Genomic DNA, 72,089 nt, shown 5'->3' with positions numbered 1-72,089 from the left:
CCTCTTTCATCAGTAGAGTTTAATTTATATGTGTTCCAAGGCATTCACTCTGATTTTAAAGATCTCATCATGACCCTCACCGCTCGTTCGGACCCTGTTTCCTTTTCCGAATTGCATAGTCTTCTCTTAAGTCATGAATTCCTTCACCGTCGGGACACTACGCCTCCGGCCTCTATTACTCTTCCACAGGCCAATTTCACTCAAACTACTTCCCGAGGCCGATTCCGTGGTGGTTCCACCCGTGGTGGCCGTGGCCGTGGTCGTGGACGCACCCGTGATCGTTCTTTTCCTTCTTATGGTTTTGGCTCTTTCGGGGGTGTTCGTCCCCCGTTTCTTGGCTCAGGCTTGTCCCATGATGGTCTTCTTCCTACACCCTCCAATGACACCAAAGTTCGTTGTCAACTTTGCACCCGCATGGGTCACACTGCCGCTCAATGCTATCATCGTTTTGATCGAACTGTGGCTCCAAGTGCACATTTCACTCTTTTCTGCCCGTCTTCTTCCAGCCCTTCTGGTGATCCGAGTTTCTCCTCCTCCTCTCAATATAATTGGTTTCCGGACACCGGGGCCACTCACCATGTCACCCCAGATCTTGCCTCTCTCTCTCACATTGAAGATTATCATGGCCCTTCTCATCTTCGGGTTGGCAACAGTATGGGTATTCCTATCTCTCATATTGGTTCATCCTCTATCACCTCTCCCTCCACCTCTTTTACAGTTTCCCCTGTTCTTCATGTGCCCACATCTTCGAAATCTTTATTATCGGTTCATCAATTTACTAAAGATAATAATGTTTTCTTTGAATTTTACCCCTCCCATTTTTTGGTTAAGGATTAACTCTCCAAGAAAGTTCTACTCCACGGCAAGAATGATGGTGGTCTTTACCGCTTCTCTCCTTCCCTAGTTTCTCCTACTGCACTCTCCTCCGAAGTTGTGTCCTCCACCCATTGGCATGGTTGTCTTGATCATCCACATCACCATGTCCTTCGTCAAATTCTCCGGTCTCATAATCTTCCGGTTTCCAACAAGTCCCCTGCTGCAATGTGTCCTGCTTGTCAACTTGGAAAATCATCAAGGCTCTCCTTACCATCTTCCTCCAGTCGTAGAGCAGCCGAGTATGAGACGGAGAAGCAAGGGACTGCTCAAGAGTGAGCCACAGTGCGTGGGAAGAAGCGCAACCAACAGCGAGAGGAAGAATATCCTCTGAAAGAGAAGCGATAAGAAGACTCAAAATGAGTTGATCTTGTCGTTCCCAAACAGAGTGGGCAGGGTTGGTTGTGGCTGTACCGTCAATGGTAGTGGTGGACGGCGGGCAAGGAAGAGTACCGTCAATGTATTGAAAGAGATGTTGACCACGAAGATAAGGGAGAAGTTGGGCCTTCCAATATAAAAAATTTTTAGAGGTGAGTTTGAGAGAGATAAAATGGTGGCATGGGTAAGGGATGAAGAAGATGAAGGTGGTACAGAATTAGATGAAGTAGCAGTAGTGTTATTAGAGGAAGAAATTTCGGATGCCATGAGAAGATTGGCTTTGATACCAACTTGAGACAGAGTATATGAATTGAACAATTATTTTATTCAATGATTATTCTTTGTTACACACACTTGTGGAGATATATATACACTATGCTAGGATGATAAGTATAAGAAGATGAGAATGATAAGCATGCAACTAAGTGATCAATCTAAGCAGGCAACTACAATTCGGAAGATTCTGGACTCTATAAATCTTATCTTAACATGCAGTAATCATCAAATATGTACCTAATTGCTGGATGATCAGTAATTAACTTAGCATCAGGGACCTTTGCAGTTTCCCTAAGAAAGTGAGCCAAAGGCTGACCATATGTGTGTGGAAAGATTCGGCTAATGGTGTGGGCACCAGCGGGGTCTGCAGCAGTAGTTGCATCACCAAATTCTACCCTGACAGTAGTTCCCTGTGTAAACAATGTTACATCAACATAGGCCCACCAAATAAGCCAACACACGAGTAAACAATCAAAAACCCAATTCAAATATAAATTATGCTGAAAAGTAGTGCAGTGCAACTAGGTCATAGGTTTCAGCCAATACACATCAGAAAACTCCAACAAATAGTAATAAACATAGAAAACTTATTTTCTTTCTGCTAGAGACAATCCTCATTATTCATACGATCAAACCATCTTAGCTAGAACTCAATGGATAAAAGAAATTATATTGTACACAAATAATGATAACTTCTGCAGTAAAACAACGCACTGTAATGTGAAATGAAAGCTCAAAGCATGTGAGAACGATAAATTGAAACAGCAGATGCTGAGAAAATAATGTGTTTGAGCGTGCGTGCAAGCGCAAGCGCGCGCGAGAGAGAGAGAGAGAGCATCAAATATCCAAAAATAAATAAATAAGAGGGGAACAAAACACAAAGAATCACACAGTGCAGCAAGAAATATAGAGAACAAACAGTGTAAATTACAAAAACAAGCTAACAGTGCAGCAAGGATAAAAGGTTCAATACTGTTCAATTCTAGTGGATGCCCTTAGGTACATCTATCTCTAGTTAGAAAAATAACATTTTGCAGGCTACCAAGTGCTAAATGCCAATCATCCTGGCTTTTTTCAAACAATAAGAAAAAAAGGAACTCCCAACTATCAACTCCCTAAAAATTGAAAGCCCAAATAAGCTTTGCCAAGCAAGATTAATTGTATCATGCTACATTACTTTAAAAAATATAAATAAATTATACCGTGATGCCTTTAACGAATGCTGCATGACACAAACACAAATGTGAAACAAATTGCATTAGGCTGAAAAAAATAAAGAAAAAATGAGCTGGGATCCCATCCTGCATTTCAGCCTCTGCATTAGATAAAAGCATGTTACTCTTTTTAAAATTTAATTTCATTAGTACATTATTTATTTATTCTTATTTCTACAGAATCATCAATCATATCATAGATCAACCAGCATAGAAATTACAATGACGATATAGTTTCCTGAGCTCCAAAAATTCAAATCTCCAAATCATCGCACTCTTTAACATCAGAAACTATTATGATAAATAAGAAACAGGTGATCCGTAGAAACCAATGCTTCTTTTGCACGAATTCAACCGCTAACAAAACAGATAACTCAAACAAATACAAAGGAACACATTTTTTACACCGAATTGGGGTAGCAAAAGAAACAGAGTACAACAGAAACAACTAAGAAAAAAGATAAGCAGGGAAAAAACCAGATCTGATTGTTCTGCACGCGCAGATCAACATAGCATAGCATAACAATGAGATCTCGGATCTCTGCAAACCACAAACTCCAAAACCTCAACCGACCTACTGCCGATTCAGAGACAAACATTAATAACAACGATTCAATCACCAACAACTTGCAAACATTCCGTTCGAGTAAAACAACAAAAATGAAAAATAAAAAAGATAAAAAATCATTCGAGCATTGTCACAGAACATATACGAGCATTGTTTACAACAAAGAATCAAAAATCAAAACCAAAACCAAGAGGAGAGAGAGAGAGAGAGAGACCTGAAGGCAAGGAGGAAGCAGCGGTTGGTAGGTAGATCGGAGCTTTTGCAAATCAGAGAGTTCTCTCGGTATTCCGTAATCTGAATCCATTATTGTCTCTTTTTTTTTCTTTCTTACCCACACTACACTTGTTTACCTAGGCTTGGGCACTCTCTCTGGTTGTGTTGTGTGTCGTGATGTGTTGAGCGTTTATATAGTGCGGAGGCGATACAACAAACCAACCAACCAACCAACCCCTCACTGGCTGCTTGCTTCTCACTACCACTACCCTGCCTGCCTGCACCTCCTTTCAAAAATAGCAAATGCCATATAATATTAATTGAAAAAAAAAAAAAAAAAAAATTGATTGAAAACCCTTGTTAATATTAAAATTGATAAATTATAAATATTAAAAATATAAATTTGAGAAATTATATTTCATCATTTGAGGTTTTTAATCACATAATAAATGTTTTTCTCTTTTAATCCGTTGTTAAGTCAAATTAACATAATATATTAGTGCATTTTTATTAAACTAGTTATTTTTATTTTTTAGCTAAAATAATGAATAAATCATTAAATATTACCTCTATCAAACTAGTTATCAAGTTAGTCATTTTAATTTTAATAGTTTTGAATTAACAAATATAATTAATAGTTTACCCTAGCCAAACATTAAAAAGTAATACTTTTTTTAAAATTTGAAATTAATTGTGTTGAGTTCATAAAAAATAATTCTAAATTAAAATGAATAAAATAATAAAGAAAAATAATAAAGAAAAATAATAGAGAGTTTGTTGGAGAATGTATTTTAAAATATGTAAATATCAAAATAAATAAATAAATAAGTTAACTTTTAAGTTAAAATATAACAAAATTTTAATTAGTTTGATGTTGTTGCTAATAAACACTAAATTTTTTTTTCAAAAATACTTATATTATATTTATGAAACTAAACACTATATTTTCTTTCTTTTTTTATCTCATCTTCCTTACTTTTCATTTTTTCTCCATTAGTGACACGACTTTACTCAATCATCACATCTCCTACTCTCGATCAGCACCACTATTATTATTGTCTATAAGTATTTAGTGTGTCGCCGAGTATATTGAAGAATATTGTAGTGATGTAAAGATAAAGATTTGGTGGTGAGTGGATACTTATTTTAGTAACCTCGTTTGAGAATATGCTATTTTAGTAACTTTTTGACTTTTTGGCTAAAATATGAGTTAAAAAAAATTGGTATGTTTGGAGTGACTTTTTGGCTCTTTACGAAAAGATGTGCAAAAAGTAGAGAGAAAATGAAATCTTTGACTTTTTTGTATAAGTTATAGACTTTTTGACTTTTTGACTTTTTTAGTAACTTTTTGACTTTTAGTTAAAATGTTAACTTGCCAAACGAGGCCTTATAGAATGATTAGATAATTTTATTTTTTTATGTCAAGTCACATTCTAGAAAAAAAAAATTAATATTTGTAATTTTCAAAAATATGAGGGAAAAATCTATATTTTTGACGAATCTTAAGAGATATATTTTTACTTTATCTTATTAAAATTGAGACGTTAAAAATAAATTAAAATTGAGATAAAAAAGTGTTTTAAAAATAAAAAGTAAAAATATTAAAAAAAATTTATGAAATTTATAAAATGTGCTTTAAAATGGAAAAAAAGTATTAAGTATTTTGTTTTTTTTCTTTTTTTTGTCTTTTTGGTATGCCGTAAAATACTATTAACAAATCTCTTAAAAAATAAAAATAAAAATTCTGTACGGTCAAAATTTTAAACATGTTCATTATGAGAAATTATATTTTGCTCTTGGACAAATTCATGTCGTGCTTTAATTTGAATTTAATTAGTTAAAATAATAGACTCTACCCTCCACTTTTGTCTCTCTTTTGAAAGATAACAAGACAAGCCTCTTACCATGAATGGTGTAAAACAATATGCTAAAGCAAAATTTTTTACTATGTTATGCACACCTTATACAACCTTATCATAAAATTATGTAACTTTTATAAATTTATATAAGTGATCTCATAAAAATGCGTAAATTGAACACAAAATTGCACATGTCTTATGTTTTTACAAACTTATGTAAATTTGTGTTCAACTTATAGTAAGACATTTGTCTTGTCTTTGTTGTCTTGAGGCCTGGGGTGTGCTCCCTTCACGTCTCAAATTCAACTCTCAATAGATTCTATTAACTCCTTGGGGCTATGCATACGGGCTCTATTGAGATTTGTCTGATCTACATAGAGGGGGGCTTTACGTGGATCTCGAGATTAGTCGAGATACGCATAAACTAACTCAAACACCCAATTATCAACAAAAAAAAAAAAAAAGATTAACGCGAACTCGACCCACAAGACATTGCCCTGTTAATGATTCACGTTTGTATATATGTAGATATATATTTGATCAAAATTAATCTCAGTCATTCATTTAATGTTTAAATTAATATCAACTATTAATTTAGTATTATAGTAGTAACAAAGATGGAACAAAATTTTAGTAAGTTAAATATGTTTTCCTTGTTGGGGGTTGACTTGTGGCATGTCATGCATGTGAAACAGGTACATAAATTAATTATGTTAGTTATGAGTTGACACGATTATTAACAGGTTCAGTTAGTATATGCGTATATGACATATTTATTAAATAAGTCGTGTTGGTGTTTTCAATCTGCCAACTTGAGATGATACAACTTAAATACAACACGATGTCCGTCCCTAATTACAACTTGACTACAAGTGCAAATGGTTGACTATTACAATTAAAAATTAATAAACCAAAGTGAAATTTGATGTAAAATGCAAAAGTGCAAGGTGTATTTTATCTTAATTTTCATTAATGAATTTAAAGCCAAACAAACAGAAACATCGCATTGCAACTTGACTGGAAGTTCCAAAAGTTAATTATTACAATTGAAAAATAAGAGATCAAAATGAGATTTAATATAAAATGTCGGGTTTAAAATGTAATTTACACGAAATCTTAACTAGAAATTAAAATCACATTTCATTATTAAATACACAAAACAATAAAATGAAAGAGATCCTAAGTAATTCTCAGTTCATCTCTTCATTTTTGCTATTAAAAAATAATTAGATCAAAATAATCATATATATCTTCCTTCCAACGAAAATCTAAACATAACTCTTAATTTAAAACAAGCTCAACTACCATTTCTAATATTACAAATTATATATATATATATATATATAAATTTATAATCGGACCCTTCAGTGGTTATTCTGATTTTTAACTGCTTTTACAATGAATTCAAACATATATAGTTTACCTTCTATTAAAACCTTGGTAAATTAGACTTATCTCCTCTAAAAAAAAATTTAAAAAAGAAAATACAATCAATTCTATATTTTTTATATAAATTACACTGACCTCTCTCCCTTTTAGAAAGACTGAAGTGACCAAAATTAAGATAGCTGGTAGGTAGATGTTAAAATAAACAAAGATAAATATATATTTTAATACAATAAAGATGACAATATCATCTTTTTCATACATACGATTAATAAATTATTGATGAAAAAGTGACAAACTGCTATGTGAATTAATAATTCAAGAGAAACTAATATAATTATGTTAAAAATATGAAAGAGAAAAAATTTAACTTCTATGAATTTATTTAGCTTGAAAGTGGTAGAATGTATAAGAAAATTAATTTTCTTGTACAATCCATATTAATATTGTAACTAATTTTTTATTTCTTGCAAAAAACAAAAAAAAATACAAGAAAAATTGAATGTATGAGTTATCTATAACTAAGCTTTTAAATTTTAATATCTTTTTCTTATCAAATTTTTTATCTTAATCAAATGTTAAGAAAAAATATGTTTTTTTTGTATTTCTTTCCTATCACTTCATTTTATTTTACTTTTATTTTTTACTAAATTTTTTTTTCTAATCAAACAGAGTCAAACAGAAATACGTGTAATTTTACCCTTAAAATTTTGATGCCATTTTATGTTGCAAAAATGGTCATGATCATACAACATACGGCTCACTTCACTATTGGGATTGTGCAAAGGAAAAGAAAATGATTTCATCAAAAATCACTTTTCACTTTTTGGAACTCAGCAATGTAGTGGGTCTTGGCCTACTGAATCATCCTTTAGAATATGCTCTGCAGCTGATAAGGCTATTATTATTTTATTTTATTTTTTTTAAGGGAGCCCCACCCACAGTTTTTTTTTTTTGGTTTTTTTGGAAAACTCCCCACCCACAGTTTTACCAAACAATAAAATGTAACTCAAAGACCGGTCGATAACATTGCTCACCTAACCCTCTACTATCGGAGTGTGAAACAAACAAGTTTCTTTTTTCAAATCCGCCTTACAAATATGGGAGAATTTATGGTACGGAGCTGCTGCCGCAGAGGTCTAATTAGAATTGTTGCAGTACAATTCTAATAAGTTGTTCATGAATAAAAAAAAAAAAAGTGAAGTAAAAGACAAAAAAGAAGAAAGAAAAAGACAAATTAGAGCTCTTTTTTTAGAGGTTTAGATCATTTTTCTTTATGGTATGCACCTTTAGGTTGCATATTATAAATTGATATAATTTTATTATAAAAATTTATAATATTAATTATAAAATATTGGGAATCTTTTTTTAAGGTTTCTGGTATTAAGATTTTATAGTATAAAAGACACTCAATATTTTCATAATGTCTAAAGTCTCTCAACATTGATCCAGACAAAATTCGGTGCAGAGGAATTTCAAAATTTTTCTGGACACATCACAGAGAAATTTCAAAATTTCTCTAGACTCTCCAAACCCAGAAAAATTCTGAGACAAACATTTCCAGAGATTCTCTCACACAGAGAATTTCTCCAGACTCCACAACCCAGAGAAAATTCCCAGACAAATATTTTCAGAGAAATTCTCTCAACCCAAAGAGTTTCTCTAGACTCCACAACCCAGAGAAAATTCCAGAAAGTAGGAGCTTGCTTCTCTCTCTAGTATCTAGAGAGAGAAAGCTCCCTCCCGTTGGTTGGCTTGTGATTCATGGTGGGTCTGTGATTTATGGTTGTTCTATTAAACCAGTTTGTATCCATGATCTAGTTATTTAGTCATATGAGAGAAGTTGGTCTAGTGAGAATTGGAATTTTTTTCCCAAACAGTGGGTTCGTCCTAGGCATGTTCGCTGGCGAGATTTCTATTGTGTCACGACCCAAACCCGTCCCTATACGTTTAGCATCGTAACCAGCTAGTAATCCTTGGACTTCCGAAGGCCTCTGAACAGATTAACAAGATTAAGGGGCTAGCGGAAGCAAATACATAAATATAGTTGTCCAATGAGCTGTGCTGACTTATATGAACAGAATATTTAAAACTTTATATAAGTATGCAATAGTCATTCATACATTATACCCACACATATTAATGTATCTTAAGTACAGCCAACAAAACTACCAAGTCTTATATGTACAGAAACAACGGAACTTAAACACAGGACTCTTCGGGAACCTCCACGTGAGGCACAATGGTTAGCTGACAATAGAACACAGATCCGAACAAAAGCCTTTAGGCTCGAACTCCAGAATGCCCACCTATATATATATATATATATATATATACACACACATAGTGAGTTAAAGCCCAGTGAATAACATTAAGGTAAAGGGGTTAGTGAACGAAATCCAAATATATCATAAGCAGAAAAACAGACTAGAGCATAATCATTCTCATATCAGAACATAATAATGGTACATCCCATAGAACACATCACAAAACGTCTTCCGACAAGGGTAATCGGTTCCGGATACTAATTAAACACATATCACCACAATGAAGTGGCTAACGAGATCTCGAAATCACATGCATGTCATGGACCTGCATTTTCATGCCGTCCCCCATGACTTAGGACTATCTATGGATGCCATAATAGATTTCAAACATGGAATATTCATTCACGAAAATAGATATTATTTCAGAAATCAGAACTTATCATATTTCATTTGGAAAGTAATTCATATGAACGTATCTTTACAATAACATTACTCACAATGGTTTCTTGCAATGGTCAATCAACCCTCGAGTCTTAACCTACAACCACAAAATACATAACACAAGCATATCTTATCATTACACATTCAAGTGGCCAACACGGCTAGCTTTCTCACTTTAATTGCCCATTCATTCCATGCTACATAACTTGTTCATATTGCCCATATACTCGGATTTAACACATATTTTCTAATTCACTTACTTATGCTATTTCTTAGCTTATTAATCTTTAACGGCTCATAAATCATACCTAAGAATGCCCATAAAGAGATGGGAGTGAAGATATGTACATAAAACATCTTTTGAAAACATGCTGAAAATAAGTTGGTGGCTAGAGCCAGCTTTTCTTGGCTAGAGCCAGCAGAAGGTAAAAACAGATCTCACTCGAGCCAGGACTTCTTCGCTTGAGCCAGCTTCTGCAGAGTTCAAATTCTGAGAGCTCGAAATGTTGGCTCGAGCCATCACTTCTTCGCTCGAGACAATTGTAGATTTCTGGGTAGTAAACTTAACAAAAATGGCTTCCAAACCACCTTCAAACCTTAGGGTCTTGCATGATTTGATCAAACACACAAAAATAGCTTTAGAAAACTTCAATACAAGACCCTTGAAACATCTTTTATTCAAAAACTCATCAATTCTTGAAAGATTTGAGTCAAAACTTCTTCATGCAACACATTTTCAACTATTTCATGGTTTTTTCGTAACATGCAAATGGTGATCAATAACTTCATGAATTCTGAAAACCATGGACATGATTAAAGCTCACATGCATGCAAGGACTTTAAAACTCAAACTCAACATGATGAAATCAAAGATGGTCTACCATGAATGTATATGTAAGTCATCTATATGTTCTAAGACCCATTTCCTTACAACTATCATGAAATTAGCTCAAAGACATGCTGAAATCATGATGCAGAGAAGGTTAACTACAGAAAATAGGCTCAAGACTCTTACCTAGATTCTTGATTTCAAACAACAAGAGATGGTCTTCCTAGTTCCCTTCTTTTTCTTCTATCTCTCTCTCTCTCTCTCTCTCTCTCTTTCTACACAAGGACCACATGAGTAAAGGAATGGTACAATACTCCCTCAACTCTCATCAGAATATACACAACACACACCTCACATTTGAATACACAACACGTGCACACACATGCATTAATCCGACACACTCACAAGAGTTTTAATCCTCTACATTCAATATCACCAAATGCTTTAGCACATCAACACTTAATCCCATCTTGGATCATTAATAGGATTAGATTAGGTACCAATCATGCATCATTTAAATCAAACACAAGTAACCTTAATTAGTCAAGGTTAGCACAAAATTCAATTATTCAAAAATAGTTCCAATTAAGGCTTAATTTAATCACATGCGATTTTACTAAACTGAATCAGTTTTTACCAAGACTTTTCAGATGGTTCTAAAAATTCTAATTAGTCAACCCATGTGCTCAATTCGGTTTCTAAAAGCATTTAGGCTAATAACTTCAGATTCAAAGTAGGAATCATGACAAATAATTTTCAAATCAGATAGATATGCACAAATTACTACAAAGCACATATCACAATTAACAATAACACATAATTCCATTCTAAACACTTAGTTAGCATTCTTAATAACGAATTAGTAGCTAATTACGGACCGGGGTTGTTACATATTGGCGTCGGAGGTGGTAAGTCACTGGTTCTGGATGTAAGTGTTCCATCTGTAATACTTTTCTGCCCTAGTTTGTTCTCTTCTGGCATTAGTTATGCTAGCGTGATTGTGCGGTGTGTTGCTGCCCTGGTCTACTCCGGTAGCCTCACGCGAGTAGGTGCTCCAGCACTACTCTGCGGGTTCATTCTAGTAAGATTTGTTGCGATTTGGGTGCCTATACCACTCCGGTAAATGCTTTCTTACTCCAGTTTGGTAGCCATGTTTGTTGGCAGTCGTGTTTGAGCCTCCAGGTTGTTCTACCGGGTGGTGTGTTGAGGGAGTCCTTAGTCTGAGAGTTGAGAGTTCTGATCTTGTTCATCAAAGCCTCGGAAGATAGAGAGAGAGAAATGAGATTTGATGTGAGAGAGTCAAATTTCTCTGTGATATATAGATGTGGGGTTGAGGGACCTTAGACATCATAAAATAATATTGTGGATCTCTTCTATTACTAAAAATAGGAGGACCTTAGACTGATTTTCCCTAAAATATATAAATTTGTCACAAATTAAGATAATAAAATGTTTAAATTTTTTTGATTGATATTATAAAAATTTGTGACTTGATTAAGATATCTTTTATTATGTTAATTTGTAGTGAAATTATGTATTTTGTGATTGATATTATAAAATATTTGTAATAAAGTTATGTTAATTTGTGATAAATTGAACGTGTGTATAAATTCATTACCAAATTAAAGTCTTGTTTGAAAGCTTAGTTTTTAGTTAAAAAGTTAAAAATACTCTCTACTAAAAAGTTAAAAAGTTAATTAAAATAGTTAATTCTTAAACCAGTCCAAACAAAACTTTAGGCACAAGCTCCATGTGCCAACAATAAAAAATGGGGGAATTACATTAAAAAAAAAATTAAAAAAAAATACAAAAATATGGGGTTCAATGGTGGGGGTGCAAGTCAAAAGTTGTGAGATTGTATCAAAGTGGCATCCTTCCATGTTTGTAGTATTATTTCCCCATAAAAGATATATATTATTCTCAATACACTTCAACTCTCTGACTAAAGTAGAATGCCAATGGCTAATGCTTGTAAAAGCCAAAGCACTATCCTCTGCCTCTGTGAGAACCCGAATATAAAAATTAAGTAAATAATTAAATAATAATATTACAATCTCAAATATTTTGGTGGTAAATTCTAAGGTGTAAATTAAATATTATTGGAGGATCTTTAATTAATTTTTAAACCTAAAATAAATTTATGGTGAAAGTCATTGATTTAGAAGCAAGATTTATTATTAAAAAAAAAAAAAATAGAGAAGAGGGTGTGACTTGAACTCTAGACCATAAAATTAATAAGTTAGACTCTTACCATTTGAGTTGCATGTAACTTATATATGTATTTTGTATATTTATCTATCTATTTGACCTAAGTGTGCCCACCACTAGTATAAAATAAAATAAACACAAACCCTACTCTATTATTTGTTCACCACATAGGGCAACAACAGCAGCCACGGGAGAGGGTTAGAGAGAAGGGAAAAAAAAAAAAAAGACGAAGATGTTGCAATCAAAGAACTTTTGGGTGTGTTGTGTTGTGTGTGATCATCAAAGGTTAGCCCTCCTTGGTTTTCTTCTCTTCTTTTTGTTCTTCATCCTTATTCTATAATTATTTTGTTCATTGATGGAGAGGTTGTAGGTTTATGTATTGTGTATATAGATATCCTATCAAGAAACTTGAGGAGCTAAATTTATGTGTAAAGATTGGGTGTAATTTTCAGTCCAAAAATTCTGCACAGAATCGCAAAGTTTAAAAATCAAGAAACCATATCAAACGGATGAATTTTAATCTGAAATTTTTAAAGTAGATTAATTACATATTGAATTGCATATCTGAATTTTTTCATAATTTTTGGGAGTCAAAATCCATGTAAATTGAGGTATTCAAATCTGTCCAGGAAACCAGTCCGAAATAGTAAATTCGGGAGTGTTGTTCTCTTTGGGTATAAATCCAAAAATTATCAAATTAGTGTCATTAGAACCGGTTACGAGTCTAGTTTCGTACATTTTTGGCCTTGCATTGATTGCTCGTGTATATTAAGAGAACCGTCAATTTCTTTAAAGTGCTGCAGAAAACAACCTGTTTGGATATAATAAATTGTAGATAATTATTTTGATAAGCAAATCAAGTGAAACCAATTGGGTTTGAAACTTAGGATATAATAGATCATATCTGGAGGTTTTTGGGATTTTTTGAATAGCGTGGAGTGGGTTTTGTAATTTTCAAAGTTAGCGAATAGATTGGGAAAATTTGTTTAAAACACTGTTTTATCTTAAAGTTATTTTTAGTTAAGTTTCGATCGGAACCTATGTCTTGGGTGATTTTAGACCATGAAGAACATGAACTTAGGTAATTTTTAAGAGTAACGGTGAGTTGGGTTGAGCCGTGTTAGTGCGCTTTAGTTTGGGGTTACTTAGTTCGTATTCTTTAGTATTTTTAAATTTGTAGTGACGTGTAGTTTTTATACTTGGTTCAGGGCACTAGTTGGACTTTCATACTCTATTCGAGGATTATATTATTGCGTTTCAGGTGAGTAGTTTCATGCTACATATTTTTATAAATGTTCCCCTACCCTGAACTGTTGGAAAAATTAAATTGTTGTTTCATGATTAAACTGTTTTGATAAATTATTATATTATCAATTGAATCAAATTATTTCTGAAACATGTGTGAACTTGGCATACTGTAAACTATTTGTTTTGGTCTCATGTTTATAATGATGAACTACCATGTTTTGCGAAACTGATGTGTATTGATTATTGGGACCATGTGTGTATTTAGTCCAGGGAAATTATTCCACTGTGTGTGGTGACTCTGGCCACTAGGGAACAGATCCGGGTTGGGCCGTGATGACTCTAGTGCTCAACGATTGTAAGGAACAGACCTTTAAAAACAACTAGGTGACCTTCAATCGGATCGTCTTTGAGAAAAGGCCCAGGTGCCACCCTGAGGATGACTCTTAGTTCGGTATTGGATCCAACGGGGCTTATAGCCTGAGAAATGTGTGGCAGATTATTTGTTTTTATTGGTACCCAGAAAATTATTGGTGTTCATGTTATAATCTGTTTTAAGTGGAAAATGTTGTTTATCATGTTCTTGCGAGACATGAGTATTTTAAGTGTTGAACTGTGGAACCATCTTTTTGAAACAGATTGTATTTACCAAACTGTATGCCAATCTAGTTTCTGTGATATATATCTTATTTTGGAATTGAACCCTGTTTTCAAAACTGTATTTACTATCCATGTTGCTACTCACTGAGCTATCAGCTGACTTAGTTGTTTACCATTTCCAGGTGTTAGAAGGACTTAGAGTGGACTCATGGCGTAGCGGGGACTCAATTGCATGGACCTCTAGGGCATTCATTTAGTTTAGAGTGTTATGTCAAATTTGTGCATATTTATATTTATTCTTATCGAAGTTCATTTAGGATTATTTTTTTTATGTGGGTTGTTATATCCCATAAGTTTGGATGGTTTGTGATTACGGTTGATTTTGCCGTTTATAATTGTGACATGTCTGGATTGAGTTTTGGTTATTTATTATTGGACTATTGTTCAGTTGTTCAATATGATTGGATTCGTGTTTAGGCTTACGTGTGCCTTGGGCTAAGTCCCTGTGGGCCACGGCCGGTCATGCCCGGATTTGGGGTGTGACAGCCTCCGTTTGGGAAGTGGGTTGGCTTTTTAGTTTTTTGGCTTTTTAATTTTTTTGGCTATTTTAGCCTGGGTTAAAAAGTTTGGTTTGGGAAGGGCTTTTTGGTTTTTTGGCTTTTTTTGACTTTTTTTGTGAGAGAAGAGTGTAATGATTATGGGTTTGATGTGATGTTTTGTTTTTTGTGACTAAAATAGCTTATTTTGTCTTTTGTGATTAAAATAGCAAAAAAAGCCCCAAACTCTTCTTGCCAAACGAACCCTCTGTGTCTCTCTCTAATCTCATTCACTAATGCAAGAAAATCTATCAAAAATCTCCATCTAATCAATTTTTTTACAAAATTGAAAGTACAACAACTGTGATATCTGATTACTAACAATTTCAAAGCTTCATAGATACAAACGTGAATACCACAGAGAACAAACAATTTCAGTCTTCTAGACATATTGTTGTGACTCGTAACAAAAAATAATCAGTAAAAAAAGAAAAACAACTTATCTAATAGATTTATTTATAATTCAAGAGAGGATAGTCCCTCCCTCCAATTCTTCTATGGCATGTTTGATTGGAAGGATTAAAGCATAGGATTGGGATTATTAATCCGTGGGCCCAATCATCCTATGTTTGTTTTGACATTTTAGTTTAGGATTATTAATCCAATGGATAATTAATCCAACAAATTTGTAGGATTATTAGTAATGGGGTAGGGGTGGGATAACTAATACCACACTAATTTAATAGGATTATTAATACCTCACTATTAGTGTTGTGAATCAAACATGGCCCTAAAGAACAAAACCACAAACATGATCAACAACAAAGCACAGAAATGCCTCACATCACGAGTCTCACTAGAACTTCTTGTTTAAAGGAACTGGGTCTCATCCTCGACCTTGAAGCTTTGCATCCACGGTTTCTAGTGGAACTTCTTCCAGAGTTGACTGTAGCGGTTTGGGCAGAATGCCTAGGCAACCAAAGCAGGGAACCCAATAGCAGGGATTCTGCAAATTCAAATTCAAATGAAAAAAGAAAATATTATAGACAAATAAAACATAAAAGCAAGAGTCATGAAGTCAATTGAGAACTAAAGCAAAAATGAAAATGACAACCATTAGAAAGTAAATAAGGTGGCAATGAACTGGTAAATCTGGCCTTTTCTTGATGGACATCAAATTTAAGATACAGCATTTGTAAATACCAAAATGTAATGAATATGCACCAATCTTTAATTTGTCAAAATAGAATCAAAACACAGCTTCTACAATCCCTTTCAAATTTTTTTCTTATTATTTTCCAACCCAACCTATCTCAGTTGAAACCACCACATAAGAACTTCAAGTAAACCAGAGCAATTTATCTCAATTGTTATGAGATATAGACACGGACATGGGACGACGATTTCAGAAGTATTCAAGACAGACACAGCAGAGATACGGCAAACAATATATATTGTTATTTGCTATGTAATATTTATGAGCCTCAAGCTAACCGCAGTAGTATATCTAACCAGAGTTGTGTATCTCAATAGTCAAATCCATGTTAAACGAAATCTAGGTCACACCTTGATTTAAAAATCCTCTAGACATTATCTCTCTTAGCTTTCCCAATTTATTATTATTGTTTTTTTACATATTCCAATTGTATCTCATATACACTAATAACACTCGCATCCATACAACACAACAACACACCTCACCATTATAGTCACATACAAATGCACATAAGCATGTGTTTACTTCCAAAATTTAATATGAGTGGCAAAAATGTCATTTCCAATTTTGAATTTAAATCAAGAGTGCTACTATTTACTCCGATCATTTTTATTAGAAACCTCCTCCTTATTTGGCCCCCCACCACCCAAATTGCTCCCCACTCTATTTTTCTTTAGATCTCACCATAATCTACAAAATACCTTTTTCTTTGGATCTTCTAGCAAACCACCTTCCTCGCCAACCCCGCCTTTGGCAGCCCTTTATAACACTCCCTACTACCCTAGCCCCTCTCAAACACCTTTTCACACTTCTACTGTTACCCAACAGCAACGGTCTCCACCCAACCACCTTTTTAGAACTTTATTTTTCTTATGCATTCGAATTTTGTTTAGTTAGGTTCAGCTGAACAAATGGTTATAAATGACCAAACAAATGGCTCTAGCCAACCAAATGAAACAAAATTAGTGAATTAATCTCCCTCGAACAACCTTAAAATGTTTAGTTATGAATTTCTAAAACTCTTAACATATCCAGTGAACCAAAACCAAACAAAGTTTCAACTTCAATTTTTTTTTCTTCTTCAAATTGCATGAAATATATAAAACATTTTTTAAACACCAAAATCTTGTATATAAATGCAGTGAAAAGTTCAACATGCTCGTATCTAGGTCAAGAATGCCTTGCCTCAAATTTATTTACAATTATCATACATATATGTTGGTGCTAAAAGTTGGATTCCTCCGTCGATAGGGTGCAAACAAGACATAAGGGATGACACGGCGAAGGTGACATAGAAAGAACATAGAGTATTGGCCAAGATGGGCCAAACAAATGTTGGGATAAGAAATAAAGAAGTAGCGGATCAAAGAGGAATTGGAAATTCAAATACAACTTCTGGAATGAAGGGATAAGCATGTAAAGAGTCTGAGAATATGGGAAGATCGAGATCAAAAGCCTAATCAAGAAACAAGTATAAAAGAAGGCTGAAGGCGAGACATCAATCATCAAACAATCATCAACAACACTCGCAAAGAGTTTATCTAGGAGTAGGTTAACTTAGCATTTTAGGAATAGGTTAGTAATAGTTTTTTCCAAACCCCCCACTTCTCTTCTTTCCTTCTGTCGATTGGTGTATTTTTCACTTTCTTTGGGCTTGTTCTAGTTCTTGTAATTAAAATAAGTGACAATTTGATTGAATAAATACATTTTTTGTTCAAAACCTTCTTCATTTATTGGTTTGGGCACATATTATCAAGACAGAGCTAGAGACAGAAGCAGATATAGACATTGCCTAAATAATTTGCAAAACACCAATAACATGTGAAGCCTTAAGAAAGGCAGAAAAACCAATAAGCATGCCTTCTATTCAGCTAGCTAGGAAAAATGTACCAATAACCCATCGATAGTATTCTTTTGATTTGTCAAAAACAGATGCTTTGTTCGATGAGCTATTGGCTGGGAAATTCTTGACATTATTTCCAGGTCACAGTATCCCCAAAAGAAAAAGATAGGATTAACAAAGAATATTATCAGTGGCATAATTCATTTAAGCATTCTACTAATAATTGTATAACCTTTTGTAATTGTGTGCAGGACTTGATTTACAAAGGAATGCTGAAATATGCTAAGAAAGACAAATGGAAACCTTTTCCCAAAGGTGGTAGACATAAACATGATGTCTGCCAGCCTGAATGAACAAACCAGAAACCCGAGGGTGTTGCTAAGTGAACTGGAAAGGATTCACAACTTAAGGAAGGGGCTGGTAGCTATTTTTTGTTCAAAACTTTCTTCATTTAATTACCTCCAAAGAAGTCCTTCATCTATTTAAAGCATAATACCCAACCATAAAGTTTGATCATTTTTGTGTTTAATTAAAATCAATTTAAACTTGTCGATCAATCATTATCGATTGGGTCTAAACTGAATTTTTGCTAACGACATATAATTTTTTTTTGTTGTTGTTGTTGGTGTTGGTGTTATTATCATTTTGTGCTTTTATGATGATTGGTTTTCAAGAAAGAGGAAGGGTGTTGAAGAGGGGTTGTCAGTAGAAGAGGAGGTTAGGGAGTGTCGAGGTGGCAAAGAGAGTCTAGGGAGGTAGGGTGGCCCCAAGTGATAGCGATGGTGGTGGGTGAAATAGGGTTAGGATTAGAATTTAAAAGATTAAGGATAAAGATAAAATTAGTACCCTGTTACGATAAATTTGTAACAAAAAATACATAAAGAAGGTGGAAGATAAAATCAGAACCGCGGGTTCTAAACTACTAATAGCAAATCTCATATCCTTTTTCTTTTTTCATAAATAAGCGTTTAAAATTGATATAATTAAGAAAATTTTAAAATCAAAGAGGAAAAATCCAAATTTAGCCCAGAAAATGATTTCCTTGCTTGAAATTAACTCATATGAGAGCAACGGTAAGATTTTAGCCCTGCAAATGTTTTCAACATGATTTTATTTTTTATTCTCTGTTAACCATGGAAAACAGTTTTTGTTGTACCAAAACTAGCCTAGCCTGCACTCTCATAAACATTGCTGCACCTCATAGCATTCGATAATCCATAAAGAATATAAAGCAATCACACAATTTGACAGAGAACATCATAGTATACCTTGTACCACACTACAAAAGTTTCAATAACTGAATTAACCATGGTGATTTGATCAACCATCCCTAATTGTCTTTTTCTTTCCCCTCCCAGGCTTCTGGCTTCACTAGCTAAAAGCTTTCATCAACATTTGTTGGCAAAGATGGAAGTTCGATCTGGGCTTCAGCCGAATACTCTCTCCAAACCAAGAGTTAAAATAAACCAAGAAAAAACCAATTTGAAACAGGATTGCTGACACAGAAGCTATCCTTTTTTATGCAAGAAATAATATATATATATATATATATATATATATATATATTTTGAGATGAGATAGCTGGGATTTGAGGAAAACATTTGTTCTTGGTAGGTAAATTAGTCCAGTCCTCAAAGCAAAGACATGGTCATTTCCATCACAAAGATGAAGATTGACAAACACAGCCAGGAATCTGCTACCTATATTCCCATCAGGGCATCCACACATGGGAAAGAGAAGGGAAAACCAGAAAAATATCTGCAGGAGACATGCCACACTTACAGCAATAATGATAGAAAATCAATACCAAATTTCTTCATAGTAAAAGAAGCATGCACCCCAACTCATTCCAAAGCTATCAGTATCTGTCAGGAACGGCCAATATTCTTTCCTGCAGCATCACTCAAGTCTGAATAATAACCATCCCTTATGCTTTCCCAACATTAAACATTGGCTTCAGAAAAAAAGAATCTAGCAGCCGTGAGACGTACAACAGTCACAAGGGTGCACTGAGGAGAAAATCTGGGCCAAGTTACATTCTGAAAAAAGTCCACTTCCACCTAAACTAACATACAAAATGCATTTAGTAGTAGTTTCAGACCAATAAAGGAGGTGTACAATATCCCACCTGGTCATGTTGTCAACCATTTGCCCCATGGCCTAATGGTATTGGGATTGAATGTCACCTGCTTCAAGCAACTCAAACACCACCCTTTGCTGTTTCCAAGAATAAAAGATTCAGAAACATGGCCAGTTTATACCAACTTCACAGTGAGCTCACAACCCGAAAAAGAAAAAAAGAAAAAGAAAAAAAATTCTTCCCCAATTTCATAGCCGTCACTCTCCATGGGCTATCAACACTATTCAATTCCAACTTGATGCCCTGGTGATCATCCTATACCAAAGACTTGTAAAATAAGGTCTATACAATATCATAATATCTGCAGAATATAAGATGCAAACCCAAGTTCATAGCCCCTATCAATTATCAGATTCCAAAATTTCATTCCTTCCAGAAGTCTTCTTAACAATCAAACCCGTAAGAGAAATCCTATATCCATGAACAAACTTGATAAGCACGAGATGTCACAGGAAAAGTAAGATGCAACAGATGATTTTCTCCAACACAAAAGGCTCTAGGAAAGAACAGTTTTAAGATCAATAACAAAAATTGCAGAATATAAGCTACTAGCTAGGTAAGGCAATCATACAAGTCATGAACAGGAACAATTAAATGGAAGATGTAGTATAATCACCTTCTCAAAACAATGCGACCCCAAGTTTGGCTTCTCAGCTCTGCAATGTTGTGTTTTTTCTAACAAATATAACCACACAAGCATCAGTTGTCCCAAGGCATGCATACAATTTCAACTTCACGGTAGAAACTGCCTGAGAAAGAATTTTCAACTGATGCCTTTCAGTATCTGTATTAAAAGATCATATCAACTTTGAATGTCCTTTATCTCTCGGAATGATTAAAAAGTCGTGCCTAGCAAACAACATATTTCTCGAGAAGATAATCCACAAATATTGCAGGTTTTCCTCCATAAAAGATGAAGTTGAACACTCAAGCGATTCAATGTTCATGATAGAAGGATACAAACATGCCCTCAAGTAATGCATGCCAAACAGCTTTACACTTGGCATGTTTTGGGCCCACTCATCTCCAAATGTCATTAAATCACTGGACAGATAATTGTAACAACATTTAACAAAGAAGGAAACAAATCATATTTTCAAAAATATTTCATAAACTTAGTATGCGATGAAACAGAGAGAACTAGAGAGTGCATTGGAAATATCAGCAACATCATGAACTAACATAGGAGCGAGAAGAACAGTCGAGTATGAAAACCTATACAGATCAAAGGAGAAGATTACGAGAACAAGTAGACAAGGAATCTCTGTGCCTAAGGGGGCACCATTGGAACTCATGCTCTTTACAGATGCAAATGTTCAAATACTGATGTAAGCAAGCATAGAATTTTGTGTCCTTTATGGAACTTCATCAAGAAATAATGAAAAGCATAATTGATATGGTATAAAAGCAGCAGAACTGAGAGGGTATAAAAGCATAATATCTAGACACCTCTCACAAGGTGTTACAACCTAAGGAACCAATTTGTGGAGTGGTGCATAAGTGGGAATTGGCACGTGAGAACACGTCTTTCAAAAAATTATTTTGAAAGCGAAAATGCCTCCAAAGCATCTATGTACATTTATATATATGTCAGAGAAATTATCAAGTATTTTGAAATTTTTTTATGAATTATTATTTTTAGTTTATAAAAGTGACTAATAAATAAAAGAACATAAAATTTGTTCAAAAGTGATGCTTCATCCAAGTGGTAAGATCATTTTTCCTTTCTGGAAGGTTATGCGTTCAATCCTCGGCAGCGATAGGTTTCTCCCCATTCCATTCACACATGGTAAGTGCTCCAGCATGATTAACTTACAGTAAACGTGGCGGCTACTAATTGGTTGAAACAACGTTCATTTGTTAGTTCAAGGATTTGACCCAATGAATCTGCAAATTTGACTCATTTTCCATCATAAATTGCCAATCTGCAATTTGGAGCGTGGTTTGCCACCACTCCCACACGAATTTGATGACTTGGGTTACAACACAAAAACCTTTTACGGTGTGGCCTTCCTAGACTTGGTACTGCCTCTTCAGTACATGACAAAGCATATCAAGACTGTTTCTTGCTTCAACAGCACCCAGATATATTAGCACAGCAACATGAAGATATGCCAAGATCTAAGATCAGAAAATTTTCATCAACTGCAGCATCCTTCTAACATGACTCTTACTTTGGGAAGTATGTTGGCACGCTGCTAACCACACAAATCCCAAGAACATAACTACCAAGCTATGAAGCATGGGCACCTCTCCAGAGGTGACTTACAAGTGTCCGACATGTGTCGGGCATGGACATGCTCCGGACACGTGTCGGACATGCTAGAAAGAGTTGGACACGCTGGGACACTTGGAGACAAGCTGAGGACTAATTTTTTACAAAAAAAATTAAAATTTTTAATTTTTTTTACTAAAGTAGCAAACCTAAGGTTGACAAATTTGATAAAATTAAATATTTGATAGAAAATAAATATTAAATATTTAAAAATATAAAATATAATAAATATATAAAATTATATGTTACGCATGTGTTCTCAACGTGTCTTCTCTTGCATATTTTGAAAATTTGCGGGTCCGCGTGTCTGCGACGTGTGTCCGTGTCCATGTCCGTGTTCGTACTTCTTAGTTACCAAGGGACCCAGAGAATAATCTCTCATTTGGAGAAACTGAAAATGATGTTGCATTTCTTCATTATTAAATATTACTGAGGTTCAAGAAACAAAATGTTAATATATAAGTTATCCTGTCAGATAAGATGGGATTTAGAAGACTTTTGAGCTTAATGATACCAATGAATAGTCATCAATGTGGAAAAACAATAAGTCAATAACACAATATCTATGAGTATGATGGTCATTTGATTTTAGTTTTAATCAATACATTCTTGGGAAGGAATCTCTCTCTTTGTTCTTAATAGATCTTGCAAGATTCACTAGGTTATGCAAGGGCCCAAGCTCCCCCCACTCCCAAAAACTACATAAATATAAAAATAAACATTGAAGGCTGAAGGCTCCGTCAAATAGAAAAGGAAAAATTAGAGAGAAAATTATAAATACTCTGTCAATGTTGATTCCCATCTTCATAAATCCCATTTGGCAACTAAGACAAATGTGACATGTATGATGAAGGTTGATCCCACCTTCTTACAAAGCTCTTAAAGTGCACCTAGCTAATAGTGTTAATCTATATCTATAGAGTAATAAACATATGGGTCCTCTATCATTGATGTAACATTTTAATGCCATAATAAAGCATCTCATATATGCCCAATCAACAATGTGAAATGCGAGAAGTAGATTGGCTTGCCTCATTAAACAAATCTGCTAATATCATAATAAATGCTACTTCTTGCGGAAATAATATGAATCACTATAGATAAATCATCAATCTTCCTAAGTAACACTTGTACTATGAAATCTACTAAATTATTTCAAGCAAAGTTTTAAAAAGCATTGTTATTTATCAAAAAAAGAAAAGGTTTTAGAAAGCATTATTATGTCTCGCCTAAGGTAAAACGCATCATGGTTTTGATTTTTATACAACATTCTCCAAAGATTTGTGCATCTTAGTCAGAGACATGCACCGTGTATGCTTAAAAATATGAGGAGTACGCATGTGAAGAGCATGTCTTTGGTTGTTAACTTCATCTAATAGATGGTTTAAACATAAAAAAAAAAGAAACCTCTTCTGTAACTATATTCCAGAAAAAAAATCTAGTAAATGACAAAGTAAAAAAACACTTCCATACTAAATTTTTAATATTTTTTTTACCCCTATAGCAATTAGGTGGGTAGGTGGTTATGCCCTAAATATATATATATATATATATATATATTATTTTTTTCAAATCTCTCGACTTTTGATTTTATATTGTGAATTCAATCATACAGTTTACAATCTTATTTTTTTGGAAAAAAATGATCATATGTGCATGCATCGGGTTCACCACCACTTCTAGTCTACTAAATATATAAGCCAGTAACAACTGTCCACTGGGGCACTTGTTAAGAATCAAATAATGCCAAAAATATTAAAATTACAATACACAGTTCATATATTCCTATACACTTCCATATATTTCTATAGACTTTTCACATATTCCAATACACATTTTCCACATGTACCAACATTAACCACCGCCATGGTTAGCATCTTAGTTGCACAAAATGGGAGCAGGAATGGGAGCATGGCCACTTAGAAGAGTTGCAGTTCGGTAGCGCTTATATATAATTTTTATTGAAAATATTTTTAATTTATCTATATAAACTTTTTATATTTTATTCTTAATTGACATTTATATGTAATAAATAAAATATATTTTTTTAATTTTTATATAATATTTAAATAATTAAATACAACATAAAAAAATATATATTTTAAAAATTAATAGTAAATAAAAATTCATTCTAAATATAAAAACAAAATGAATCAACAAATTCGAACATTATAAGAATATTTTAATTCATTCTCATTAATACTATCATCAAAATAGTTGTCTATAAAAACAAAATAATAATAGGCCATTATCATCGAAACTCAAGATCACAAAAAACCAAAAAATTAATGAAGTGATATTATTAAATCTTCAAAATACAGAGACCAATAAAAATAATGGAGTGATATTCTTGAATCTATAAAACACAGAGACCAGTAGTGGAGTGATATTCTTTAAAACACAATCATTATCTTTAAATAAAATATAATAAATGATCCATTATTAGTTTCAAAAGTAGATAAAAAGACAGAAATGGAGAGAGAAAACGAGAGACAGAGAAGAAAAGAGAGAAAATGAGAGACAAAGAGAGAAGAAGATCGAGAGACAAAGAGATCGAGAGAGAGAAGAAGACAGAGAGATCGAGAGTAAGATTGAGATCAAGAGTGAGAACGAGAGCTCGAGATCTTGGTCGCTTCCTTCTCGCATCAGATTCGCGTTTCTTACTCCTCAAACTCGCGATTCTTCTCCGATAAGTGCAAATGCGCTTCTTCCTCAAATTCGTGAGTATCATCCATGATTTCTGCTACTAAGGTTAGCATTTCCCATATAAAAATTCAAAATTCATAATCCTTATGACTTGATGTAACCAATAATGTGCCACAATGGCAAGATTGAAATGAAACTAATAGGTTGGCAAATGATGTCTTCCAAAGCAAGGCCAAATAATGTGTCACAATGACAAGATTGATGACACATCCACGAGACAAGAACAACTTGAGAGAAGCTTATCATGAGCAGGAATTCTGCATAGCACACTACTTCATTCCCTTAGATGCAATTGTCAAATGAGCATCACAACAAGCATCCTACTTGACTCAAAATAACTTGACTCAACAAGCATCCTACCAAACATAAAGCTTGAGATAAACTCTTTGAAGCTATCAAAGATATCAATGTCGGCTTGCAAGAGATTGCAATAACTGCACTACTTCACAAAGTAAAACCCTACGCTGCTTATACGCAAAAGATCTTTCCTCTTCTCCAAAATGGTGATTAGGGGCAAGTATCCTTGTCTTTCCGTAATTAACTGACTGAGTCAGTAATTAGAAAAATACATATAAAAAAAGAAGATTGATACTTCTGCAATTAGATGAGTTGAGTAAAGAGTCAATGAAGTCAATTAGTTAGGAAATAACAATCAATCAATTCTTAACAGTAAAGAGTAAGATGGACTACTCTTATATTCCCTAAATGCAAAAATTGATCAACTCTTTTACTCCCTCCGTCCCATTTTATTGGTCCACTATTCCACTTTGGGATGTCCCAAAATGGTTGTCCCATTTGAAAAGTCAAAGTAAAAAATATGTGATTCTCCAAAACTATCCCCATTGAATGATTATAAATATATTAAAAAATTAAAAAGACAAGGGCATTATCGGAAAAATATTTTAAATTTTAAATTTAAGTGTAACGATTGCATGTCTCCAAAAAAAAAAAGTTGGAACTCCTAAAAGGGACCACTAAATTGGAACGAACGGAGTACTTCATCTCATCTCTTTGACTTTGATTTTAATTTTGAATAGCATTTGGCTTTCCAATAGATGGATTCAATTCAGCAACATCACCAGAATTCATTGTGAGACCTATACCCCCACCTCTTCCACCCTTGTGAGCCATAACAAATGCAAAGCAAAGCTCTTATAATGGACCAAGTAATCAGCACAATTTGTCAAATGGAACTTCACTTTTCAACTCCAATTGGAACCAAATCAAAGCAATCTGAAGCAATCAAATCAAATTGAACATAATTTGAGTAATTGAACACCATTGAAACAAATCAAACACAATCTGAAGTAATCGAACACAAATTGAATTCAATCAAAGCCAAATAGATATTGTTGCTGTAAAATAAATACAAATAAAAAACCCAAAGAAAAACCGACACAATCAACTCAAATTTGACCCAATTGAACCAAAGCAAGGCTGTCCAACCTGTTGAACTCAATTCCAACCAGATCTGACAAATTTCGAACCATTTGAACTAGACATAAAGGAATTGAACCAAGTTGAACCAAATCTGAGATCTTGAAATTCCCAATCTACTAATCAAACTCAGATGCAGAGCATTTAGGGACAATCGAAGCACCTAAAACAATCAATCGACACTTGCAATGCTCAATCAAGAATCAACAGAGATCGCAACTTTGAATCGAGGTTCAAATTAACCAGTTAGGGTTCAACTGCAGCTTTACACAATAAAGTTCAACTTTGGAGACTGAGTTTCCAGCAAACAACTAAAGGTTCAAGTTAATTTCGCACCTTTTTGTCTCACTGATTGATCTTAATCAAATCGATTTAGATTCAAAACAATGGCCCTCGTCACTTAGAGTCAAGGAAACAAAAAATGGGATCCAAAATATTTGATGACAATCATGACTTGATCTAAACAAGTTTAGATGAAACTCAAATTGATCTAAGGCTTAAATCTCAAATTTGAATCCTAACAAGTTCGAACTGCTCATCCTAGGGTTTAATTTTCTCTAGCGCTCTCAAAATCTGATTCGAACCATGCAATATAGGGTTCAAATGTACTTGAAATCGAATTAGGAAGCTTGAACAGTTCGTTGTGATTGAATTGGTTCGATCAACTCAGCTTGACATTTGAAAGCTACACTTGAGATTAAATGAGAATCAACTCGCAATCACTGAAATCTCACATCTAGAGGTTGCAAACTCAAATTGACAACTCGCGATCATTGGATTAGGGCTCAACTACTTCGAATTTGGTCAAGATCTTGATTCGCACAGCTTTGCAATCTAGTCAAGTAATTTTGTTAAGATTAGGAGGCAAAGTCGAATAGAAGAAGAAAGAAAAAACTGCTGTAACTCACTCACAAAATTAGAACTACAATCGAAAGAACAACTACAATCGAAAGAACAGGATCTGAGCTCTGATACCAAATGATGCAAAATCGAAAGAATAGGATCTGTGCTCTAATACCAGATCACGCAACCAAAATGTAAATTAGATGTCAAATTAGAGTGAGAATACAAATCCCCAACCGAGGGGTTACCAGAGCAAATTAGCTCCAATCAAATGTATATTCTTTAATAAAAAAATCAAGTATAAGACTCATTTTGTTATTTAAGGAAGCCTACTTTACTTACATCAGAAAAAACAAAGTACATGGAAACCAAAAAAAAAGGAAAGAAAATATTGAGTAATCATTTAGTTGATAGTTTAAACAATTCCTTGTATTCTAAAATAACCTCCAATGCACGACTTTTGAACTTGAACAGAATGTGGAGAAAAGCAAGGAACTAAATGACACAAAGCACATAAAAGCAAAAAGTCAACCATAATGGGGGAATCTAACAAAGTTGACAATCTCCTTCGTTGCATTTAGTTGACGACATGAAAAATGACCCAGAATTCTAACTACAAAAATGTTAAAAAAACACAAGTGATGTTTAAAAAAAGAAGAACCATATCTAGTATGAGGAATCTAAGGAGATATAAGGTTGTTTACAACCTCCTATACAGCATTTACATGAACTTGGGACAAGGCATTCGCAAGTTGACATGATATTTCTAATAAGACAGGACCAAACAATTATACATAAAGAACTGCACAAGTATGCATGCATGCCCGTATGTACAATACATTATTTTGATAAATCACTTCCTATCACATTTGCATGTAAAAGCTTTTGCTTCATTCCACTGCTAACACTAAAATGATTCAACTTTAAAATTATCTCGGCATAAATGCTCAGTATAGTTTCTTCCATACTCTTCCTTTACATTAAAGTAGTGTCCCGTTACCAAGGCATGTCAGACACATGTTCAAAATAATAATCAATCACGTTATCGAATTTGAAGTCTCATTTTAAAGACACATGCATCCTGGAGTATCTACGGCTTCTATAATATAGAAATTCACATCTTGCCCTTCAAAGATTCATAACTTTAGATAAAGAAATGTTGGAGCAAACAATAGGAAAAGATGAGCAATATAATTGAGTTTCATTTTTTTTTTTTTTTTTTTTAAATTTTTTTATAACCAAACCCAAGTCTTTCAAAACAAATTAACAAATCAAACACTTTTGAACTTGTTTTGATTCAGGCTAGAGTTTTGAAACACACTTTAGCATTTGGTAAATAATTTTTTAAACAACTCGGATTTGGTAAATAGCTCCAACATAAATTCCTTATTGGCACAAGGGAAAAAAATTAACAACCCAAACGAACAGGTATGTAGCACAAGAGCAGGAAGAAAGCAAGTTGATCTATTTATACAGCAAACAAAAACTAATCACCAGTTCTAAATTGCTACTTTTAAGGGATGCTATAAAGTTTACCGCTGTATCAGTTAGACACATATCATCCATAAATAACATCATTCTAAAGTTCTAAGCAGCATAAAAGCATTTGAGCCTAGAATAATTACCAACAAGAGAAAAATGCCAAAGCCATCATCTCCACTCATCAAAAAGAATCTAAAAATCGCATCATCACCGCCTCTCCTCCCTCTCTCGGTTCCATTGTTCAATCCTAGCTCTGCGCTCCTCACTCCCTTCCCTCACCGGACTCCTACCTTTCCTCGGACTGCCATGCCGCCTCCGTCCAACATCGCTGTCATACCTCCCATGCCTCTCACCGCTCCTCCGTCCACTGCCTCGGATTTCACCACGGTTGCGATCGCGATAGTCCCTCCGGTAATGGGGGCTCACACTCCTACTCCGGCTCCTGCTCCTGCTCCTACTTTGACTCCCCCAGTAGCGGCGATATCTCCCAAAGAGCTTCCTCCTCAAATCCCTCCCAATGAGCTTCACATGCATGAAATTACAGTAACCGCCACGGTTACAGTTGTTTTCCTCAAACTGACGGCACGTTGCTTCACGAAAATCGGTAACAGGAGAGAAATCGGCAATGATAGGGCGACCGGAGTAGAAGCGACCTTGCAGAGCCTGCAAGGCAGCAGCGGCCTGATCTTCCTCCTTGAACTGGACATAGACGTTGCCAATCATGTGATCGGCTAGGTTATCACAGACATTGAGGCACTCGATCTCGCCGAACTTGGCAAGTTCTTCGAAAATGTCTTCGTAGAAATCCTCAAAGTGTTGTTGAATGTTGCGAGGGTCGATGGGCTGGCCTTGAGGGTCGACGCCTGGGGTGATCATGTCAGGACGCTGGTACATGTTGGAGAGAAGGAGAGTTGGAGAAATGGTGGGGCGATTGTGGAGGCGAGAGCAACGATCGCCGTGCCGACAAGCGCCAATTTTGAAATAGAAAGGACAATTCACACGGTCCTTCTCTGTGCCGAAGATCGAAGCTAAGTGCTCCGCCATTCTCACTCTCTTTCACGATACGATAATTGCCAAATTTCGTTAGGGTTTTTGAGGGACCTAAATGGGGGGAAGAAAGGAACGGAAGGTGGAACCAAACAATGGAACCAAAAAGGAACCAGCTTGTTTGGTGAAACAGTTTTAGAAAATTCTACATTTCTATTTTTGGTATTTTTTTTAATTTTTAATGAATTTTTTTAATATTTTAAATAATTTTTTTAATTTTTAGATATACTTAACATAAATATATCTAAAATTTTAAAAATTTGTGAATTTTTTTTTTTAAAATTCACTAAATACTAAAAATATAAAAAAAATACGAGAATTCAATATATTTTTTTTTGTATTTTTATATATTTATTAATTTTTTTAAAATATTTTTTCACAACTTTTTACTTTTAGATACATCTAAGTAAGGTGCATCCAAAAAACTAAAAAAAATGTTTAAAATTTTAAAAATATTCACTAAAAACAAAAAAACACGAAAAACAAAAAATTCAATTTTCAAAGAACTTAATTCAAAAAATTCAAACCAAACACACTGAAAAAAGAAAGGCTCGTTTGGTTGAGTTCTATGAATCACTTTCTATTTTTTTAAAAAAAAACTTTTTATAAAATTTTATTTTCTTATTTTTTATATTTTTTATATTTTTATTAAATTTTTGAGAAATTTTTTTTAAGGTCCCTGATATTAAGATTTTAAAGCATAAAGGGCACTCAATATTTTCATAATGTCTAAGGTCCCTCAAGTTGATCCAGAGAAAATTGATCCAGAGAAATTTCTCTCCTGAGAAATTCTGAAAATTTCTCTGGACTTCAAAATTTCTCTCCAGAGAATTCTGAATTTATCTTCAGAGAAATTTGGGGAAATTTTGAATTTCTCTAACTTCGGAATGTGTTTTAACCAAATTTCTCTGACTTCAGAATTTATCAAATGTGTTTTCATAATGTGTTTTAACTAAATTCAAAGATGACTAACAAGGATAACCTAGTGAAACAACATACTAAAGTTGCTGCAGAAGCTGTATTAGGTTTGATGTTGATCTCTAATTGAGATATATAAAAGGAAAAGTTTGTGCACTTCTGCCATTCTTTTTTTTTTTGCTTTGGATTTTTTTTTTTTTTTTTTGGATCTCAATGAAAGGTAATATATATATATATATATATATATATATATATATCTATATAACAATGGAAGGGTTCATTTGAAAATGTCTCTCAAATTAATGGTTCAGATCTATCTAATTTGGAAAGCAATGGCTCAGATTTGTTTGTAAAAATATCTCTCACAAACTATCTTTAATGGTTTAGATTTGTTCAATTTAAAAACAATGGCTGAGATTGAAAAAAGTTTCAACGGTCTAGATTCATCAATGACTAAAATTCAATGGCTCAGATTTGTTTACCTACCAACTCTCACCAACCCACTACACTTACCAGGTAAGGCACTCTTTGCATCATATGTATCAATCGAAAGCTCTGAAGAAAGCTCTCTTCTCCACCATCACTAAGTAAGGCACTTTTCTCTCCTCACTCTTCTCTCCTCTGTTTTTTTTTTTTCATCATCCCGTCTTCTCTCCTCTGCTAAACAATGGCTCAAATTTTTTTTACCTTCAGTTTGTTTTTTTCTGAAGCAAAAAAAAAAAAAAAAATTTTGAAGCAAAAAATTTACTTACTCTGTCTCTACAAAAAATTCTGAGGGTTGAGATTATATTTATCAAAATTTTGAAGCAAAAAATTCTGATTTGTTTGTTTTGGCTTTTTCCCTCCAAAATGTGTTTCGTCACTTTGTCTCTCTTTCCCAAGGTTCTGAAGCAAAAGCTATCTTCTGATTTGTTTGTTTTAGATTCAACTCTCCATTTTTCTCACTGGTTTTAGCAATCTCCAGCAAAAGCTCTCTCTCTCTTCTTAGCAATCTCCATTTTTCTTCTCTGCTCTTTCACTCTTCTAACCTATGAAATGGGTTTCTATTTCTGTAAATATTGATGGATCTTGATTTCATTGATGGGTTCTTAGAAATGGATTTTGATTTTGATTTTGATTTCATTGATGGATTTTCTATTTCGAACTGTTCATTCGGACTGCTCCAGCAATTTTTCTTCTTTGCTCTTTCAATCTCCAGAATTTTATATGAGTTTCTATTTCGGTTCCATTTTCCCATGCTTCGATTATATATGATGGGTTGAAAATTTTGTATGATAGGTTTATATATTTCTATTTCATTGATGGGTTTTATCAACTAACCTATGATTATGATGGGTTTTCTATTTTGATTTTTGGTTTTGATTTCTATAAAATTGTATTTTGGTTTTGTATTTTGAAATGGGTTTATATTTCAGTTTCGATTTTAGGTTCATATTGGTGGGTTTCATATTGGTGGGTTTCAGAAAAGTATTGAATAAGATTTCTATGAGTAAATGGGTGCTGATCACATGGGTTTCTATTTTGGGATTGAGACATTAACATTAGCATTCTGTTTGCATTATAGGGCGGTTTTCCTTTTCTTAATTCATTGTCTAGGGCTATTTTCCTTTTCTATCAGATTATATGGTTGTTTTCATATATTACATTATAGGGTTGTTTTCCTTTAACATTAACATTAACATTATAGGGCTGTTTTCCTTTTCTATCAAATTATATGGTTTCCACATATTACATGGTTCCTTCATGAACTATGGTGCAAACACAAACTTGGTTCTCTTCAGCCACTAACTTTGGCTCTCTTCAAAGCAAATATCTGAGACTCATCTGAGAGTATGTGAATTGCCAAATTTATAGATAATCAAATGTTATTGATTGTTTCTTAGGTCCTTGCATGCATTATATGGTTTCCACATATTACATGGTTCCTTCATGAACTATGTTATTGATTGTTTTCACCTATTTTGTATTGTGTTTTTTTCTCAAATGTCTAAAATTGGCAGTTTAACATTGCAATCCACTACAAATGATATAGTGGATGTCCAGGTGGTGTTTTTTTTTTTTTTTTTTTTTTTAAAGAAAAATTTATAAATTATTGTGATGGTGTCTAATTAGATGATTTTATAAAAATTATGTATTTTGGTTTTTTGTGGTATGAAAGGTGAATTTATCTATACTAAGTGAAGGCAGGATTTGGTATCCAAGCCTTCTATTTGTGCCACATGTCCCTCATTTTTCTATTTAGAAAAAATAAAAATTAGATAAGTGAGGGGTGAGACTTGAACCTCTTTTTATTTTTGAAGGTGAGTATACTATATCACGATGAAGGTGAGTACACTACACAAAGACTCACACTCTTGCGTTCTATTTAAATACTTCAAAATGTTTTAGAAAGAAGAGAACTACTTTCATATAAATTATAGAAATATTATTAGTATGGTTTAGTGACTTTTAGACTTATTTGAGGTCAAGAACTAGATTAAAATAAATGAATGTTTGTCCAATAAAATTCAAAATTACCAGAATGCTTTGGAGTCCTAGGGATTGCAATGTTAAACAGCCACATGGGCCATAGTATACAAAGGGGTCTAAGGAACTGAAATATTGAAATTCTGTATTGTGTTTTTTTCTTTAACAATCAATGGGTTTCAACACCCACTTCTCTTTCTCTATCAAATGGGGGTTAAGGAAAAATGGATTTCAAATTAAGAATCATTTTTATTTCATCTTAGTTAAATGGGTTGAGACTCTCTACAATTATCAATGGTTATATTTTTACTCACCAAATATGGGTTGAAAAAATGACGGTTTGTCAGAATTTTTAAAATTTTATCAAATGTCTTAAATGTCTCAAAATACAAAATAAAATTCTGTATTGTGTTTTTTTTCTTTAATAATCAATTGGGTTTCAACACCCATTTCTCTCTCTCTCTCTATCAAATGGGGGTTAAGGAAAAATGGATTTCATGTTAAGAATCATTTTTATTTCATCTTATGAGTTGAGACTCTCTTTAAAAAAAAATTCTGAAGCAAAAATCTCATTGAACCCTACCTGTGGGGATATATTTTCTGAATACCAACACGTGGCATGGTGACGCCGACGTGTCAGCCGAGGTGCCACGTGTCAGCCGAGGTGCCACGTGTCGTGGTAGATAAGCCGAGGTGATCTCGGAGTTGCCGAGGTTATCCCCGAAGATATCGGAATCCGAGATAAGCAGATAAGGGACAAGAGTCCTAGGACAAAGAGGGGACTTAGCCTAGATAAAATTCTTAAGGGAGTTTATCTTTATCTCTTAAAGAGTCCAGAGTAAGCAATAAATTGGAGTTCATAGAAGTCATACTTCTAGTAGGACTTGGATTGAGTATATTATAAAAGAGAGGCACCCCCGTGGGTCTAAGGTATGCAATTTATGTTTTAAGTGTTAAGTTTTGCACTTGATTATCTTTGAGAAACATACTGACTTGATCGTCGGAGTGCCCCCGGGTGGAAGAACCACCACCGGAGCCTTTTCTTTCTGTTTTAGGTTGCTGAAGCCATCTATTCTGCCTGTGCTCTCTAGTTGATCACTAAGCAAGCAGTGTGGTCAGATTTTTACCCACACAATTTGGCGCCGTCTGTGGGAACGAAGGAAGAATAGATGGCCAGTAACGGACAGCAGGAAAATATTGGGGATGACGCTCCCGCTGGGAGTGGCAGACCAATTGACCTTGACATTGAAGGAGACAACCACAATACGGAAGCCCGCAACCAGGGTCACAAAGAGAACGACGTCATCCCGGAAGGCGACACGTCAAAAAGGACAAACCAAGGCCAAGGAAAGTACTACAATGAAGATAACCTCCAGGTATGGAGGGACAGGTGCCTGCAGAGGGATGAGGAAGTAAAAGAATTGGCGAACAAGCTGGCAGACCTTCAGTCAGTCGTCAACTTCATGATGCAAAATAATGTTATGCAGCCACCATACCCGCTACAAGATACGCCGATGCCAGCAACCAACGCCCAGAGGGGCGGAAGAAAAACAATCCCCGACGTCCCTCAGCATACCAGAAGCGGAAGGCATTCTCACCGGCCTTCCAGGGAAGTCGGACGAGAAGAACCGAGGCAAGAGGAGTCTCGAAGGACGCACCCCACGAAGAATCCAGAGCCCAAAGAACATCGGCATGTTCAAAAGCAAGCACTCTACTTTGACACAACCCATGAAGAAAGATCCAAACGGACCCACCATGAGGCCGAAAGCAGTGTACCAAAAAGACTAAAATCCAAAGACAGTCGAGCTCCAAGGAGGAGCAAAGAAGACCTGAGGGACTACCTCAAAAGGAGGCAGCAGAATGCTGAAGCCGAGGTAAACTCCCCAGTAAAACCGAAGACAGCCTTCTCGGTGGAACTGGACAAATTCGAACCACCAAAGAGATTCAGCATGCCGAGGTTCCAAATTTATGATGGCAAGTCAGATCCAAACTTTCATGTTGGACTATACTTGAATTCAATGGCGTTATATAGCGGGAACGAGCCGTTGCTCTGCAAAGTATTCCCCTCATCCTTTGGGGAAATTGCATCTGATTGGTTCCATAAATTACCAAAGGGAAGCATAAAGACATGGGAAGGCCTGGCCGAGATGTTTGTGGCCAGGTTTGTGACCAACAAGCTGCAACCCCTGAGGGTTGATGCTTTGATGGCTCTAAGAATCGCCAAAGAAGAAGGCCTTAGGGCCTATGCGAAGAGGTACTACGAGGTGTTCAACCGAATACCCGAATGCAACCAAGAGGTAGCGGTCGTGTCTTTCAAGAACGGCCTGAAAGATGACTGCCCGCTACGGAAGTCTTTGGCAAAAACATTGCCAAAAAGCATGAAAGAACTCATGGCAAGAATCAAGAAGTATGCCAGAGCCGAAGAAGATACATCGGGAAACAAAGAGATAAAACAAGAAAAGGGAAACGGCTCGCCGAAGCGAAGCCGAGGCAACAATGGACCGACCAAACAAGAAACAGAGTTGAGAAATAAACAGGCGGTAACAACAGTATTCCGGATCCCAATCCATAAAGTCTTAGATCAGATTCGAAATCAACCCTATTTCAGGGCTCCGGCAAGAGCACCAGGGGAATTCATGGAAAGAAACGTTGGTAGACGTTGTGCCTACCACAATGAAGAAGGGCACCCAACTCAAGGTTGCAGAGCCTTGAAAGCACACTTGGAGGACCTGGTAAGACAAGGCCTTCTGAGGGACCTGGTCGATGAGGCCAGGACCAGGGAAGAACAGGCAAGGTTGCCTCAAGCACCAGCAGCACCGCCTCCCCCAGCACAACTACCACCAGCAGGAGGACCGAGAGTAGTTAATGTGATCCACTCTAGGGTCAACGAAAACGAAGTCAGAGGAGAGACCCAGAGGGTAAGACATTTACAGCATATCTACCAAGTCGGGGAGAAGAGACATCGGCCAGAAGAATGCCAAGGGCCGATGATAGCCTTTACTGAAGCCGACCTGGAATTGGTCCAACATCCACATAATGATGCCTTGGTAGTATCCCTCCAGGTTGGGGAGTGCCAAGTAAAACGCATCCTAATAGATCAAGGCAGCTCCTGTGACATCATGTATGTCAGATGTTACAAGGAACTAGGCCTTCACCCTGATGACTTAGAACAATCCAGCGGCCCGATGGTCAGCTTTAATGGAACGCCGACATGGCCACTGGTGCAACAAGCTTGGAGGTACAAGCCGGCACTAAGAAGGTCCAGACGGAATTCCTAGTAATTGACACGCCCTCACCATATAACATCATCTTAGGAAGGCCGTGGTTGCATGCAATGGGGGCAGTTCCCTCAACGTTGCATCAACTACTACGGTTCCCAACAGAGCATGGGATTGAAGAAGTCAGAGGGGATCAACTACAAGCAAAAAATTGCTCCATGACAGCAATGAAATCCACCTGTAGTATACGGGAGCCAAGGAACGCAGAAGTTGAAGATTAGGACATGGAGGTCCTAGAAGACGTCGGGAAGGAACCAGCCGAAAAGAGCGAAGAGACGCTAAAAAAAGTTTTCGTCTAAGAGGACGACGAAAAGCGTTTCTTTCTTCTCGGCTCAGGCTTAGCTAGAGAAGAAGAGAAAGAACTGGAAGATTTCTTAAGGGCAAACATAGAGGTGTTCGCCTGGACACCTTATGAAATGCCAGGCATTGACCCCGAGGTCACTTGCCACAAACTGAATGTCGACAGATCGGCAAAACCTGTGATTCAACGAGCCAGAAGACCGACGTTGATGCACGTCGAAGCAGTAGAAGAAGAGGTAGACAGACTCCTGGAGGCCAGGGCCATCCGAGAAGTTCAGTACCCAACATGGCTGTCCAACACAGTAGTAGTAAAAAAGAAGAATGGTAAATGGAGGGTTTGTGTAGACTTTACCAGCCTCAACAAAGCTTGCCCCAAAGACAGCTTTCCTCTGCCCAAAATCGACCAACTGGTAGACGCCACTTCAGGACATGAAAGGATGAGTTTTTTGGATGCATACAGAGGGTACCACCAGATTGCCATGTACCCTCCAGACGAGGAGAAAACCGCGTTCATCACCCCTAAAGGCCTGTACTGTTACAAGGTAATGCCTTTTGGGTTGAAAAACGCAGGAGCAACCTATCAGAGGTTAGTAACAAAGATGTTTAAGCACCTGATTGGCAAAACAGTAGAAGTCTACATCGACGATATGGTCGTAAAGACAAGGGAATCAAAGGGTCATCTTGCCGACCTAAAAGAGGTCTTTCACATACTCAAAAGATATCGGCTCCGACTCAACGCCTCAAAATGCGCCTTTGGAGTCGGATCAGGTAAATTCTTAGGATATCTGGTAACAAGAAAGGGCATTGAGGCCAGCCCAGACCAAATCAAGGCCATCCTGGACTTACAGAGCCCGACATCGGCAAAGCAAGTTCAAGTGCTTACTGGAAGGGCCGTAGCCCTAAACAGATTCATCAGCAGAAGCTCAGATAAGTGCAGACCCTTCTTCAACCTGGTGAAAAAAGCCACGGACTTCCTATGGACAAAGGAATGTGAAGCCGCTTTAACCGACCTAAAAAAGTACTTGACCACAACTCCGGTTCTTTCCAACCTAGTACCAGGGGAGGAACTGTTTTTGTACTTAGCAGTCTCAGAACACGCAGTCAGTGCAGTACTAATCCGAGAGGAAAAAGGAGAACAAAAGGCTGTTTATTATGTAAGTAAAACTTTGGCCGACGTAGAAACAAGATACCTACCACTGGAAAAATTAATGCTAGCCTTAGTAATGGCTTCAAAGAAATTGAGCCATTACTTTCAGGCACACAAGATTGTGGTCCTAACAGAGCACCCACTGAAGTCCTTGTTGCAACAAGGAGATTTAACAGGAAGGGTAGCAAAATGGGCAGTAACACTGGGCCAGTTTGATCTGGAGTTTAGGCCGAGAACAGCAATAAAGGGCCAAGTTTTGGCCGACTTCGTCGCAGAACTCACACCTGAGGCCATCACACATCGGGCTCCGTCGAGCCAAGATGAACATTGTCCCAACAAGCAAAAAGAATCCCAGCCAAAGACAAAAAAGCAAGAGAAAGAGAAGCTCAGACCCTGCAGCATCTACATCGGCGATTCATTCAGACTATTCGTCGATGAAAGTTCAAACCGCCAGGGAGCAGGGGCAGGAGTACTGCTGATATCTCCAGATGGAGAAATAGTAGAACAGTCCATCCGTCTGGGGTTCAAAGCCTCCAACAATGAAGCAGAATATGAAGCATTAATTGCAGGGCTAAAGCTAGCAGCAGCAGCAGCAGAGGCAGACGAGGTAATTGTTTTTTGTGATTCACAACTCATTGTTAACCAGTCAACAGGAGAATTTGCAGCCAGAGACGAAAGAATGTCGGCATATGCAAAGGAAGTCATCCGACTGGCAGCCCTATTTCAGAACTGCAGATTACTCCAAGTTAGCCGAGATGACAACACCCACGTCGACGCGTTAGCTAACCTGGCCAGTTCAATTCAAACTGGAAGAACAAGGACAATTATGATCGATTACATGTCGGCCTCGAGCATAGACAAAGAGAGCACCTGTAGACACCCCATCTTTGACCGACCTTAAGACTCAGACGTCACCGATTAAGCGCTCGGTGATGTTGCATATTGTGCTCGTTCAGAAGTTTCAGAGTCTCGGCTGCGAGCCTTGCCTCCGGACTTCCGAATTCTTTTGTACCTTGCCTCGGTTCGCGAACCAGACTCGATTTTCTCTGTTTCTTTTCCTGAGGGGAGGGAGAGGTCCCGTAGACCATCTCTCAGTGGCCGTGGGCTACATTTCGTGGTCGTAGGCCATTTTGCCCGTTTCGGAGCCCGGTTCCCGGTTTTCGGAGCCGTCAGGCCGTATGCCTCGGTTCGGGATCGCCTAACCACTTCCATTTGCTTCGGTTTTTGGCATGCGTATTATTTGCTCCCTTTTGAGGGACACTGTGGTCTGAGAGACCAACTTCGTGGTCGGACACCACTTCCGGTGCCTAACAGCCCACTTTCGGGGCCCCGAACTGCGTGTTTTGGCTCCCGAACCTTCATTTTTCATTTTTGGGCTCCAACCCGAACTTGAGATAGTCATATTTTGAGGTCCTTTTCATGTTTGATTAATGACCTTTTGTTGTTTGAGATCTCTTCCTATCACTTGCTTCTTTAACGCTCTTTTAGGCTTATTTTTGCGCGGTATTTTAGGCTTACTTGCGAGCTGTTTTGAACTTAGTCATAAACTACAAAGTGTCTTGTTTTGAGCCCCTCTTCAACTTTATTGAAGGGCTCTCGGTCATTTGGGTCCAGCAGCTACCACTTGCCTTTATATCCCACTTTTTGGCTTTTTTGGAGGGAAACTTGGATTGTTTTCCCTCCATTTTTTTCCCTCCATTTTCCCCCCCCATTTTTCCACCCCTTTTGCCTATATATACAGCACCCCAGGTCTATATTAAGGGTTAGAAAAAAAAACTATTTGGGGCTCCTATATTGTATCTCTATCTCTCTATAATTCTAAGCTTCAAAATCCTTAAGTTCCTACACCCATTTCTTCACCACCACCAAGCACCACCACCACTACTCCATTCCAGCAGATAGGAGTGGTTTTCCAGCAGCTAAGAGGCAACATTTTTCAGTCCTAGAGGCAGCAAAGGTTGGGTCTTCAAGGGTGAGCACTCTTCTCCCTCTTTCTAGCTCATTTTTGCCTCATTTTTTTAGCCTCTTTTCTTGCTGTTTTGAGCTTCGACCAAAACATAAAATGCTATTTTTTTGAGCTATATTCCATGTTTCATTAAGGGCTCAACCCTGTTTGAGCCCCCCATCTTGCACTTGCTTCAATATCTTCCTTGAATGCTGTTTTCTTGCATGCTTTGGCAGCCCATTATGCTTCCATTTTTGGTCATTTTACAGAGCTAGAAATAGTCTTATTTTGGCCCATTCTTCATGTTTCATTAAGGGCCTTTAGCTGTTTGATGGATATTTAGTATACTTTGTGCTTTGGCCATCTTTTGGCCCATTTCTTGCATAAGAGCTTAGCCATATCTATATTTGTTTTTGGGGTTTTTACAGTTCTGTAAATATGCATATTTTTGGTCCCTCTTCAATGTTGTAGAAGGGAATTTTTCAGTTTGGGCTTTGCATATACCACTTGCTTCTTTGGCCACCTTTTGGCCCATTTTCTTGCATAAGAGCTTAGCCATATCTATGTTTGTTTTTGAGGTTTTTACAGTTCTGTAAAGTGGCTTATTTTTGGCCCCTCTTCAATGTTGTTGAAGGTCCCTAACCTATTTGGAGTTAGCAGCTGTGAGTTGCTTCATAATCTCATGTTTAGGGCCATTTTTGCATGCCATTGTTGCCCTATCTTTGCTTGCTGTTTGGCCATGATTTGTACTGTAAAAATGCTTATTCTGAGGCTGCCTTGCTTCTGTCTTTTCATCTCGTGTACCAATTATGCATGCTTTGTATAGCTGTAGTTCATTCTGTGTGCCTAATTTTGCATTTCGGGAGAGATTCCATGCATCGGGTGTACTTTCGCCTCATTTCAGGGCTGTTTTCCCCCACATTTCAGTGCTGAAATTCCATTAGCATGTTTGCATATCATTTTCCATGCTATTGCATTGCATATGCCATTGCCTCGGTTTGCGTGCCCGTGTGCACGCATTTCGAGGCACTTCATTTTCATCCATCGGCCTCTTATGTGAGTGTGGTTGAGGCTCTCTCATGTTAGTGTAAGTCCATGTTGCATTCTATATGCCATTTTAGCCATATTGCATTGCATATGCCATTGCCTCGGTTTGCGTGCATGTGTGCACGCATTTCGAGGCACTTCATTTTCATCCATCGGCCCCTTATGTGAGTGTGGCTGAGGCTCTCTCATGTTAGTGTAAGTCCATGTTGCATTCTATATGCCATTTTAGCCATATTGCATTGCGTATGCCATTGCCTCGGTTTGCGTGCCCGTGTACACGCATTTCGAGGCACTTCATTTTCATCCATCGGCCTCTTATGTAAGTGTGGCTGAGGCTCTCTCATGTTAGTATAAGTCCATGTTGCATTCTATATGACATTTTAGCCATATTGCATTGCGTATGCCATTGCCTCGGTTTGCGTGCCCGTGTGCACGCATTTCGAGGCACTTCATTTTCATCCATCGGCCTCTTATGTGAGTGTGGCTGAGGCTCTCTCATGTTAGTATCACTACTAAAAAATTGACCTTTTGCGTCTATTTTTTTGCGACGGCCTGATTAGCCGTGGCAAAAAAAAAAAAAAAAAAAACTACGACACCATAAGTTAGTAAATGGTCCTATGTTTCATTTATTTGCGCCCTTTTCTTTGCCCTAGCAGACTCACTCAACTCTCTCTCTCTCGTTCTTGCTTTCTGTGTCGCTCTCCCATCGTTGTCTGAAGAACTCCACCAGTATGAATCTCTCCCTCGATCTCTCAATCTCTTGGTTTCTGTCTCGATCTCTTAATCTTTCTTCCTCTCTTGATCTCTCAATCTCTCTTTCGCACAATCTCGCTCTTTCTTTGTGTCTGTGTATATCTCTCGCTGCAATTTGCGCGGTTCATCACAGAGAAACCCTAACTTTGCTAGTAGACCGCAATGAAAAGGTCTCTTGGAGTTCTCAAATGCAGCAGAGTAAGCTCACCTATCATGCATTTCATCTATCTCAAAATTCACTTACATTGCGCACATACACAGAGATTGTCTTTGAGCTTCATTGTGTACAAATCAGGTACCAACTCTCTTCAAATTTCCTCTGTTTTTTCTATTCAGTTTGTTTCGATTTGTTTCATATATGTACTCGATCTGGTTTTGTATCTAAGAATTCCTTTGTTTTTATTTTTTGCACTATAATAATACGTTTTTTTGTTGATTTGTTTATTCTCATTTGAGTTTGAAATTACGTTTGATCTGGTTTTGTAGATCAGAGTTCTTTGGTTTATTGTGATTAATTTAGTTATGTTTAGATTCAGTATTTGCTAGTCAAATTGATATGGATCACAATAATATGATTGCAATTCTTTGTAATTTTTTCTAGCGTTAGTCAAATGAAGTTTGAATGATAGGTACTCTTTGAACTACTTGGATTGATCAAATTACAATGACAACTTATGATTAAATGTCTGTCTGGTTATGCTGCTTGTTTTTTTCACATTCAGATTCCAACTCTGTCAAAAGTTCCTTTGTTTTTCTATTCAGTTTGTTTTGATTTGTTCTCATTCTATTTTGAGTTCATATCTGTACTTGATCTGGTTTTGTAGCTCAGAATTCATTGTTGTTTTATTTTGTTTAAAAGAGTCCCAAAAATCTGTGTTCTTTTCACTGACATAAAAATAAAATAAAATAAATAATAAAAAAATTATTGGGGAATTGTTTGACTTGTTGTGGAATGCATCATGTTATGTTGTTAGATAGTTTTTATTCATGATAATGGACTTGTATGCATCCATATATGCTTTCTAACATTTTGTCTAAATTTTGCTTGGATGAAGAGAACAAGTAAATTTCTAGGTTTTTATCAGTTTTCAATTGACAATCCAATGTTCTATGTTGATACAATTGCTTTGTTTCCATTTATAGTTGTCCATATAATAAAAACGTGGAGGAGCCTTGTCTATCATTCCCAACTAATTACAAAAAAGGTTGTGGATGAACTAATTGGGGCTAATCCAGTTGGGCAAAACTGGTTCACCACAAAATCAAGGATTTAAGTCTTGTCACACACAAGACTTCCCTCCCCCTAGCTACGACCTCTAATACATAAAAAAAACAAAAAAAAAAAGGATTTAAGTCTTGCCACATACAAGACTTCCCTCCTCCATTACCATTTCTTGAACTCCCCATATATATGACATAAGGTTGCATTATGATATGAACAGCTCTAGGTAGTGATTAAATACAAATTTATTTAGCTTTTGTACGGTGTCCGATAGGTTTATGTGCTCTAGGTAGTGATAGGGTTTCTTATCTTCTATATGTTAATTTCTACAATATATACATATATATATTGATTTCTATAATGGATATTGAAGTCTTATTCTCTCTACTGTAGAGTAAAGCAACTGTCAAATGTAGAAGATAGGAAGCGCATTAATCTCATCCACCTTAAATGGAAAAATAAGAAAAAGTGCCCATACATTCAATAGAAGGGAAGTTACATCCCTGATGATGATACATTTAATAGAAGGGAAGTCATTCAGTAAATACACATGGTGTCTATTTCGTTGTAATTAGAAGTGCTTATCAATTATCACTTTGAGCTGGGAATATTTTAGAAGTAAATACAAGCATTAGCACACAATTAGCATAATATAATTACCAAAAGATTTCCTACAACGTAAATACAAGCATTAGCACACAATTAATATAATTGGAAGGAATTAATATCAAAAGAATGCAACATCTCCTATATTAATCAACATAATTATGCAATTTTGGGCATTCATCAGTAACCTATCTTGGATGAAATTACTTTTGCATTAATGAGGCATTATGAGCTGAATTTTAAAACACAGGATTCTTCTTTATTTTTTATTGCTTAGATCTCTAAAAATGCAGGACTTTAGGAAAAGTCAGGAGCCTGCTGTTCAAAAGCTTAAGGAACCTATCTTGGATGAAATTACCCATGCATTAGTGAGGCGTTACGAGCTGAATTTTACTAGACAAGATACGTCTTCTCTCTGGTTTTTGTGCAAAGAGGTAATTATTATTTGTCATGCCTTTTCCTTTCTTTTTGTCTTTCTCTGCAAAATTCTAAACAAATAATTCTAATCTATATGATTTCGTCGTTGGTAACTGTTCATTTGAATTTTAAATTTGTCAGGAAGCATCTTTATTGAATATAACTGACCGAGCTTGTGCTTCGTTCACTCCATCTGAGGTACGTAGCTTTGCTGTTTATTTACCTGTTGTGGAATCTATTGTCCCCTCTGTTTCTGTGTAGGCTATCCACTAATTTGTGCAAATTTTGTTGTTGCCAGTACCATGGTTTGTTTCTTGCACAGTATACACTAACTTGCCCAATATATACATTTTTAGGTTGCTTTGCTGGAGTGGACTGATGATTTGGGACTGTTCATATTAAAGGGTCATGGTAATGCGTTAAACTATAGGATGGGAGTGCCATTGCTTGAAGATGTTGTTCAGTCCATTGAACAAGCTATTAAAGCCAAGGACGGTTAGTAAACCAAATTAATTCTGCTTTTGCAGTTTTGTTGTCTTACACCCTTGTGCTGTGTCCTTTTCTCACAGCACACAATGGCTGAACGTTTTTGGCTGGAGGTCAGAGATGTCTAATAGAATAATATGGACAGGAATGACTTAATGGAATGATTTTATTTAGATTTCATTCTTTCCTCTTTATTATGGACAGGAATGACTACAATTGATTAGTTGGCTGATACTGAACTCAGCTCCAATAACATAATCTTACTGGAAACTATGTGATGTCAGTTCTAGGAAATTCAGCCCCTGGTCGTATAAGTGGGTCTCATTAGTTCATTAATTCTTTAATCTTGTTAATGATTTTTCACCGTCATTGTGGTTGTTTGCTATTAATGCTATTGCATCTATTTCAAAACTAGGACACTGGCGTCTGTTTCAAGACTCATCTGAAAAATTAAATGTCTCGTTTAATTGGAAGTCTTCATGGCTAATGCTGGGAACAAAAGGAAAAGGAAAGCAAATGAATGTTTCACATAATAAAAAAGTGATGCAAATGATATGTTACTTGTTCATAATCTACGCCTTCTGTTACTGTAGAAGAACATGCTCCTGGCAGTTACGAAAAGGCAAGACTGCGATTCGCTCATGCAGAGACTCTGGTTCCATTATCATGTCTTCTTGGGCTCTTTCTTGAAGGATCTGGTGAATACTTTCATTCTCATATTTGAATCTCTATCTATTATATGATGGTTACATGTATGCGTTTCTTTTCTTTTTTTCATTTTATGGGGTTTGAAGGTTTTTTGTTTTTGGGGAGGGGTGGAGATCTGGAGGAAATCTTGATAATCCCCAATGTGTTTCTATTTCTTCCATATGACTTGTGCTCGTGTTGTGTCCTCACTAGGCATTATTTGTTGAATATTTCAGAGTTTGAAAAAATACAGAAGGAACAGCCTTTGCAACTCCCTCCAAAGCCTCCACATAGAAGAAATTGGAGAGGCAGTACGGTGGCGGCTTTTGCTGGGAATAATATGCTGGCACTTTATAGTTGTCCGGACAAGTCTTCAAGCAAGTAATTTGTTCAAGTTCTACATAATGAGCGCCTCGTTCCAATGCCAGTAAGCTTTTGTTGACTAATTTTTCGAAATGTCATAGATCTTTGTTCTTACTGACCTCTCATCCATATCTAGGAAATGGTAGTCATGTGACCTAAAACCTATTTATAAGAAACCCACTGATAATATCTCATCCATATCCTCTTAAAGTTCGAATCCCATGGGAGTGATTAAAATTGATAATTTTTATTTTGGCAGTATATAATTTTGTCATTAATGCCTGAAATTTTTGTTGCATAGGTGCAATGTGGTGATGTGGAACTTGAAAAGGAAATTGATGAGAAGATTGGCCAGTTCATTGATAGAGTGGAGAAACACCCGAGTAAGAAAATTGATGAGAAGATTAGCCAATTCTAGATTGTATTTTTTTCATAAAAGAACTTTTTTCACATTTTTAGTTGTAATAACTTTCACATATGGCTCAAATTTTGAGACTCAAATGGAATGTTCAATTAAACTATAATGCTATATTGTCTAAATTCTTGTCATTGCTATTCTTAGAGTACTTAACGCTACACTTTTATGCTTTTTTATTTATTTATTTTTTGCGACGGTAACAAGGTGGTCGCCAAAAATCATGTTTGTGTTTTTCTTTATTTTTTGCGACGGCAAAATAGCGGTCGCCATAAGTAGTTTAGGTGGTCGCAAATAATTTGCGACCGTTGCTTTGCCGTCGCAAAAAGTATTTGCCACCCCCATATTCGCGACTCCCATTTGCCGTCGCATGGGCCGTCGCAAAAAGCCTTTTGCGACTGTTTTTTATTATTTGCGACGGTTTATAGCGGTCGCAAAAAGTGTTTTTTTTAGTAGTGTATAAGTCCATGTTGCATTCTATATGCCATTTCCATGCCATTGCATTGCATATACCATTGCCTCGGTTTGCGTGCCCATGTGCACGCATTTCGAGGCACTTCATTTTCATCTATCGGCCTCTTATGTGAGTGTGGCTGAGGCTCTCTCATGTTAGTGTAAGCCCATATCATATTTCCATGTTATTTGCATTGCGTATGTCATTTTCTCGGTTTGCGTGCCCGTGTGCACGCATTTCGAGGCATCTCATTTTCATAGCATTGTGCATACTAGGCCGTATCTTAGTTGCATTCATGCATATCATGCATATTGCATCGTGTTCGGGATAGGAGTTAGCCCGGGCACGGGAAACGAGGTGCGTTTCGTACTCCGAGTGACGGAACGTGTCTCAATTCCCTAGTCACCGACACTCCGGATCATCCATGATGGAGTTAGGTTCTTGTTGTGTTTACACGTGCATTCATTCTATATTAAGATGCACATTTCGACTCCTCTGCTATCATGCATCGGTATGCGTGATTGGTGGCACGAGGATCGAGGCATGCATATATCTGTGAAAATACATTGCTATGCCCCTTTCCTGCTCTCTGTTGCAGCAAATGAAGAATCAGCAAACTTCCGGAGTTTGGCGCGCTTCCCAAGAAAAATCACAAAACAGAGGCTAATTGGGGCATCCCAGTGGATTTCCGCGCAAGGCAGCCCAGACATGCATCATCCATCAGAAGCAAGGCAGTCCCTGGCTTGCACGCCAGTTTTACAGTTTTCTTATTTAATTTGTTAATTAATTAGGAATTTGTACATTATTCGGACTGTAATATTTGGACTGTAATATTCTTTTATTCGGGACTGTATATTTATTTGGATCCTCTGCGCGAGGGCATAACTGTAATAAATGTGCGTGAGTGTGATGTATGTCTTCCAACCCCACGTCTTTCTTCCCTTTTATTTATCTGCTTATGATGGTTAGATTAGGGCATATTTCAATTAGCATACAGTATGATAGCATGTTTGCATCATTCATCTGTTTTTGCATGCACCGGGCTCGGCGCATCATACTAACTGCATTGTACTTTCAATTCCAAATTGAATACATGTTAGTTGCCGCATTTCATATGCCATGTTTAGAATAGCCGAGCCTGCCATAGTTGCATTTTTGCATATGTTGCATTAGGCATTTCTGTATACTTAGGATTCATGCATGATTTCTAATAAGTTTCTGTTTTGACTTGGAGTACTCGGTAAGCTTTATGCTTTAGCATCCTTGCATGCGTGTGAGTGCTGCCATGAATAGCATGCTTGCCATGAGGCTATTTGCTTGTGTGATATAACTGCCTGAATGCCTGTGGGTGAAGGTTGGGTTGTTTAAATTGGAACAAATCATTGACTGTGAGTTTTAAGCCCACTAGATAGTGGCAAAACCATCTTTTCTAAGCCCACCCGAGAGTGGCAAAATCTGTATTTTAAGCCTACTTGCGAGTAGCAAACCATCTTTCAAAAACAAACATGAAATGTTTTGTTTCAATTCGGGCGACCCAGTCTATACTTATATGCTGTGTGCATCACATAGTAACCTAGGCTAATAACCGGAATAAGGACACACAAAGTTTTCAAAAATAGATATCATAGTTAGTAGAGACCGATCTTTGATCGGGCGAGCGGGGGTGCTCACGAAATGACCTTCCCCAATCGTACCCAAGTTCCCGAGCCGAGGCAACTTTGGTGATGACGGACACGTGGCCTTTGGCACCGAGTCAGGGTTTCCTAAATTTCCCATTAAAAAAACATTTAGGTGGCGACTCTGTATCTGGCAAAGCAGTCCATGTTTGGCACTTCTTTTCAAAAATTTGTTTCTCAAAACGATTTGCCGGATTTGGACTCTTTGGTTCAGACTTAGAACCGTGACAATTTGAGAGTCCTGAGCTGTAGTGACCCCAAATGAACGGAACGGGAGCTCGTTCCTCCCGGGGCGTTCGGGGACGTCTACAGTTTCTGGCGACTCCGCTGGGGATTTAGAGAACTTGACTCGAACTCATGATATCTGTTTTTGACTACACTTGTGTGTTTCTTTGCATTGCATTTGCATTGGTGCGCCTAGGACACCATATTTGCCATCTGCTATTCCTGAACGGTTTGCCGGAGGCTTGTCTTGTCAAGGCATGACCATAAGGCTGACCGGTTGTGGGCTCTGCCAGTATGGGAACATGAACCCCGGTTTTACCGGGGCACCCTCTTTGACCATTCGACCTAGTGCATATTCGGATCCATAGTGACCATTCCAAACTAGGACAGGTTGCTTACCCGTTTATAGGTTGTTTGAAACCGCTGTGTGCGTAGTGAAACCCTAGCTCCTGACAAAATAGGACAGGGAAACCCTACCCCAACATAGGGGTGTTTTGGCTCTCACTTATCTGTTATGTGCTTTAGAGTGCGTCTCTACAGGAATGCATGTAGCAGTATATGAGTTTGGGCATCAGGCCTGCGGGCATTACTATCAGTATTTGGGAGTCAGCTTTACCTGTGGGTATCAGACTCAGATTTGGGGCAGAATTTTGGGACAGAATTCAGTAGAGGGCACACTCATTCCACTATGCTCGTATCTGTTCAGATGGAATCAGGCTGAGATGCTGTCTGTTTTCTCTTTTGCTAGGTAGTCTGGGAACCATAGCTTCAGAAGGCTCCGATATTCCCCGAGGTTCATCGGACTTGTGCTGATAGACTTTGTCAGGTCAGAGATTCAGTTCAAAGGCAAATCAGTGTTCCTCCGCCAGAGACAGGGTAAAAAGGGCTAGTCGGGCACAAATCACCGGTTCAGCAGTTACCATCTAAAGGATTGGCGGAAGTTTTTCGGTGGCTGATGAAGATCTGCAGGACAAAGAAACAGATGTCAGAAACAGAGAGTATTAAAGACTTAAATAAAAACAACTAAGTGTTGGCTCAGGGCTCTTACCCTTGCCCTCTGAAATTGTTCGAGGAAGAGGGTAGAGGTGGACATCTTCGTCTGGGCCAAATTCCCAATTTCCCGACGCAATAACAAAGTCATCTCCAGCCCCCTTGTTGGAGTCTGGAAGGTCGGCTATAATTTTAAACTGGGCGGATCTCGGCTTAAGGTAATAAACGAAGCCCCTATCCTTCAGGTTGAGGGGACACATGGTATAGCAGTACTGAAGGTCGGCCAGGGTGATTCTAAGATTCTCCTGCCTAGCTAAGGCTATAATACCGTTAATCACCCTATATGAGTTGATAGTAAGTTGCATGGGGTTCAGCCTGTAGAAATAAAGAACTTCACGAAAAAGGGGGTGAAGTGGAAGCCGAAGTCCACATTCGGTAAAAGCTACTATAGGAAAAGGCATTGTATGATCTGTGGGCATGATGGTATCATTATCCCCAGCTAGCTTAAGGTGAACATCGGCTGGGATAGAGAATTCCTGCCTAAAGTATTCAAGTTTTGTTGGGGTATTTACCCTATGCCTCCACATACCCATTATGTCAGCTTAAAATATGTTTCAGAAGATGAGCGTTTTTAAAGGGTTACAAGAACCTCGGCAAAGACCTAGGAAAGGGCTGATAAGGCTTGTTTCAGTTTTCCCTAAATTTGAAGGTTCTACGCACAAATCCCAAACCTAAGAACTATAAAGATCAAGATCGAAGGCACAGATCTGGGACAAATACAAAAAAGAGAAAACAAAGACGAAGTTTCAGATTCAAGAACAAAGATGGACTATCAGAAACACGAAGAATACAAAGGGATAAAGGTCAAGAATTATGGCAAGAAAAATATTGAAACAGTACAAATGTTCAAAATAGGGGAGAAATCGAGCAACAAAGTAGTAATGATAAAAGCACATAAAGGAAATTAAGAATGAAAGGAAAGGATCTCACCAGAACAAATGAAGTCGGGGCAATGTTCGCCAAGCTCAGAAATCGGTTGCAACAGCAAAGAAAGCTTCACAAGAATGGGAGATTAAGGACAGTTCCAGAGGAGAGATCGAAGCAATGGCAGATTCGAAGAAGAAAGAGCTTTCGGAGAGAGAAAGAGCAAGAAATCAGAATGAAAAAGTGAAGGAAAAATAGAGGCAAAAAAGAGTTTTGACAAAAATTTGAAACGGCGGCAAAATTAGGGCAATTATTATGCCTGGAGCAACGCAGGCGTCAGACGACGCAGACAAATGACAGACAGCTTTCAGGCGCGTCACAGACACGCTCCAATGAAGACAAAACACGTGGAAAGAAACGGTTAGATATGCATGACAGCTCATGCGCGTGGGAAAGTACGATCGAAACCTTGTTCTCCGAAGAGAACACGTCGGCTGGAAGAGGATTATCTCGGCTAAACAGTTTTTGAGCCATTACTCAGAAAAGAAATGTTGAAATGTCGATATAGGTTCCATCACCTCAGAATGCCGAGGTAATAGAACCTAGGGGGCAGTTGTGGGGATATATTTTCTGAATACCAACACGTGGCATGGTGACGCCGACGTGTCAGCCGAGGTGCCACGTGTCGTGGTAGATAAGCCGAGGTGATCTCGGAGTTGCCGAGGTTATCCCCGAAGATATCGGAATCCGAGATAAGCAGATAAGGGACAAGAGTCCTAGGACAAAGAGGGGACTTAGCCTAGATAAAATTCTTAAGGGAGTTTATCTTTATCTCTTAAAGAGTCCAGAGTAAGCAGTAAATTGGAGTTCATAGAAGTCATACTTCTAGTAAGACTTGGATTGAGTATATTATAAAAGAGAGGCACCCCCGTGGGTCTAAGGTATGCAATTTATGTTTTAAGTGTTAAGTTTTGCACTTGATTATCTTTGAGAAACATACTGACTTGATCGTCGGAGTGCCCCCGGGTGGAAGAACCACCACCGGAGCCTTTTCTTTCTGTTTCAGGTTGCTGAAACCATCTATTCTGCCTGTGCTCTCCAGTTGATCACTAAGCAAGCAGTGTGGTCAGATTTTTACCCACACAAATGACAATTATATTCGTACCACACTGAAATTGAAACATTATAGGGTGTCTTTCTATTTTGTAAATATTGAAATGGGTTAAAAATATGATGGATTATAGGGTTGTTTGCACCCTGTTTTATTTTGTTGCATTATCCAAAGTCCATTTTATTTTGCACCATGTTTTTGGTGATAATAATTCCTATAATCTATTAAATGCTGCTGTTGAGGATGAGCTTTAATAGCAAAAACAAAAATGTTAAAAATTTTAAAATTTTTATCAAATGTTAAACAAACTAAAATTTTGTATTGTGCTTTTTTCTCAAATGTTTAAAATTGGCAGTTTAACATTGCAATCCACTATAAATGATATAGTGGATGTCCAAGTGGTGTTTTTTTTTTGTTAATTTTTTTTAAAGAAAAATTTATAAATTATTGTGATGGTGTCTAATTAGATGATTTTATAAAAATTATGTATTTTGGTTTTTTGTGGTATGAAAGGTGAATTTATCTATACTAAGTGAAGGCAGGATTTGGTATCCAAGCCTTCTATTTGTGCCACATGTCCCTCATTTTTCTATTTAGAAAAAATAAAAATTAGATAAGTGAGGGGTGAGACTTGAACCTCTTTTTATTTTTGAAGGTGAGTATACTATATCGCGATGAAGGTGAGTACACTACACAAAGACTCACACTCTTGCGTTCTATTTAAATACTTCAAAATGTTTTAGAAAGAAGGGAACTACTTTCATATAAATTATAGAAATATTATTAGTATGGTTTAGTGACTTTTAGACTTATTTGAGGTCAAGAACTAGATTAAAATAAATGAATGTTTGTCCAATAAAATTCAAAATTACCAGAATGCTTTGGAGTCCTAGGGATTGCAATGTTAAACAGCCACATGGGCCATAGTATACAAAGGGGTCTAAGGAACTGAAATATTGAAATTCTGTATTGTGTTTTTTTCTTTAACAATCAATGGGTTTCAACACCCACTTCTCTTTCTCTATCAAATGGCGGTTAAGGAAAAATGGATTTCAAATTAAGAATCATTTTTATTTCATCTTAGTTAAATGGGTTGAGACTCTCTGCAATTATCAATGGTCATATTTTTACTCACCAAATATGGGTTGAAAAAATGACGGTTTGTCAGAATTTTTAAAATTTTATCAAATGTCTCAAATGTCTCAAAATACAAAATAAAATTCTGTATTGTGTTTTTTTTCTTTAATAATCAATTGGGTTTCAACACCCATTTCTCTCTCTCTCTCTATCAAATGGGGGTTAAGGAAAAATGGATTTCATGTTAAGAATCATTTTTATTTCATCTTATGAGTTGAGACTCTCTTTAAAAAAAAATTCTGAAGCAAAAATCTCATTGAACCCTACCAATGACAATTATATTCGGACCACACTGAAATTGAAACATTATAGGGTGTCTTTCTATTTTGTAAATATTGAAATGGGTTAAAAATATGATGGATTATAGGGTTGTTTGCACCCTGTTTTATTTTGTTGCATTATCCAAAGTCCATTTTATTTTGCACCATGTTTTTGGTGATAATAATTCCTATAATCTATTAAATGCTGCTGTTGAGGATGAGCTTTAATAGCAAAAACAAAAAATGTTAAAAATTTTAAAATTTTTATCACATGTTAAACAAACTAAAATTTTGTATTGTGCTTTTTTCTCAAATGTCTAAAATTGGCAGTTTAACATTACAATCCACTATAAATGATATAGTGGATGTCCAAGTGGTGTTTTTTTTTTGTTAATTTTTTTTAAAGAAAAATTTATAAATTATTGTGATGGTGTCTAATTAGATGATTTTATAAAAATTATGTATTTTGATTTTTTGTGGTATGAAAGGTGAATTTATCTATACTAAGTGAAGGCAGGACTTGGTATCCAAGCCTTCTATTTATGCCACATGTCCCTCATTTTTCTATTTAGAAAAAATAAAAAGTAGATAAGTGAGGGGTGAGATTTGAACCTCTTTTTATTTTTGAAGGTGAGTATACTATATCACGATGAAGGTGAGTACACTACACAAAGACTCACACTCTTGCATTCTATTTAAATACTTCAAAATGTTTTAGAAAGAAGAGAACTTCTTTCATATAAATTATAGAAATATTATTAGTATGGTTTAGTGACTTTTAGACTTATTTGAGGTCAAGAACTAGATTAAAATAAATGAAAACGTCCAATAAAATTCAAAATTACCAGAATGCTTTGGAGTCTTAGGGATTGCAATGTTAAACAGCCACATGGGCCATAGTATACAAAGGGGTCTAAGGAACCGAAATATTGAAATTCTGTATTGTGTTTTTTTCTTTAACAATCAATGGGTTTCAACACCCACTTCTCTCTCTCTATCAAATGGGGGTTAAGGAAAAATGGATTTCAAATTAAGAATCATTTTTATTTCATCTTAGTTAAATGGGTTGAGACTCTCTACAATTATCAATGGTCATATTTTTACTCACCAAATATGGGTTGAAAAAATGACGGCTTGTCAGAATTTTTAAAATTTTATCAAATGTCTCAAAATACAAAATAAAATTATGTATCGTGTTTTTTTTCTTTAATAATCAATTGGGTTTCAACACCCACTTCTCTCTCTCTCTATCAAATGAGGGTTAAGGAAAAATGGATTTCTTGTTAAGAATCATTTTTATTTCATCTTATGGGTTGAGACTCTCTTTAAAAAAAAATTCTGAAGCAAAAATCTCATTAAACCCTACCAATGACAATTATATTCGGACCACATTGAAATTGAAACATTATAGGGTGTCTTTCTATTTTTGTAAATATTGAAATGGGTTAAAAATATGATGGATTATAGGGCTGTTTGCACCCTGTTTTATTTTGTTGCATTATCCAAAGTCCATTTTATTTTGCACCATGTTTTTGGTGATAATAATTCCTATAATCTATTAAATGCTGCTGCTGTTGAGGATAAGCTTTAATAGCAAAAACAAAAATGTTGAACATTTTACAATTTTTATCAAATATCTCAAAATACAAAATGAAATTCTGTATTGTGTTTTTTTGTTTAATAATCAATTGGGTTTCAACACCCACTTTTCTCTCTCTATCAAATGGGGGTTAAGGAAAAATGGATTTCAAATTAAGAATCATTTTTATTTCATCTTAGTTAAATGGGTTGAGACTTTATTTAATTATCAATAGTCATATTTTTACTCACCAAATATGGGTTGACAAAATGACGGTTTGTCAGAATTTTTTATTTTTGTGATTTTTTATTTTTGTTCTTTTTCAATTTTTTGTTTGATTTCTGATTGTGTTTTGTTCTTACTTGCAGATTGTTTCTTGACGCTCTGGTTAGTACTTCGATCTCTGTTTTTTTAGACTTTCACTCTCTCTCTTTTAAGTTTGGCAGTTGATTGTTGAGAGAAAGAGGAAAATGAAGTTTGAATCTTTTGCATTGTTGTTTGGTATGTGAGAAAAAGGAAGGAAAAGGAAAAGGAAATTGAAAGTTTTAACTTTCTTCACCGGTTCATTGCTTATAAAACATATAATTAAAAATAAATAAATAAATAAATAGAACTTTTGAATGGAAAGTATGGAAAAATTGGTTAATGAAAGATATTTTTGATTAAATAAGCTACTGTGTAGTACTCATGGGAGTAAATAAGCTACTGTGTAGCATAATTTTTATGAGTATTGAAAAAGGCATTTGTAATTATATAGATAAGGCAAAAGATATTTTTGTAACTTTTTATCAATTTTTATTGTAGTTTTTTACTTATTTTTTTTCACATTTTAAAATGCAAAATTAGTAATTAAATTTCTATATTGAAGTTTTGCTAAAATTTTATTCATAAGTAGTATAATTTATATTTTTTTATAATTTACTTTTTTTTTGTTTTTGGTGTGGTATACATTAGTTGTTTGTACAAAAAGTGGGCAATACAATCCATAAGAATTTAACTGTTGTCAATGCAAAATTACTATATAGAATTAACTGCAAAATCATGTATTGCAATAGTTCTACATTTTGGCCAATAAAGAAAAATGATGAAGATTTCTATGATAGTATTCAAATTTTCTTCTGTCATTTTTGCTTCAATCCTGTAGTAGTTCAATTTCTCCATCTGTGATATTCATACACATACGAACTTCTTAAAGTAGGTTGTTAACTAAAATATGTTATAAGGTTTTTCATTCTGTGTCAATTAATTTTTCTTTATGGCAATTACTAAATCTCATTCAGCTTTCTTACAGTTATATTTCATGTCAACAATCATTTTTATTTCATCTTAATCAAATGGGTTGAGGTTCTCATTAATCATCAATGGTCATATTCTTACTCATTAAACATAAAAATAGATTTGTATACATTTTTAGTGTTGAGGAGTGCTCTTACTAATTGTGTGTTTTTTTTTTTTTTTTTTTTTTTTTTTTTTTTTTTTTATCCTTTTGTCTCATATTTCTTTAGTTTTGATTCTCAAGCAGATACTTAGGTTGGAAGGTCTTTCCCTTGCAATTATTTATTAGTTCCCTACTTTCTTTCTTGAATTATAGTAGGTTAATTAATGAACTCTCTCAGATTTCTTTAATGCTTTGGAATTTTCATGTTTGGTCTTGGAATTTCCAATAATTATATTAAACATTAAGCTTTTAATGTTTGGTTTAAAAAAAAAAAAAATCTAATATAGTGTGTATAGTTATGTATCTTGGTATATAGCTGTTCCATTTCTAGAGAATACTTATGTGTCTTTTTTTTTATTTATTTAAATAATAGGAATGAATGATGAATTATGTGAATACTTACTTCTTCTTTTTTTAATAATGATATACAAGCTCATTTTTCATGCCCACTTTATTTTTTTTTGGATTCTCTCTCTCTCTCTCTCTCTCTTAGTTTGGTTGTTGATTGTTGAGAGAGAGAGAGGAAAAGGAAGTTTGAATCTTATGCATTGTTGTTTGGTATCTAAGAAAAGGAAGGAAAAGGAAATTGAAAGTTTTAACTTTCTTCACTGTTTCACTGCTTATAAAACATATAATTAAAAATAAATAAATATAACTTTTGAATGGACAATATGGAAAAATGGGTGAAGTAAATATATTTGTGATTATATAGCGACCCTGGTCTTTTCCCATTTAATTATTGTATCCGGACTGTTCCGTAGATTTTGTCATTGTATAATGGTTGTTGTTGTTATTCCTTATTTTCTCTTTTGGAATTATAGGATGTGTTGGGCAGGTTTGTTTCAGGTTGGTTGGGTTTAGAAACCAAGAGTTGCTGTCCAGGTTTTTGGTTCTTCGCTCGAGCTAGTAGTTGTTCGCTCGAGCGAGAGGTAGTGTTTGATTTGGACCTGTAGCTGAGCATTCTTGGCTCGAGCGAGCTTTTCTTCGCTCGAGCGAGTTAGTTCATCCTTCGCTCGAGCTATAGTTCCTTCGCTCGAGCGTGTGTCTGGGTTCAGACCTGAGGGTTTGAGTTCTTCGCTCGACCGAGCTTTCTTTCGCTCGAGCGAGCATTTGAGTTGTTGGCTCGAGCAAGGCTTCCTTGGCTCGAGCGTAGTTTCTCTGTGTCTGGTAGCTCGAGCGACCAAGTATTCGCTCGAGCGAGCCTGTCCAGTTTATATACACAGCAGCGGGATTTGATCAGTCTTTTTCATATTCTTTTGATTCAAAACCCCAGGTTCGACTTTTCTCTCTCCCTACTCACCTTCTTTCTTAGATTTGATCCACTTAGGGTGTGTTTCTACCCTAGATCCTTCATTAAAAAGATAGAGTGAGGCAAGGGCTACCATTTAATCTGAGCATTTGACGATTTGGAGCACTTTGGTATTTTGGGCATTCATCTCTTTCTTCACCTTTTTGGGTTGTTTTCTTTGAGGTAGGGATTTCCTACTCCATTTTATAGGTTTTGCTCTAAGTTTTGGTATTTTGATGTGTTGGGTTACTTTGGTAATTTTCGGGAAAACCCTAGTTGTTGTAATAAATTAATTTATATAATCAATTCAGGGAAAATTGGGGAATTTAGTTGAATTCATGGAATTAATGAATTTATTGATTAAATGGTGTAGTTGGTTAGTTTAATCACTCACCTATGAAAATGTTGGAATTATGTTAGTTGATACATTTATTTCCTGTTTAGAAATAACTGTTTTGGGCTATCGGTGGAGGATAGTCGTGATTGTTGTAGACATTGTATGTGGATTAGGAATAACTGAAACTAATCACATTGGTTAAGTCATTTACTTTGACTATTGCATTGATACAGAAAATACGTGTATTGATTGAGCATTGCATTTGCATACATTGTTTTGTGTGGGAGGAGATAGGGGATGTACTCCACGGTTTAGGGGAAGATAGGGGATGGACCTCTAAACCGGATTTTGTTTGGGAGGAGATAGGGGATGGACTCCATTAGCATCACTTTTATGTGTGCTTATTATATTGAAGTGTTTTTATTGATACAGCACTAAAATGTGTATCAATCTGGAAGTATGAAGTGTTGTGAATTGAGCTTGAGTCTCATTTGTTTGTTGATATTGGAAGGATGTGAATATGGTATATGTAATTCACTGTTGTAGGTTGGCCAGGTTCTGAGCCATGTTGATAAAATTGGAGAGTAAATTGTATCTTAGACAATAGTGTCATGAGACTGTAAAATGAAGTGGTTGATTATCTTGGTTAACCATCTGTCAAATACTATTGCTTTATTCATTGCTTATATGTGGTTTAGTATATTTCTACTGGGCTGTGGCTCACCCTTTATGGGAACATCATTTTCAGGTTCAGGTGATAAGCAACCTCCCAGGACTTAGTTTGGAAGGATGCAGATTTTGAAGACTTGTCTTTAGTTATTTATTTTAAATAAGGTTACATGTAAACATTCAAGCCAAGGGCTTAACTTGTAAATGGGTTAATACTCATTCTTTTGTGTCCAAGTGTTAGCTTGGAAAGATGTAAGCCCTTAGGGCATTTATTTTGATGTTCCATGTAATGACTTTTAATAAAAGTACTCTGATGAATAATTCAAAAGATTCGTTTTCTTTTAATAATGCACGTTAATGTTATGTACATTATGGGTTTAATTTGAGGGTGTTACAGATTAAATAAGCTACTGTGTCGTGTAACTCATTGGAGTAAATAAGCTACTGTGTAGTATAATTTTTATGAGAGTATTGAAAAAGGCATTTGTAATTGTATAGATAAGGCAAAATATATTTGTACTTATCCAGTTACAGTGTGGTGTGACTTTTTATAAATTTTTATTGTAGCCTTTTACTCTTCTTTTTTTTTTTCACATTTTAAAATGCAAAATTTGTAATTAAATTTCTATATTGAAGTTTTGTTAAAATTTTATTTTGCCTTTTTTTGTGTGGTATATATTAGTTGTTAGTACGAAAAGTGGGCAATACAATCCATAATAATTTAACTAAAATAGGTTGTTAACTAAAATATGTTATAAGGTTGTTAATTCAGTGTCGATTAATTTTTCTTTATGGCAATTATTAAACCTCATTCTGCATTCTGACAATTATATTTCATGTCAGCAATTATTTTTATTTCATCTTAATCAAATGGGTTGAGGTTCTCATTAATCATCAATGGTCATATTCTTATTCGTCAAACATGAAAATAGATTCATGTACATTTTTAGTGTTAAGGAGTGCTCTTACTAATTGTGTTTTTCTTTTTATCCTTCTATCTCAGATTTCTTTAATTTTGCTTCTCAAGCAGATACTCAGGTTAGGAAGTCTCTCCCTTGCAATTCTTTATTAGTTCATCGCTTTCTTTTTCGAATTGTAGTGGGTTAATGAATGTTCTGGATTAATGAATGAACTCTCTCAGGTTTCTTTAATACTCTGGAATTTTCATGTCTGGTCTTGGAATTTTCAATAATTGGATTAAACATTAAGCTTTTAATGTTTGGTTTAGAAAGAAGTCTAATATAGTGTGTACTAGGGTATGCCCGTGCCTGAAGGCACGATGAAAATAATGTTTGGTTTAGAAAGAAGTCTAATATAGTGTGTATAGTTATGTATCGTGGTATATAATTGTTAAATTTCTAGGGAATACTTATGTTTTTTTTTTTAAATAGTTGGAATGTATGATGAATTATGTGAATGCTTATGTCTCTTTTTTTGTTTAATAATGATATACAAGTTCATTTTTTATACCCACTTTATAGACCCAGTGATGTGTCAAGAAGATAATTGGTTGATTCTTGACATATCACTGGGCCTGAATAACTATTCTTTATTTATTAAAGTAGGTCTAACTTTTGGGCCTGAATAACTTTTGGTTAATTCTTGATTCATTAAAGTAGGTCTAACTTTTGTGCCTGAATAACTATTATTTATTTATTTATTACAAAGATTTTGTTACAGTTTAATTTTGTAATATGATAGGTCTTTTTTTTTTTTTTTTTTCTTTTTTTCCATCTCGCTTAGGTTGTATTTGGATTTAGGATTTGAAGGGAATTTGTTGATTGAAAGGAAAATGAAACATTAAAAAGTTAACCCTTTTTATTTGATGACCCTTTTTTTTTTGCTTTTAGTGAACTATTTTTAATTTGATTTTTTTAATTGAACTGCTATTTTAAAATGTTTATGCTTCTCTCTCTTTAAAAATTTAGCTTTCTAAATATTAATTTTGGAATTTTTTTTTTTAAAAAAAACACTTTTTAAAGTAGGTAATTCTGTGTCAATTAATTGTTTTTTATGGCAATTATTAAACCTCATTCTGCCTTCTTACAGTTATATTTCGTGTCAACAATCATTTTATTTCATCTTAATCAAATGGGTTGAGGTTTTCATTATTCATTAATGGTCATTATTCTTATTCGTCAAATATGAAAATATATTCGTGTACATTTTTAGTGTTGAGGAGTGCTCTTACTAATTGTGTTTTTCTTTTTATCCTTCTGTCTCTGATTCCTTTAATTTTGCTTCTCAAGCAGATACTCAAGTTAGGAAGTCTCTCCCTTGCAATTCTTTATTAGTTCCTTGCCTTCTTTTTCGAATTGCAGTGGGTTAATGAATGTTCTGGATTAATGAATGAACTCTCTTAGATTTCTTTAATGCCCTGGAATTTTCATGTTTGGTTTTCGAATTTTCAATAATTAGATTACACATTAAGCTTTTAATGTTTGGTTTAGAAAGAAGTCTAATATAGTGTGTATAGTTATGTATCTTGGTATATAGCTGTTCAATTTCTAGAGAATACTTTTTTTTTTTTGGAATGTATGATGAATTATGTGAATACTTATGCCTTTTTTTTTTTTTTTAATAATGATATACAAGTTCATTTTTTATACCCATTTTATAGGCCCAGTGATGTGTTAAGAAGATGATTGGTTGATAATTAGATAATATTTAATTATCAACCAGTCCTCATCTTAACATGTCACTGGACCTATAAAATAAGTCTAACTTCTGGGCCTGAATAACTATTCTTTTTTTTTTTTCCAAATTTTTACAAAGTTTTTGTTACAGTTTAATTTCGTAATATGATAGGTCTTTTTTTTTTTTTTTTTTTTCCATCTCTCTTAGGCTGTATTTGGATTTAGGATTTGAAGGGAATTTGTTGATTGAAAGGAAAATGGAACATTAAAAAGTTAACCCTTTTTATTTGATAACCCTTATTTTTTTTTTGCTTTTAGTGAATTGTTTTTAATTTGGTTTTTTTATTGAACTGCTATTTTAAATGTTTAGGCTTCTCTCTCTTTAAAAAGAGTCCAATTTATTTAGCTTTTTCAATTTTATTTTTGGAATTTTTCAAACAAAAAAAAGACTTCTGAAAAAACTTAAACTTATTTTAAAAATTTGTTTTAATAATTTTTTAATGATTTTATGAGAGTATTACTCATTGGAGTAAATAAGCTACTGTGTAGTATACTTTTTTAAAAAAGGCATTTGCAATTATACAGATAATACAAAAGGTATTTGTAATTTTCCAGTTACAGTGTGGTGAGCCCTTTTATAAATTTTTATTGTAGTTTTTTACTTATTTTGTTTTCACATTTTAAAATGCAAATTTAGTAATTAAATTTCTGTAATTAAGTTTTGCTAAAATTTTATTCATTAGTATAATTTATATTTTTTTATAATTTACTTAGTTGTTAGTAGGAAAAATGGGCAATACAATCCATAAGAATTAACCTTTGTCAGTGCAAAGTTACTCTATAGAATCAACCACAAAATCATGTATTGCAATAGTTCTACATTTTGGCCAATAGAGAAAAATTATGAAGATTTCTATGAGAGCATTTAATTTTTCTTCTATCCTTTTTAATGTATATTGAAGACATAAAAAAATTATAATTTTTCTTCTATCCTGTAGTAGGTTAATTTCTCCATCTGTGATATTCATGCACAAACGAACTTCTTAAACTAGGTTGTTAACTATAATATGTTAGGAGGTTGTTAATTTTGTAGCGACTAATTTTTCTTTATGGCAATTATTAAACCTTATTTTGCCTTCATATAGTTATCTTTGTCAAATTTACATAACCAGGCACTTTCAAGTTAAGACACCATTGACCTTTAACCGCTGATTATGGACAACATTACTATTTTTGGTCACGTAAGTTGTTTTCTTTTTTATTTATTTGAAAAAAAAAACAATTTTCTTTTAAGCAAAAGTCAATTTTCTTTTCTTTTCATAATTTTTTATCTAATTCCTTATAACAAAATGCTCTTTTCTTATAATTTACAGATGGATGGAGACCTACGTCGAACTGTAATACTGGCTCCTTTTACTCATTTTCTTACATGTATAATTTTTTTATTTTTTTTTTGCCTCTAATTCTTTTGTATTTTTAGGTCTAATTTCTTCGAGAAAGAAATGTTAATGTTGTTATCCGTGATGAGCGTGACCTTAATGTCATCCGTGTTCGAGAGGTAGACCCAATTTAATTATATAGATTTTTTTTTATTCAAAACACCGTATACACCGTATATTCTTATTTATATATATTTTAAAAACTTTCTACATATATATATTTTCTTTATTCTTTAAAAATTTTCTTTATTTTTTGTAGGCAAAAGAAAAGGAAATTACCAAGGCATTGTTGAAGAAAAACAAAAAGACCACCATTTCGGGCAAGGGAAATTAAAATACATGTTCAGTAGTATGGCTCTTCAACATTTCCATTTAAAGTTCTTTTTTTGAAATATTTCTTTTGGACCATGAACCTTGATTATTTATTTTTATTTTTTTAAATGTAAAATTGACATACTACTTGCACAGTGACATATACTGTTCTTATAGTAAACAGTTTCATATAAATTTGTGAAATGTTTTTTTTGAAGCATGCTAAAATAGCATTTGTACAAAAACATTATATTTGTTTTAAATTATTATTATTCTTTTTGGCTTTTTGCTATTGACATTAACATCTACAAGAGAAGAAAAAATGAATAGAACAAAAAAGGAATGAGGGGAGAAGGGATACAGAATGAAAAGGTTTTCAATTTTTTTTACAAAATATCAGAAGGAAAGGGAATTAAGATAAAGTAAATTAATAGAAATGAAAAATGAAGAGAAAAGTATAAAACAGTAGATGATAATATTCATATTTTAGGCATCTTATGAAATTAATCTTCATGTTTTAGGCACATAACAATATTGTTATATCGAAAGCTGCATTGGCTCAACGTGCAAAGCGAGAATGCGAAAGAAATGATAAGGCAAGCTCTTCATATCAATTGGGACAACGTTCAAGACGTGAACGAGAGAGATCAAGAGAATTGATTCCACCAAGCACAGCTAATACTACATCGGCTCAGAAAGGAGTAATGTTTACACATCTTACTTCGCCAAGCACATCTTTAGCTTCACAAAGGAATTGGTAAAACATTATATTTATTTCTACAAATACATATTCTTATTGTTAAGATTTTATTTTATAAATTTTATTTTGTACACAACAAATATTTGTAGGCCTACCCATGCAAGCCCATTCCTCCATGAGACTAGGAATATCGGTGTTGTTATTCATGATGAGTGCAATCTTAATATTATCCGCAATTCTAAGGTAAGTATAAATATCAAGTTCAACATATTCTTTTTTCGTAATCTTAATAAATTCTATAAATACATGTTCTTTTTCGTATTCTGAATAAATTTTATTTATTTTTGGTAGGCAAAGGAAAAGGAAAAGGGCAAGGCAATGTGTAAAGGAAAAGAAAAGGCAACTTTTTTTGACAAAGGAAAGGAAAATACATGTCCAATGGTATATATTCAACATCTTTAAAAAAATATTTATCGAGTAAAACAAAGCCAATCATATTGTTTAAGTCAACATTGATCATGCATATTTTTAAAAATGTAAACTGTGTTGTCAATTTTTTTTGTGTGCTCTTTGTTTTCTGTACACTCAAACAAAGTATTTTTTGCTCTCTTTTACATTTCCTAAAAATAATTGTAACATTTATCAACTCCAAGAAAAACTTTATAACATCTAAGCAAAGGAACAGAGGAACATAGGCATAGAAAATATTTTTAATTTTCTTAAAATCATCATGAGGCAAGAAGAAAGAGAAAACAATTATTAAAAAACAAATTGTTATATCACAAGGCATGAAGAGGGAAAATGAAGCAAAATGGAAAAGGAAGAAATGTAAAAATATAAAAATATTCTTAAAATTATCACAAGGCAGGAAGAAAAAGAAATAAAATAGTATACGATAATATTTGTATTTTAGGTATCAATGATATAATGTTCACATTTTAGGCACACAATAACAATGTTATATCAAAAGCTACATTGGCCCAACGTGCACGACGAGAACGGGAAAAATTAAGAGAATGTATTCAACCGAGACAAACTTCTTGCAACTGAGGATACTCAGTCGGCCCAAAAACGAACAATGGTTGCACATCCTTCCACATGTTCGTTCTCAATGCCAAGCACATCTTTAGCTCCACAAAGGAATTGGTAAAAGACTGTGTTTAATTCTTCAAATACATACTTTTACTATTACCATTCTATTTTAATTTACAACCTACCAATATTTGTAGGCCTACTCTTACAACTCCTTCACTTCAAGAGGATCTATGTACTAATGAGGAATTAGAGGATATGCCTATGAGTCCAATGGTTGGTACTCGAGCACATATAAATTCATGTCGTCATTCTCTTGGCAAGATGGATGTATTATGTCCTTTCTGTTCAGCATTACATTGGATGGATGAAAAATTAGTAAAATCATCTCCAAACCGTCCTCTATTCGGAGCATGTTGTTCAAAAGGGAAGGTTAAGCTTCCTCTGCTTATTACACCCCCTTCACTTCTTCAAGCATTATATGATGAGAATGATGATAAATCAAAATCGTTTCGACGTTATACTCGAGTGTACAATGCAACCAATGCTTTTACAAGTCTTGGTGCTACATTAGATCTAAGAGTACTTACTGGAAGAGGCCCTACATCATTCACTATCCATGGGGAATTGCAACATCGAACAGGATCACTACTACCACAATTAGGGCAAGATGCAGCTTATGCGCAATTGTACATTTATGACCCTGATTCAGCTTTAGAAGTTCGCAATCGTAGAAATCCTCAATTAAGAAGAGATGTTCTAAAAACTATTCAAGATAATTTATTACAAGTTAATGCATTCGTTGATAAATTTCGCCAGGCTCATGCAATTTTGAATCAATTAGCCTTGACAGGACGAAATTTGCTTGCTCATCTCCACTACAGTTCATCGACAGATCGACGACGGTATAACCTACCAACTATAGATGAGATTGCAGTTGTAATACCAGGTGATGGAACCAAGGTTAGTGGAATGAGAGATGTTATCTTACATTTACATGAAAATAATGAGCTAATGCAAATCAATGAATGTCACCCAGCATATTTGCCATTACATTATGTTTTATTATTTCCACATGGTGAGCTTGGGTGGGAACCTGAGATGAAACTGTGGGATGTTGAACGTGATCGGCCTTCAACTGATCGGCTTACTCAAATGGATTTTTATAGTTATCGTTTGTTTGAACAACCCACAGAGTATTCAACAATTTTAAGAGTTGGAAAATTGTTCCAAGAGTTTTTGGTTGATGCTTGGGCTGCAACTGAACAAAATAGGTTAACTTACTACAAGCTTAATCAAGGGAAGATCCGTGCTGAACTTTATCAAGATTTGACAGATATTGATCCAAATGACCTTCAACCCAATCAAATTGGTCAAAGGTTTGTTTTGCCATCTTTATTTCCTGGAGGTCCTAGACACATGTTTGAAATCTTTCAAGACTCAATGGCTATCACATGATATAACCAACATCCAGACATTTTTCTCACCATGACTGCAAATCCTAATTGGCCAGAAATTACTTCGGCATTATTACCGCACCAAAAGCCTATTGATCGTCCTGATTTAATTGCCCGTGTTTTTGAGTTAAAGAGAAAGTGCTTGATGAAGGAGATTGAAACAAACCGAGTGTTTGGTAATAAAGTTGCGCATGTTTTTACAATTGAATTCCAAAAGCGAGGCCTTCCTCATATGCATGCACTTCTATTTCTTAAGGGTCCAGACAAAATTCGGACATGTGCTCAAGTAGACAAATTGGCTTGTGCAGAATTTCCAGATCCAAAAGATGAACCTATGCTTTTTGAAACTATCAAGTGTTGTATGGTACATGGACCATGTGGTGCTCGAAATCCACAAGCACCATGTATGGAAAATGGTAAATGCACTAAGAGATACCCTCGAGCGTTCGCAGAAACAACTACTATGGATCAAGATGGATATCCTATCTATCGTCGTCACAATAATGGTCAAGCTCATATTGTGAGGGGGAAAGAAGTTGATAATAGAGACATCGTACCATATAATGCATATCTTTCTAAACGTTTCAACTGTCACATAAATGTGGAAGTTTGTGCCGGAATGAGATGTGTCAAGTATATACACAAGTACATTTATAAGGGTTATGATTGTACAACGATGGTGTTGGGATTGATAAATGAGATCCAACAATATCTCGATGCGAGGTATATTGGACCTCCAGAAGCCGCTTGGCGAATATTTGGTTATCCATTGCATGAAGAGATACCAACAGTTGTACGCTTAGCACTTCATTTACTTGGAATGCACCGCGTTCTTTTTAATCCTGATGAATCATTAGAAGCAATTGTTTCTAGAGCTGGCCAACATATGTCAACTCTTGCTAGTTTTTTTGCATGTTGCGCTTCTATGGAAGATGAATGTCCATTCACTTACCAAGAATTTTCACAACATTTTGTTTGGCTTAATTCAGAAAAGAGATGGAAACCAAGGCAGCAGGGCTATACAATTGGTAGAATGTACTTTGCTAGCCCTAATTGTGGTGAGAGATTTTATTTGCGTTTGTTATTAACTGTTGTCAAAGGATCAAAATCGTTTCAATGTTTACGCATGGTCAACAATGTTTTGCATGATACGTTTAAATCAGCATGTGTTGCAAGAGGACTTTTAGAAGATGATGAAGAATGGATACAACGCCTTAAAGAGGCTGCAGTTATGAAAAATGGTTATCAATTAAGGAGATTGTTTACTATTATTCTTACTCAGTGCTCTCCACTACAACCATATGCGTTATGGAATCAATTTTCAATGCATATATGTGATGATCTTGCACATAAGATTCGAACATTGTTTGCCATTTCTGAACCAACTGAGGCTCAAATTGAAGACTATGGTCTATATCTTTTGAATCAAATGCTCCAAGAATTAGGAAAAAGTTTAATTGACTTCCCGCCAATGCCACAACCTTCTACAAATTGGAGTGCAGTAGTTGGTAACAGGTTGATATTCGAACATCAACAACTGCATAATGAGGCACAACAGGCAGATGCAGAAATTATTATTGATTGCCTCAACAATGATCAACGAACAGCTTATGATGCAATCACTTCCTCAGTCTTTGAAAATAAAGGAACTATTTTCTTTTTGAATGGAGGTGCCGGAACAGGGAAACGTTTTTGTACAATGCGATTGCATTAAAATGTCGCAGTCTTGGCCATATTGTTATTACTGTGGTTTCACCTGGAATTACATCATTGTTATTGGTAGGAGGTCGTACTGCTCATTCAAAATTTTCCATTCCGTTGGATGTATTGGAAAATTCAATTTGTGGATTTAGCAAGCAATCATTACAAGCAGAGTTGTTTAGGGAAACAAAACTTATAATCTGGGATGAAGTTCCTATGCGGCGTAGACATTGTGTTGAGGCAGTTGATCGCACATTTCGGGACACTTGTGATAGTGAAAAGCCATTTGGGGTTATCACTGTTGTTCTTGGTGGAGATTTTCGACAAATCTTACCAGTTATAACCAAAGGAGTCCATGAGCAAATTGTGAATGCATCATTAAGACACTCTTTTCTATGGAAGGATACACATGTTCTGTCTTTAAATTTGAACATGCTCTTGAATCATGCAAATCATGAAAATGCTAATTTTGCAAAATTCTTGATGGAGGTAATATTTCTTCAAACTTTTTCTCTATTATATGGTTCTTTTAAATTGACGAAATATATTTACGTTTATGTACTTTAATTGATTTTACTTACTATTTTATTTATTTATTTTTATAAATAGATTGGAACCAATCCTCAGGAAATTGTTAAACTTCCATCAACAATACACAAATGCCAAGATCTAAAAGACATAATCTCAGTAGTTTATCCGCAACTAGATGTGGCAATGACATTGACTGCAACATTTTAAACTGAACGTACAATTCTTTCTACACGGAATGATGATGTCAGTGCTATCAATACTGCAACATTGAATATTTTTCCCGGCAGCACACATACTTATTTGGCAGCAGACAAGATGTCTGAAGATGATGAAATTGATCGTACTATAATAAATAGATATCCTAATGAATATTTAAATTCATTAGATCCTCCTGGGCTGTCGGCTTTTAAGGTAGAGTTGAAAGTGGGTTGTCCTATAATGTTGTTAAGAAATATTGCACCAAAAGATGGACTGTGCAATGGCACAAGATTGATGGTTTCTAAATGCAATACTCGCATAATTGAAGCTCAAATTTTAACTGGAGAAAAATGTGGCAATTTGGTATTCATACCAAGGATATCCTTGACATCGTCTTCTTCAGAAATGCCTTTCCGAATGACAAGACGTCAATTTCCAGTTCAATTGGCATATGCCCTGACCATTAATAAATCTCAAGGGCAATTTGTGAAATTTGTTGGAGTTGATTTGCGCACACCAGTGTTTAGTCATGGGCAATTGTATGTGGCCCTATCTAGATGCACATCCTTTGATCGTATAAGTGTCCTCCTTCCCAATATGAGCCAGATTCTACTACAAACATTGTTTATCCTGAAATTTTGTTATAGTGTTACTTATGGATCAAACCACTTTTGTCAAAAGGTACAATTTATTTATTGATAAATTTGTTTCTATTGATTACAAATTGTTATTTTTAAAATATTTTACTATATGTGTCGACTTTTGTAGGATTGGGTTAAAAAATATATGGAGCTCAAAAATATAAATACAACTAGATTGCTTCGATGGGGATGCAACAAGGTAATTTCAATTTGAAAGTGTTTTGATATATATATATATATATATAAATTTTCTTTTGCTAATATACTAACTTTTTTTATTTTCATAAATTAGTAGATTGTCGTGCATGCTCCTCACTGGGGATACATATAAGTTGATATGAGGACTTTTTGGAAAGTGATGAGGCGCTCCTAGGATTTCTAAGAAAGAACAAGTTTGAATCTCATATTTATTTTTGTGAAAAGCGTACATATGCTAGCTACGATCCATATTTTGTAAAGTTTCCAATCGATGTGAAATTTATTACTTACAATAGTTTTGTAAAGCCTTTTATCTATGTGAAATTTATAACGAAGTTTAGATGTATGTTAGATAATATTCATTTGAATTATTGATTTATGCTATGAGTTTGTTTTATAAATGTAACACACTAGGTGATATATGTTTTTTTGTTTTTTCTTCCTAATATGCTCTTGAATTAGGTTGAACAAAACTAATCATATTTTTATTTGGTTATCTTTTTATCAGGAAGGGTGTTGCATTTTCTTTGTATTACAGAACATTGGCTGGTGTGCTTAATTTGTTATTTGGCATTTTTTTTGTATTGCAGAGTACTGGCTGGTGTGCTTAATTTGTTATTTGGCAATTTTTTTTGTATTGCAGAGCATTGGCTGGTGTGCTTAATTTGTTGTTTATTTTTTTCTATTGCATAGCATTGGCTGGCGTATTTCGTCTGATTTTTATATAGATGTTTCTGTGTTGTGGGATTTACATTTTGTTGTTTGTTTAAAATCTTAAGCTTTTGTTGTGCTTGAATTTTACATAGCATTTATGTGTTTACTTTTCATTATTTCGTTTACCTATAAATTTGGAAAATTTATGTTCAAATTGATTTATTTACCACGTAGCATACAGTTTATTTATTTTTCATTTATTTAATTTTCTGCACAATAAACTGACCACCAAACAATAAAAATTGGTAGATTTTAACCATTACATTAAAATTGATGCAAAACTATAGCTTTGAGATCTCTCTTCTTTACTTCAACCAAAACTCACTATCTAAAAAAATGTGGATATAGAAATTTATTTGGGTACTGTTATTGGCTAGGATAATAAAATGTTTATTTTCTATTACAAATTGCAAGTGGGTTACATAAACAAAAATACTACAATAGTAAATATTTGGTGATATGATCATTGTTTGCATTTGTGTCATCATACTACAATACTCCAAACTCTTTTTAAAAATCTAATTATAAGATTCATTTGAAAATTCAAAACTATACGGATCATCTATTTATATTTTCACCTCAAATTTTTTTTTCCCAACAAATTAAATAAATTACATTTTAACTCAATAATTTTATATTAAATTATATTTTTGTAACGCCCTCAAAATAATGACATTAAACCCATCAGATAAGACAAGCATTTACATATAAACTAACCACATTCCTTTATTTCATTGAGTTTCATTACATAAGTATTACATGTTAACATCAAAACAAAATGCCCTACGGGCTTACAGCTTTCCAAGTTAACACTTGGTTTCAACGAAAGAATACTAACTCGTTTACACATTAAGCCCTTGGCTTGAAGTTACATGTAATACATCAAAAGTAAAACAACTACACTATGTCCGTCTCTAGCCTTCCAAGCTATGTCCTTGGAGGTGGCATGCTTCCTGTACCTGAAAATGATATTCCCATATAGGGTGAGCCACAGCCCAGTAGAAATACACTAAACCAACCATGGACAATGACTAAAACATTAGCAATTGATAGTTGGTCAACACTGATACAATCACATAAATTACATATTTATGTCAACGACTTACAAGTCCCAATTACTTTTCATTTTCCCTTTTTCAACAGATAAGCATGCTAGCTCTATCATCATTTCCACAGATATGTATAAAAAAACTATATCTCACATTCAGATAAGCATAAAAGCTATATCCACATTCTCAACAGATATGTATATCAACAATATCCACAGATAAGCATACAAGCTGTATCCACACTCTACAACAGATATGTATATCAACAATATCCACAGATAAGCATACAAGCTGTATCCACACTCTACAACAGATATGTATATCAACAATATCCACAGATAAGCATACAAGCTGTATCCACACTTCACAAAGATAAGCATATGAGCTCTATCTTCACTTCTCTAGACAAGCATATGAGCTCTGTCTACGGAGTTCATCCCCTATCTCCTCCCAATACCTATCCGGTTTAGAGGTACATCCCCTATCTTCCCCTAAACCGCGGAGTACATCCCCTATCTCCTCCTCTACACATAACGTATATAAACACATTGGTTCTATATACAATCACACAATACACACAATTAATGTATTCTATCAACCGTCAAGTTCCATGACACATTCCATTGATTAGTTTTCGTTTACCTAATCATCATGCATTGTCTACAACAATCTCGACTATCCTCCACCGATAGCCCAAAGCAGTTATTTCTAAAACAGAAAATAAATGCACAAATGGATATTCAATCAACATTTCATTTCCTCATTTCTCACCAATTAATTATCCCAATTAATTAAACAATGTAATTAGGCCATTTTCCATAATTACTATTTCAACCCTTAGGTCCCATTTTCATCAATGATTCAACAATCATTCTATTTTTCTATGCCAAACATGCATCTAGGTTTATTAAGAATAAAACCCCAACTTTTGTAAAAATACACAAAAGCCCCAAACTTTCACAAATTTACCAAACCAAGCCCAACATCTCAAAATACCAAAATTTAAAGACAAAACCCATAGAGAGGAGTAGGTTATCCCTACCTCAAATTCGGAGTCCCAAAGGAGAAGACGACAAAACCCAACGTGCTCCAAAACCCGTGATTTTCAGATTAAAATGAAGCCCTCGACGATCAACAACTTTTTTGTAAAGGCCAAAGGTGAGTAAATCACTCCTACTAGATCAAAACCTAGAGAGAAGGTAGAGTCTAGAGTGAGAGGCTCAACAATGGTGATTTTGGAAAAGTAAGAGAGAGAAGAGAAAGTGAAAAAGTGATTTGGAAAGTCACAATTTCGGGATTTAAACCCAGTCTTCCGCTCGAGCGTAAAACACCCCGCTCGAGCGGCCACTCACAGACTTCCGCTCGAGCGGCCAACCTCCCGCTCGAGCGCAGAATGCACTCGCCCAGCACTTTTGCAGAACCAGGCCTCCGCTCGAGCTCCCAATCCCTACGCTCGAGCTC

General features: G+C 35.2%; 4 protein-coding genes and 3 long non-coding RNA genes across 14 annotated transcripts in view; 4 read left to right on the top strand and 3 right to left on the bottom strand.

Moving 5' to 3' along the window:
• LOC114318897 (pyrophosphate--fructose 6-phosphate 1-phosphotransferase subunit alpha) overlaps positions 1-3,985 on the bottom strand; it is a 15,634-nt gene extending 11,649 nt beyond the window's left edge. The window contains exons 1-2 of the mRNA XM_028265875.2: positions 3,524-3,985; positions 1,765-1,937 (exon numbers count right to left, since the gene is read on the bottom strand). Coding sequence (XP_028121676.1) covers positions 1,765-1,937; positions 3,524-3,613 — 263 coding nt within the window. The 5' untranslated portion in view covers positions 3,614-3,985. The remainder of the gene's footprint in view (positions 1-1,764; positions 1,938-3,523) is intronic.
• Positions 3,986-8,836: 4,851 nt separating this feature from the next.
• On the bottom strand, positions 8,837-10,635 carry LOC114318862 (uncharacterized). The gene is made up of 3 exons (XR_003649122.2): positions 10,491-10,635; positions 9,532-9,572; positions 8,837-9,076 (listed from the first exon to the last, which is right to left on the bottom strand). It is a non-coding gene; the product is annotated as an uncharacterized LOC114318862 (long non-coding RNA).
• Positions 10,636-12,682: 2,047 nt separating this feature from the next.
• Positions 12,683-14,782, top strand: LOC145792228 (uncharacterized). The gene is made up of 3 exons (XR_014331618.1): positions 12,683-12,797; positions 13,721-13,773; positions 14,540-14,782. It is a non-coding gene; the product is annotated as an uncharacterized LOC145792228 (long non-coding RNA).
• Positions 14,783-15,682: 900 nt separating this feature from the next.
• Positions 15,683-30,008, bottom strand: LOC114318896 (splicing factor U2af small subunit B). Of its 8 annotated transcripts, XM_082873297.1 has the most exons (4): positions 28,979-30,008; positions 20,709-21,136; positions 20,081-20,503; positions 19,196-19,961 (listed from the first exon to the last, which is right to left on the bottom strand). In XM_082873297.1, exon 1 carries the CDS (start codon positions 29,877-29,879, stop codon positions 29,043-29,045), a length of 837 nt encoding a protein of 278 aa, XP_082729423.1. In that variant the 5' UTR covers positions 29,880-30,008; the 3' UTR covers positions 19,196-19,961; positions 20,081-20,503; positions 20,709-21,136; positions 28,979-29,042. The 8 variants fall into 8 exon arrangements, with proteins under 8 accessions (XP_082729424.1, XP_082729426.1, XP_082729427.1 ...); XM_082873298.1 differs by lacking the exons at positions 19,196-19,961; positions 20,081-20,503 and adding an exon at positions 15,683-15,899 and having other exon boundaries at positions 20,709-20,876; XM_082873300.1 differs by lacking the exons at positions 19,196-19,961; positions 20,081-20,503 and adding an exon at positions 15,683-15,899 and having other exon boundaries at positions 20,709-20,841.
• Positions 30,009-41,626: 11,618 nt separating this feature from the next.
• On the top strand, positions 41,627-46,066 carry LOC145792227 (uncharacterized). Its single transcript, XM_082873022.1, has 7 exons — positions 41,627-42,031; positions 43,842-43,998; positions 44,123-44,179; positions 44,338-44,476; positions 45,061-45,165; positions 45,391-45,581; positions 45,819-46,066. The coding sequence occupies exons 1-6, from the start codon at positions 41,715-41,717 to the stop codon at positions 45,537-45,539; spliced, it is 924 nt and encodes a 307-aa protein (XP_082729148.1). The 5' UTR covers positions 41,627-41,714; the 3' UTR covers positions 45,540-45,581; positions 45,819-46,066.
• Positions 46,067-62,028: 15,962 nt separating this feature from the next.
• On the top strand, positions 62,029-62,512 carry LOC145792226 (uncharacterized). Its single transcript, XR_014331617.1, has 3 exons — positions 62,029-62,053; positions 62,137-62,214; positions 62,355-62,512. It is a non-coding gene; the product is annotated as an uncharacterized LOC145792226 (long non-coding RNA).
• Positions 62,513-65,627: 3,115 nt separating this feature from the next.
• LOC114318877 (uncharacterized) lies at positions 65,628-68,035 on the top strand. The gene is made up of 4 exons (XM_082873222.1): positions 65,628-66,837; positions 67,042-67,284; positions 67,380-67,786; positions 67,907-68,035. The coding sequence occupies exons 1-4, from the start codon at positions 65,628-65,630 to the stop codon at positions 68,033-68,035; spliced, it is 1,989 nt and encodes a 662-aa protein (XP_082729348.1).
• The last annotated feature ends 4,054 nt before the right edge of the window (positions 68,036-72,089 follow it).

Source organism: Camellia sinensis, chromosome 6, assembly GCF_055761805.1.
Source record: "Camellia sinensis isolate YWXY chromosome 6, ASM5576180v1, whole genome shotgun sequence".
In the NCBI taxonomy this organism is placed as follows: domain Eukaryota; kingdom Viridiplantae; phylum Streptophyta; class Magnoliopsida; order Ericales; family Theaceae; genus Camellia; species Camellia sinensis.
Note: the sequence above shows the minus strand (reverse complement) of the source record. Positions and strands in the feature narration are given on the sequence as shown.

Coding starts and splice junctions, on each gene's coding strand:
- LOC114318896 (XM_082873298.1), bottom strand. CDS start 29,879: ATGGCGGAGCACTTAGCTTCGATCTTCGGCACAGAGAAGGACCGTGTG.
- LOC145792227 (XM_082873022.1), top strand. CDS start 41,715: ATGAATCTCTCCCTCGATCTCTCAATCTCTTGGTTTCTGTCTCGATCT. Junction 43,999..44,122: donor TCTGGTTTTTGTGCAAAGAG/GTAATTATTATT, acceptor TAAATTTGTCAG/GAAGCATCTTTATTGAATAT. Junction 44,180..44,337: donor CTTCGTTCACTCCATCTGAG/GTACGTAGCTTT, acceptor ATACATTTTTAG/GTTGCTTTGCTGGAGTGGAC.
- LOC114318877 (XM_082873222.1), top strand. CDS start 65,628: ATGACTGCAAATCCTAATTGGCCAGAAATTACTTCGGCATTATTACCG. Junction 66,838..67,041: donor GGCTGCAGTTATGAAAAATG/GTTATCAATTAA, acceptor TCCAAGAATTAG/GAAAAAGTTTAATTGACTTC. Junction 67,285..67,379: donor AGGTGCCGGAACAGGGAAAC/GTTTTTGTACAA, acceptor TGTTATTGGTAG/GAGGTCGTACTGCTCATTCA.